This window comes from Pantherophis guttatus, chromosome 4, assembly GCF_059756535.1.
Source record: "Pantherophis guttatus breed Tessera chromosome 4, ASM5975653v1, whole genome shotgun sequence".
NCBI lineage: Eukaryota > Metazoa > Chordata > Lepidosauria > Squamata > Colubridae > Pantherophis > Pantherophis guttatus.
The window spans coordinates 65,794,230-65,866,318 of NC_142066.1; the positions used below are offsets into that span (position 1 = coordinate 65,794,230).

The 72,089-nt window shown below is 37.9% G+C and overlaps 1 protein-coding gene and 1 long non-coding RNA gene across 3 annotated transcripts; one reads left to right on the top strand and one right to left on the bottom strand.

The window, feature by feature from the left end:
* Positions 1–5,783: 5,783 nt before the first annotated feature.
* NR4A3 (nuclear receptor subfamily 4 group A member 3) lies at positions 5,784–29,784 on the top strand. 2 transcript variants are annotated; one of them, XM_060691784.2, is made up of 8 exons: positions 5,784–6,247; positions 9,061–9,234; positions 10,938–11,845; positions 14,689–14,818; positions 15,874–16,046; positions 18,217–18,416; positions 20,031–20,209; positions 27,156–29,784. In XM_060691784.2, exons 3-8 carry the CDS (start codon positions 10,940–10,942, stop codon positions 27,416–27,418), a joined length of 1,851 nt encoding a protein of 616 aa, XP_060547767.1. In that variant the 5' UTR covers positions 5,784–6,247; positions 9,061–9,234; positions 10,938–10,939; the 3' UTR covers positions 27,419–29,784. The 2 variants fall into 2 exon arrangements, with proteins under 2 accessions (XP_060547767.1, XP_034272272.1); XM_034416381.3 differs by lacking the exon at positions 5,784–6,247 and having other exon boundaries at positions 8,239–9,234.
* LOC117664928 (uncharacterized) lies at positions 17,579–43,878 on the bottom strand. The gene is made up of 3 exons (XR_004591199.2): positions 43,684–43,878; positions 23,632–23,786; positions 17,579–17,796 (listed from the first exon to the last, which is right to left on the bottom strand). It is a non-coding gene; the product is annotated as an uncharacterized LOC117664928 (long non-coding RNA).
* Positions 43,879–72,089: the final 28,211 nt, after the last annotated feature.

Genomic DNA, 72,089 nt, shown 5'->3' on the forward strand with positions numbered 1-72,089 from the left:
AGAAAGCAGCAGGCAGCTGGGAAAAAGAAAGAGCACTGACTTTCTCTCAAAAGGTCTGAGCTCTAAACCAGCATTAACGACTCCACTCATGTGCTAATAACTGGGTTTATTAAGCTGGACTCTGGCACACAATGAGTTCCAAATAGCAAGAAGCAAAAAGCAAATGCAGTCAGGATGAAAAGTCAGCGCTGGGAGCATCTGCCTCTCAGCACAGTCATGTAGGCAGGCCACAACCATCCACCACCACCCAGGAGGCAGCTGAGCATCGGAACGGCTGATTGAACTCTGTCCGGCTGCTCCACTGATTGTTTGTCCGATGCCTCCGCTGCGTCAACCAGCTGATTGTCGGGCTGTTGCTGCCTCTCTGCATCCCGATAGATGGCTTGCATTGCACTGCACTGCCTCCCTGCTGCACAGCTGATCAGCAGTGTGTCCCCGCCTCCAGCTCCACACACCCCAACACCAGTGCAGGAGCTTCCATCCCCCGGGGGACTGGGGTTTGACACTGCCTGTCTATAAAGTAATCATGGCAAACATGGGTTTACAACATTTTCTCTTTTTTTTTTATTTGTGGAAGTCCCCCAACTGTAACACTACATTTCAATAGTGCTATAGTTTTGATTCACAAAATACATAAGTTCTAAAATACAGGTAGTCTTCAACTTATGATTGGTAAGAAGCAGGGGTGGGTTCTATTTACCTTTACTACTGGTTTGCATTGTGCTTGTGCGCATGCGCAAGTGAAGCAAGCACACACACACACTCTTCTGCGCATGCACAGAAGTGTCTAATGATGTCTAGGTCAGCGGGTGGAGGCTCCCGCCGGTTTTACTACTGGTTCTATAGAACCGGTCTGAACCGGAGGCAACCCACCACTGGTAAGAAGTTATAACAGATCTGCTGAAAGCTACATACAACTCTGTTTTAAGTTATAGTCACTAAGCATCCCTATGGTCATTTGCCCTTATGACCAACTGCAGGACACTACCCCATCTATCTTTCTGCCACCCCATTCCATAGGGCCCCTGCAGGCCTCTCCAGAGCTCTGGAACTCCAATTACAGAATACAAGGAGGCCTGCGAAAATGGTGGCTGCCACCTCTCAGCATCTCTCGGACATGCAATTGGCTCTCGGTGGCAGCCACAATTTTCTATGTGAATTTTGGGCCATGAAGCTGTGCAATAGAAGCAGCCACCATTTTCAGAACAGCCCAATTCCTTGCAGCCGGTCTGAATTGGCAGCCCCTTCTAGGTTGCAGCCATACAGCCCAGGTATGAGGTGGTCTGCTGTGCTTCTGGGGCACAGCCTCATGGCCCAGGGAAAAAGTGGTCCACTTAATGACCACATCAGGGAGACCTGGAGGTCAGGGTTTTTAAGTGAGATAATCTTCCTTAATGATCAATATGATATGCGACCATAAAGAGATTAGGTTGAGAACTATCTGTAGTGCAGATATATTATTTCCTTGCCACTAAAATGTTTGCTAGTTTGCATCCTTGTCTGCACCTCACAGTTCTTTTCTTTTAATTTGAACAGTCCATATTCATCAAACTGTCAACCTCTATGAATTAAAATAAGAACTAAAAAAATTGAATAAGCTTTAAAGAATTGAACCATGATCTACCATAGTTTATGGCATTTTATCAGTCATATCTCAATGATTCAGAAAAGTTACTTGCTGTTATTAGCTTTGAATAATGTGAGAAAGGTACATGATTCTGTTTCTTGAATGTCTTACAGTATATAAAAACAGCCCCAGCTTTTTAGTCCAGAGGTTCCCTAAATTTCTCAATTCACAGTGCCTTTAATGTCATGAAGATATGATGTTGTAAATCAAGGATGCAAAACCCAGCTTTACAAACGAACATTGCAAAAATTTAAACTATTCTGTGACATCTCTGTGAGTTACCTAAGCAGCATTTGGGAACCATGAATCTAGCCTAATTTTTTCTTCCATTAGTAACTCAACATAGAGTTACTAATGGAAGTAGTAGCTCACCACTTAGATGTGAATTTGCAATTTCATCAAAATGATATAAATGCCCTGTTCAATGCCTCTGAATAAATGAACACAACATAGTTTTTGATATGTATGTGGAAATATTTGTCATTACTCTGGCAGTCTCCCATCAAACAACTAACCAGGTCCATCCCAATTTTAATTGTCCTTACTAGTGAATGGTTTCCTGCCATGAGCACAATTTCCAAAAATGTTGCTGTTTGTATTGACAGAAAGAGAGCTCATTACACAGGCATGAATACCTTTTTTTCAGCTTTGTTTATATTTTCTCTGACCAAACATTAACCATCATGTAATATTCCCAAATCACTCACTGGAAAGCAGTTAAGTTTTGACAGCAGTTAGTCTATTGTCAAAATTCCCTCTAATTTATATAAGTATTTTGTACAGCTGGACAAAAAGAGGCTAACATTCAACTGACACTGAGCTTGTCGATCAGAAAGGTCGGCAGTTCGAATCCCTAGTACAGGTCTCCTGCGTGAGCAGGGGGGTTGGACTAGATGACCTCCAAGGTACCTTCCATTTCTGTTACTGTTATTAACTTATGTTTGGACTTCTTTCATGGATTCAGAGCTATTCTGAAAGATTATTAAATCTGTGTTCAAAGTAGCTGAACAACAATATGGTAGTATGGTTTCTTTCAATCGCAGGTTTTAGCAAGATTTGAGTGCTTATGCCACTGAATAATGCCTCACTGAGCCAACTCAGTCTCTACCACTTCATCATACAGGCCCGCTCCCCTGCTACCTTCATTGGTGTCTGAGATGGTGTGGACATGTTTGAGATGGTTCTCAGTCCCTGGACAGTAACTTCTGAGTTTATAGGGTGTGAGATTTAAAACCCCCAATTTGATACTCACAATTCGAAAACAAATCTGGTTAACAAAATCAAAGGTTTATTGGAGAAAATATGAAAATAAAAAGAAAAGCAGTTGCAAGCGCAGCCTCTTAGACCCTTCCCAAATGGATTGAGTACAAAGAGCATAAAAAGCAGTTTTCAAGCTATACATTTTATACCCCTACACAATGCCTAAGAAGCCCTCCCAGCTCCCTTTATTCTCCTAAATTATTCGCCAAGTTATTTTACACTTTAAAAGGATCATCTTGACAATTTCTGTCTAACAATGATTATCTTATCTTGTTTACTTGTAATGTTCACCTTGGGCCCATGTTCCTCTTACCAATAGTGATTTTGCCCAAGGAGTAGTTCTTGTCTCCTCAGGAGCTTTTAGCAAGTCATAATACATTGTCTCTACTGACTACAATTTGTGGTCACTTTGCATCGCAGGAAACAAGAGACAGTGAGTCTCACATCTTAGTATTACATTTAATACAATTTATAAAAGAATAACCGTTATTTACAAGGACAATTTCAAAACACAGTTTTCAGTGTACAATCAATTCCAGGATCTACTTGAATATATTCCAAGGATTACTATGGCATTACTTTATTGTATGCTGCCCAGAGTAGCTTCTGGTGAGATGGGAAGAATTTATCTATAAAAATTAGATAAACTAAAAAAATAAAATTACTGTAGAACTTTAGAGAAAAGTTTGCCTAAGTCTCATTAACCAAAGCCTCATTGTGACTTCTTTTTATAATTATGCTTTGGTAAGCATTGACATACATTTCACGTACAATAATTCTGGCACGGAAATAAGTAGAAGTCAATTTCCTACGGTTTGTAGTTGCTTTCCGACGCGGGACTAGCCTGCTGCAAACATAGAGATTAGTTGCCCCCTTCGGGCAAGGAACACTAACAATACAAGACTGCGGTCTGAAGTCCCCGCCCCGCTGGGGATACCCCCAGTCTACCCGCCCTCGGCTTTTCTCCACTACGTCAGGCTCAGGCGGGGCAGTCCCTGCTGTCTCCACTTTACCCCCTTCCATCTGTCACACGGGGGAATCCCGCCCAGATGTCTCTTTACACAATGAGTACTAGTTGTAAAGATCAAGATTTGGCTTTTCCTTTCACTCAGGCAGCTAGAAAAGTTTGGCACCAATGGGCATATACCACTATAAATATCTTCCGCTCATGCTATATTTGGCTTGTCCGGGCGTGTTGCTTTTCCGAAATAGCTTCCATCCGGCGCGAAATACCAAGCATTAGAGTACCACGCTCCCGCCAGCTCCCGCCCAGCTTAATCCAAACCAACCATACAATTCGTTTCACAGGCCGCGCCTTTGCGCGCGTCCATCACCTGTTTTAAAAAAAGTCTACAGGGACTAAATTTAGTAACATCGTGTGCGTCAATCACGCGCTTTCCCTGCGTCAAGCCTTTTTTTATCTCCGCCCTGCTTGTAATAATACCCAGGACGTCCCGTGTTTGGATTGGTTAGAATGTCACGAGGGCCGACGTTCCACAGTGACGTCCTTGCTCCGATTGGTTCTGAAAGGGAGCTCCTCAATGTAGAAGAAAATAAAAGCGATGGGGGGGGGGGAAATCCTCCGAACTGGCGGCTTGTTGTCTGTTGTAAGGCACGGAAAGGCTTCTGCATGTTCCATGCTTATTTTTAAAAGACTCCATCAATCAGTTGTACAGTAGCACAGTATAAATATCTGAGTGAATACGCATCTCGGCCTTACTTAAGATAACTTTGGTAATAAGTCTCACTCATAAATTCAATGAGACTTACCCCGATGTAATTGTAGGCGATTGAAGTCTTTAAGTTTTCCCACATATAAATACATATCTCGTGCATTTCACAGTTCAGATATTATCTTACAATGTTGAAGAATAGTTTGCTGACGAGGGCAAACTACATTACCCTTCTGCCCTATGAAAAGCCACGCGTAAATTCGATATGGTTCTCTTCATGGGACAACCCTGTATAGTCCATTTCTGAAATAACAGAAGCTTCTCTGCGCCTTGGCAATGATTTGGCAATTTGAAATCCATATATCTATGCAAATTGGAAAATGCTCTTTTGCCTAGATTGGAAGAATATGCAAGAAAAACAACTTCATGTCATCCACTGCCTTTCAATCACATCATTAGAATCCCAGTTGTAAAGTCGGCTATCCTCCAGCCAAATGCGCTCTCTATAAATTTACTTCTATCTGAATGAAGGACGATAATTCCATGCTTCCGTTGTAGAAACCTAAGAAAGGCGAGATCAAATGAAATATACTGCTGGGAAGACATGATACTTCTGTGATTCTGAACCTAATAAATGTGCAAGAAAGGTCACAATGGATGAGGGTGTTGTCCAAACAGTAAGTTAGGTCCGTAGAATTCCTGCTGGCGGATTCCTTCCCGGATGCCCGTTTATTAATCCTTGTTTGCAATAATATCTTTGGGCAGCTAGAAGCTGCGTTACACTATGAAATCGAAGTGAGGATTGCAAACTCCAAACTGCACTTCAGAACAAACAGGGTTCCTCTAAAGTTGAAAGGTCATCTCTTTCTTTTGGCTTTCCAGCATACAACGGCACGGAGTGATTGTTTTCCAAACATGAGCTTTGTTATGGTATTCCTAGATTCTGTTCGCAGTCCAAAATGCAAGGGTTGCGCGCGTCTGCTTGCGCTCTCTCTTTCGCTCTCTCTCTATCACACACACACACACACACACACACACACACACACACACACACACACACGTGAAATAGGACACACACACACACAAGTGAGACAGGCAGAAGACACACACACACACTCACACACACACAAGTGAGACAGGCAGAAGGCGGAGGTCAGCAGTGTCAGGCTCCCATGGCGTCATTACTGACGCTCGCATTCCAGCCGCTGTATGAGAGGCCGCTAGGGTTCCTCTGGCATAAATGACGTGCGGCGAGGAAAGAAAGGGGGAGCGGGCGCGCGCGCTCGGAAGCTTCCTTCCTCCCTCGCTCCTTTCCTCGCTCCCTCCCTCCAGCTCTCTCTTACAATCTACGGGGACGGCTCTGAGCCCTCCGGAGTTTGCTGCTGTATATAAACAAAGACACATTGCGGCTGCTTGGGCTCTCCTTAAAGTCCCAAGCTCTTACCGCAGCAACTAGCAAGAGACGCGGCTATTCTCTACTACTTCTAACCTCCTTCCCTCTTTTTTTCATTTCTCTTCCCTTCCCTTCAATGCCTCAGGAAAACTCATTCTCCAGGATTGGAGCTTCCACGAAGCCTTGCGCTTTTTTTCTCAGCAACGCCTCGAGACAGCGCTCGCTTGCTGTCATTTTGAAGGAATAGAGCGTTTGGCAAACTACATGTAAAGACGGAACCACCACAGAAACCAAGTAGGTATACTATGAATGGGATGCTGGAGGGGAGGGGCGATACTTGAATAAAGTTTGGATACTTTCGATCAAGGCAAATCTGGGCGTGGAACCAGAGCCTCTGCCTTTGCACAGCACTGTTGGTTAAAAAAGTAGAGGAGTCAGAACCGAGCCCAGAAGTTTGGAGCGAGTCTTGAGGTGTGAGATTTCGGTAAGCTTCGGCGGAGTGGGGGGGGGGGGAGGAATGCTCTTTCGCTTGCTCTCGGCCGCGTCGCTTTTCTTCTCCGCGGCTTGCAGTTGTCATGGGAATGATGCTAGAGGGCTTGCCCACGCCGCCGTGATGAATGGCAGCAATTTGTCCTCGTCCGGAGCTACCGGAGATCAGCGTCCTTTCAGAGAAATATGTGCTTTTGGCCTTTTGCTGAGAGTTTTTGTGGCTAGAGCGTGGTTTCGGCCAAAGGGTGAGACAGGTTTAGGGTGAGAGAGACTGACAAAAGACAATAGGGCAGTCTGGAGAAGAAAGCAATGATTGTTGAAGGAGTTGGCCGTGGAAGTTGCTGGGGTTTTTTTGCTCGTGGAAGGGGAAGAACGAAGTCAACGGATTTGCTCCTGCTCCTGGCTCCATCCTTGGCCCTTTTCAGCGGCTAGCGCATCAGGAGCTCGCACGTGTAAAAAAAAAAAAAAAAAAAGGTTGAGATGAGCTATGAAGGCGCCGCCGAGATTATTCCAAACTTTTCTGATCAGATCAGGCGGTGAAAGTCGCTGCGTTCCTACCCCTTTTTTGATAACTGTGCTGGAAGATGACGTTTTACTAAATGAAGCATGTGGGGAGGTTTCCTTATGTTGATCCTCAGTGCCTCTTTCTAGCGGGCTGAGTCCTAGAAGCTGAGCGAAATATCTGGAGATGCAGAGAATATCTGCTCCATTCTTAGATACAGTTGAAAAAAGGAAGTAACCCTTACTATTTGAACCCTAGTACTGCTTCTTCTACAGATGTATAGCTAGAGAGATGTGCTGTTCTAAGGGAAAATCATTTGAGAGGAAAGGGGAAACAATAATCTCAGAACACCTGTTTTGATACCACTTCTGAACCTTAAAAGTTACTTTGAAATAAGTATTCATGACCATTACTAAAAGTGAATGTCTGCCCAGTCATGATTTAAAGTTTTGCATCTCTCCTTAAAATTAAACTATGAAATTGCAGGAGAATTTTAACTATTGTTATTAGCTATATATTGACATGATATAGTAAATTGTAGGGCTTCTAATTACATTATCCATGGTCTTAATATCAGTTTTAAAAAAGGAGAGAATGGTAATTTGGTGATTTTCCTTTTGTATTGATGTCTCCTATACTCCATACTTTTAACCAGATCCTCTCTTTTTCTGTTAGTATGATAAACTGACAGAAAGCACATTGGATTAATTAGTTCCTAAGGATTATATATTTTTCTAAGGGAATTACAAAAATGGGGGGGGGGAAGCTAGTTTGGGAGTGCAAAGAAATCACATAGATTGTAATTAGTATTTTGCTGTCTGTGCCAAATACAAACATTCTGGAATTGTAAGCTAATGTAACAGATGGCACAATGGAACTATTTTAGGGAAAGCACCTATTGAGATGCAAACTCATGGATGAGGAGTCAAAGAACTTTCTTCTTTGATGATGAGCAAAATTAAAATTATTAAGAGATGTAGTCCCCATCTGATTCATAATTAAGGGAAGGGTGTGAGGATGTGGTTCAGAGCATTTCTCAAGGCACCTTCAATAGGATGAAACTTGAGAAGAGGGTCATTCAGCATTTCAGGTGGTGTTCCTATACAACAGAGGTTGCAGGACTGAAATGCCAACAGCATTTGTGATTTATATATGGAAGGAGACTATCAAATATAGTCACCTGTCTTTGCTCTTCACTATCAGAGCATGAGATCATCAATGATTAATGCAGGGAAGTAAGGAGAGATTCTCAGAATTATCCATTTTTCTCTTTGTTTCCTTTGGTGTAGTGAAAATTGTGCATGAAAATGTGAAGATCCAGTTTTCAGAAGCAAAAAGCTGCTGCCCACTATGAAACCACTGAAGCAATTCTTTTCTTGTCTTACTATTGTCAGGAAAACTATGGGCAAGTTAACCAGTCTGTCCTGTCTACTGTTGACTTTGAGCTGATCCTATTAGTTGCTCAACTCAATAGGATTTAGGGCCAAGCTATATGTCAAGACAGATAGAGGTACATGCATCAGCATTAGTCTGTACAGCTCACATTGGAACTGAGTGCCTTTCTTAGATTTTTGGTCCTGGAAGTCAGCTTAATTGTATAGGTAAACACTTTTATTTATGGGGGAGGAAAATGGAAAGAGATGTGTGAATTCTTCAAGCAGTGACTAGAGGATATTTGCCTTATGGTCTAATGATACTTGTTTTGGCTGCTTCAGATTAATCCCAGGATTTCATGTAGGGACAGTTGTCAAATTTCTAGGGACACACATTTGAAGACTCTGCTTCTAAATGTACATTTGAATTTGGTCTTTCCTTCGATTCAGAGATTAAGGGAAAGTTAAATTTCTTCAGCTGTTGTTTCCGATGCCTATTTGTTTATTTCTTGGGAATCCAAACTGTTCTTTGGGGGATTATGTGTAAATGACTTCTAAAGAGTAGGAACCAACACTCTGTCTGTCTGTCTGTCTGTGTGTGCGTGTATCTCTCTCTCTCTCTCTCTCTCCCTCTCCCTCTCTCTCTCTCTCTCTCTCTCTCTCTCTCTCTCTCTCTCTCTCTCTCTCTCTCTGTTTCTCTCTCTGTTTCTCTCTCTCTCTGTGTGTGTGTGTCTCTCTCTCAGAACCCAGGTCGGAAAAACCCTCTCTCGTGAGCCCTGGCTCCAGACACAACACTGTTGAGGAGGGATCACCACCACCACAGCCACCACCACCTACGCTTGCTCCACGAGCAGGAGCAGCCTCAGCCACCATCCTGTCAGTTACACCCATCATTCAGCAAGCAAGCCACTCTCCAGGTAAAAAGCATTGTTTGCATTTACCCCTAATCGGGCAGTTGGTTGCTTCCTTCCTTCCTTCCCACCAATGATGTCTTGCAAAGCTGAATTAATAAATGAACTAATTGCTTTGGAAAGGCAATTTTTAAAAGCATTATTTTCTCTGAAACATTTTCTATGATATTCAGAAATATATGTTACAATTTTGCAGAAGAGATTATCTTTCTTTAGGTCAAAAAGAATTTTTTTTCTTGAGAACAATTTCTCAACTAATGTCCGGTTATAATATTTATTTTTTTGTTAAACCATACCGTTACCTAATTAACATGAGAAATGCTATAAACTTCCTATAAAAATACAATTTTAAATATCAAACATTATTTTTCATACAGTTTTTGGATAGACAAATTTGAAATAATTTAATACTTTTTTGCAATTGCCATTAGTTAAAATGTGATAATATTAAGCATTCTATATGAGTATTTTTGTTTCTTGTTTTAATTATTTTATTAAAAATAGAAATTAATATGTAAGCATATTTGTTTTTCAAAATAAATGGACCAGTCTAAAATACTTTGCCTAAAATGTTCTGTCATATTTCATAAATATGCAATATATATATTTTGACCTTTTCTTTGCAAGTTTTGAGAGATCTAATTCCTACTGGTATGTTGCTCTGATTAAAGCTTATTTATTGTAATAGCAAAATCTCTGCCAATAAAATATTGTTAAAATAGCACATAGATCCAAGTATCAACTTTGGAAAATGCGAAAGTTTCTGATCTTTATTTGAGATATATTTTTTACCCCTTACATTTCCTTTCCTTTTAATGTAACTCTCTATAATATATAAAGTAAATGAAAACATTCAAAGAGCTACAATTTCTTTCAGTTTTAGTGAGTTTTCTTTTAATATTGGGGGGGAAAACCAAATCCAAATTGTTCCATTGTTGGACTTGAAATTTGTTGGGTATATCCTTCTGAAATCAATTTGCTATCCTTTTGTATGTAATTCAGTGTTACCACAAAGGTTGCTATTAATTTGACAATCTTCCTACATAGAACACCTTTAATTTACAGAAAGCATGCATGCCTTTTAACTATGGGTCTCTTTCACTACACGCATTTCATTGTAGATTATAATGTAGCATTATTGTGTTATTGGTGCTGCAACTTTATTTTCTTAATATCCCTGCCTTACCTTCTCATCAAGTAACAATACATAGAGTGTACATAGGAATCTCCCTTAATTTTTATCTCCAAAATAACTGTTAAATAAACTGAATTGAGATTAACTGAACCAATGTTTTCATGGGCTGAGGATGGAGTGGAATCTCTCAGTCCTAATTCAGCATCTTAATTATTGCACATGTATGTCGAATTTGCATTGCTAGTTGTTGGTAACTGCCCTGCTAAATTAAAGTGATATTGTGTGACCAATATTTCTGACCAAGAAATATTTTCCAAGGTACAAAACTTGTCATAATACCAGCGGTGGGTTGCTACCGGTTCGCCCCTCATCGGGCGAACCGGTAGCGGCGGCAGCGGGAGCTCCACCCACCCATCCACCCAGATGCTTTTGCACATGCGCAGAAGCATCGTGCGCAACCCCAACCATGCACAGGCCCACGAGCAAACCAGTAGCGACGGATTTTGAAACCCACCCATGCATAATAGCCATGAGTGCAAATATTGTTAATGGAACACTATTTTTACTTTTGCAGATATGCCCTGTATGCAAGCCCAATACAGCCCTTCAGCCCCCTGCTCAAGTTATGCCGCTCAAACTTCCTATGCTTCAGAGTACAGTCCTGAGATCATGAACCCTGACTACGCAAAGATGACCATGGAATTAAGTAGTGCTGAGATCAGTGCCACTGCTACCACCTCTCTGCCCAGTTTCAGTACCTTTATGGAAGGTTATTCTGGGGGCTATGAACTGAAACCTTCCTGCCTATACCAAATGCAACCTGTCTCCTCTTCTTCATCACCTTCCTCTGCAAGCCAGAGACCTCTCATCAAGATGGAAGACAATCGGATGCACAGTTATCACCCTTCACTTTCTCTAACGGTGGATGAAAGCATGGCCAGCACTTCCATGTACTTCAAGCAGTCCCCACCCTCTACACCTTCTACTCCTGGGTTCACACCCCAACAGACCTGGGATGAATCACCCTCACATTCTCTTTCACCAGCACAGACTTGCATGGCCCCATGCCACCTGGTAGACACTGCCCCTATGAAAACAGTGCCTGGCCGCTTTCCACTTTTCCATTTCAAGCATTCACCACCCCATACACCTATTGCAGGTGGCCACATGTGCTATGATGCCACTGCCTTGAGCCTACCTATTGGATCAGACAGACCTAGTGCTAGTCAAGCAGCTATGGAAAATCATCCATATGGGCACCCTATGTCCACGAGAGCAGCCACTTTCACTTTTGCACCACTGGGCCTCAATACAGCCACTTCCAACCTTCTAGGTGAGAGCAGCAGTAGCAGCAGTGGCCTTCCTTCTCCATCTAGCAGAAGTTCTTCAGCAGGAGAAGGAACTTGTGCTGTGTGTGGGGACAATGCGGCTTGCCAGCATTATGGTGTTCGGACTTGTGAGGGATGCAAAGGCTTCTTCAAGGTAAGAATTGCTGGAAGATTTCAAGAAGAGACTGGACAGCCATCTGTCAGAAATGGTATAGGGTCTCCTGCTTGAGCAGGGGGGTTAGACTAGATGACCTACAAGGTCCCTTCCAACTCTTCTCTTCTCTTCTCTTCTCTTCTCTTCTCTTCTCTTCTCTTCTATTCTATTCTATTCTATTCTATTCTATTCTATTCTATTCTTCATATGCCAATATCTGATCTTATAGTAGAGAGAGGGGGGCAGCATACAAATTTAATCAATAAATACATAAACTTGTATGCAGAAGTAAATGAGATTAATTTTTGAATAAATATATGGTTTCTCTGCACATCTTAATCAACCAATCAAACACATCACCAGTCCATATTGTGTCTACAGCTCTGCAGACCCCATGGACACTATTGGACATATATGTCCTTGTAATTCAGCCATATTCTTTCATTGCTTGTAGCTATTCATATTCATGCATTTAGTGCTATCAGTATCTGTTATATTTTAAACAAGAATAAGCCCTCCCCTATGAACCTAACTATCTAATTATTGGTAGTAAAGGGAGACAAGAAAGAAGAAAGAAAATTTTTAGGGAGGGAGGAAGGTTGTAATTTAAAATTCTTTAATTTGGTTTCCCTTTTTTAAACCTACATTAGTCAACATGTATACTACTATTATTGTCATCTATATTCATTTATTCTTTTTACAATCTATATTTCCTGACTTTCTTCAAGAAATGTGTAGCAACATAGATTGCGTTGGTATTAAAATGTAATACTTTAACTATCTTTACAAGATTATGGTTAAAAGAATTACTTAGCAAGTTGCTTAGGATCCCAGAGCAGCCATGTCATATGATAACTCAAATCTGATTATATCATCTAGAAATAAGTAAAATTGAATGAATGAAGTTTATTCACAAGAAAGCATATGAAGAATTGTATCCAAAGAAGCTTACAAATGTAAACCACTGTTATTTCTTAATAAATAACTTAATGCTGCTTTTTTCTGACCTTCAAAATAGGAGACTAAAGCTAAAAACATTCTACAATAAGTCTTTAATTTAAAAAACCAAGTCATTTTGTGATTAATCTATAACCATAAAAGGCAGTTTATTGTTGCTGTCTTACTAAAAGGGATATGAAAATTGAGACAACTCCTCAGATAATATTTGATACTAAATAAAATATGTATGAATTCTCCAAGGAAAGTAATTTAGAATTTATTGATTCCTAATCTTTTATAATAAATGTCAAATAATATAGATATTTATTATCTCCTTAATAATCATGCTGTTAGACTTACCTTATGGCAAAATATTTGGCAATTTTTGAGGATTCAAATCAAGATTCTATATTAGTTTATCCTAATTGATACACTATTTTATAATGAGAGTTATTTCTGAAAAAATGTACATTGAGCTCCAGCTTTGAAGTGCCATGAATGTATGTTTCAGAATTGTAGAACAATACTGTTGTGAATTGTGGTATTTCTGAATGTGTTTTAAGGATAGTTTTGATAATGTTATTAGTTTTGTGATAGAAATGCATAAAAAGAATATAGCATGCATGCACAGAATTTCTCAATTTCACTTTTAAAAACAAAATATCCTTAAGTCACTCACATACATTCAAGCTCAATATGAGGGTAACTATAGGTCTATTTAACAGGGTTAAAGGGTAACCCGGTTAACTAATAACTACTGTTATTATGGGTTCTTAAGATCTGCTTTCAGTGTGTATCTATGTATGTGTGTGTGTGTGTGTTTGAGTGTGTGTGTATGCATGTGTGTGTGTATATATATGTTTGTGTGTATACACATACATATATATTCATACACATGCACACACACACACACACACACTGAAAAATTCACTAAATAGTTTTTCAAATATCTAATTTTAATAAATGTCAATAAGGTTTGTTTTGCAAATTATATGCTTAGTGTCTGAGAAACATAAGTTTTCAGATTTGAAAAATGCATTTTCTGCAGTTTTTAATCACAAACAATTGTAGAAATAATACAGCTTCAATTTAAGGATGATGACACAGTAGTTGCTTTTCTAACATATGAAAAAAATTCAGTAGATTTAGTAATAAATGCTTATCAAATATTACATTTATCTTAAAATATAGAGTTGTCTAGACATTATCTATTATAGTTCATTTATAATTTAGATTCATAGATTAATAGGCACCTGAGAAAGATTGATTTGAGTAGGCTTATAAATTTAAAGAGTAAATGAATAAACAAATACATTTTAAAACCCCATTAATAACATTAAAAGAAATTGAATTTAGCTACATCATTAAAATAACTGTCCATATTTCTTCTTTTTGGGTAAGTCTATGATAATAAGACATACTATAAAGATATCTTTATATAATTTAGAATTTAATTTCTATATTTAGCTTTGTTTGATATCTTGTTTCTTATTGAATTAACTTATTTTGTATACCAACATAGATATAAAGAAATCAGTATTCAAATGTTTTATTACTTTAGTAAGATCAGTATTCACTAATATGAACCAATTAGAAAATTATTCTCAATAGAATATTTAAAATTAATTTAATCCCCAAAGATATAACATGACAACCTGATAACTGTATACATGATTTTATCATTTACAGGTTGTCTATCTAGTTTTTGAACCATGCTCCTAAATTTTACTGCCAGTAACTAACACTAATGTATTGGGGATTTTTTTCTCAAGGAAGCTGTTTTAGGGAATTACTTTTATCTACTTATAAGAAGTGTACAATTGCATTTTAATTCTGGTATATAAAAAACAGTTGTTAAGGTCTCAGTTCATTCAGATGATCTTCCTTCCATTGCATTTTTTTAGAGAACAGTTCAGAAAAATGCAAAATATGTTTGCCTGGCCAATAAAAACTGCCTAGTAGATAAGCGTCGTCGGAACAGATGTCAGTACTGCCGATTTCAGAAGTGTCTCAGTGTTGGTATGGTAAAAGAAGGTAAAGCATTCACCAATATTAGCTCACATATTGTTAATACCAAATAGGTTGCTTTTAAAAAGCATGGCTTTCGTATTTTAATGGTGAATTTTAGAAATAATGGTGAATGCCCTATTTCTATGTGATTTACACATGTGTTGAAAAGCATATTATGTTGTAACATCTTCGTTCCAAATGATAAATAGATTCTTCAAAGAATCTCAGCAGTCAGGCTTAACTTTTAAAGGAAGCATTTCCACGATTTCACACGATGCTTGTTTTAAATCTTTAGACACAGGAAGGAAATTATTATATTTTATTTGTAAAATAAAAATTTGCAGTGTTCTGAACTGCATTTAATTAAAATTTTAATAGATTTTAGTAGATATAATAGTGGTGACTGATCTGAATGCATAAAATCAGATGCTAATTATTATTATTAATTATTAAAACACGCTTTTTGAATCTTTCTGCAATTTCAATGTATTATTAGGAAAGTATTTATTAAAGTGTCTTTTATTGATATATATTTTTAAATTATATTTTATCAGACATATCCTGCAATAACTCAGAATTCGTATCTGTTGATGTTTTAATGCATCAACTGAATTTTTGATTACTTGGCATTATAGTTAATTAAAATCATTAATGAAAACTACCCCTGAAAAAAACCCTATAACTATCTTGCTCCTACAATTATGCAGTCATAAGATGCATGTATTAAATTTCCCTGTACATAAGCTCAAATATTATATTTTAATTGCAAATGTCATAGGGTCTTTCTAATTTATGGGGGTATATGGAAACCTTCTATTATGAAAAACTCATGCTTACACTTAAGATGAATGACATTGTTAAATTGTTGTTATGGATTCTTTCCCCAATAACATCCATTTATATAAATGAAGTGAAACCTGTTAATAATAATATGAATGTATAAAAAAAGAAATACTTTTGTTGTTTGATTTTATTATTTGAAAGTGATCGTGCAGTGTTAACTCTATTGGGTTCCTTGTAGAAATTTGCCATGGTCCCTTTCAAACTTGACTGTGTTTTTGTTTTTGCTCCTTGACTAGTTGTCCGTACTGACAGTTTGAAAGGAAGAAGAGGCCGTCTACCTTCAAAACCAAAGAGTCCTTTGCAGCAAGAACCTGTGCAGCCCTCCCCTCCGTCTCCTCCACTCAGTATGGTGAATGTTCTTGCGCAAGCTCTATCTGATTCTGAACCCCAGGAACTTGATTACTCCAGAGTAGGTTTCATGTTTTTCTGAATAAAATTATTTGACTAGTACTCTGGATTTTAAGTTATACGTTTATGTTTATGTGCTGAATTATAATAATAGTAATCTCTTTGCAATAACAATAGTGATTTAAATAGTTAAATTAACATTGAAGCCTGCTGAGAGTAATGAGGTAATTGTCCCAGGTTCCAGATATAAAAAGTATTCCAACTTTGATCAAATGTTTGAAAGTCAGGTGGATCAATATTTTTATTCAGGATAGTAAAGCAGTCAGTAAAACATAATTCCAAGAAGTATCTCAATACTTTCCAAATATTCCTATTTACAGAAATTCATTAACTTCAGTAGACAAAAGGAGAGAAAAAAAATCAATGACTTTCTATCTTTGAGCTTCCAGTAATTAATTAATATAATATCTAAAGAGATATTATACTTACTTATTTGATACAGAGGCTTAAATCAAAATTAAACAAAATCAAGCTACTAGATTTGGAGAGAAGATTTGATCTTCTCCAAGAGCTGTAACTGATTCCATCCACTTTGCATACAAGTGGATGCCGCTGGCATGTAGATGACACCTCCCCTTAAACTAGAGAATGAGTTTTGCTACAGGTTTCCTCTGAATGTTATGTTTCGGGGCTTTAGGACTGTCCCTCATGATCATTGACTGGAAATACCTGCTGATATAGAGATGTAACCACCATAAAACAGTGTCCTGAACTCTCAACTCTTGAAAGTGATCTAGGAGAATTCTATTGGGCAATGTTCCTGAACTGAGACAACTTATAGGATCATGTACCCACTAGTGCATTCTGATGCAACCAAGTGACTAGAACAGTAGAAAAGTTCTATGTATATCATCACACCACTGCCTAAAAATATCCTCTCTGAGCAGCGATCGTGGAAACGCCATGATGAATGCAATGGTTTGCTAAATTGGTAAGGTGAGGACTGGTCCTAGTTGTTAATAATTTTATTAATTCTTTCTTGAATAAGGGTTATGTCTCTTTCTGCTTAAAGGAGACTATGCATTCACAAGATTATTTTTTTTAAAAAAACTTCCTTTTTATCTGGAAGTCCTGGAAAAATGTGTTGGTCAACCATACGAAGTGCTTAAAAAGGGAGTGGCCTGATATCTCCAAACAATTGGAATTTGCTAATAATCTATATTAATTTCTGTTGGGGTCTCACAAAGACTGGGATCATCTTAGTGAGTGATATATACTAGAAAATGGATTGGGGAAATTTAGTCTTTCTAGTTCATTAAACTCTCAACAACTTTTAAAGACATAGTATCCATTCATTGACTTTGCTGGGCTGGGGCCTGTTTTATATTGGTTCCCCTTTTTTCTCATCAAGATTATGACTACTAATAAGATGGTGCTTGTAATCCTATGCATACAATGTCTAATTTGGCTATATGATGTTAATTTTTAAACGGGACTAATTGCAAGTGCACAATAGTACAGTGGAAAGCTATATATGACAAAATTGCATAGACTTGTAAAAAATGGAGGTGGCTGGTGGTAATATTACCCAAGTAAGCAGTAAAAGTTTCTTTTATCTGAAAAACTGAAACGGCATATTTTATGCAATACAAGATTGCTGTTGAAAAAAGCATTTTGGTGTATCCATATTTTCTTTGTGTTTCAATGTCTTGTATCACTTTGTGATTATAATAGCATAGCATTGTACTTTCCCATTTCAGCTTCTTGTTATTAGTTGCTGCATTTGAGATTCATTAAGACATATAGGCCATCTGAAATAAAGAATCATAAGAAAGAAAAGAAAGAAAAAAATTGGATACAAGGATATTGACACAGCCATATAAAAATAAGTACGCAGGTGCATTAAAAAATTATTCTGCAAGACAGTTTGATATCTACAAATGAACTTTAAATAGAAATTTAAACTGGAGAGCTCTTCATCAGCCTTTTATCTAGAAAAACATCCTACCCACAAAAATAGATTTATTCCAGGAAGAAATAGTGGTTGCCTGGTTGAGTCACCAAAAGAAGAGTTAGCCAATTTTTAAAGATGATACAAGAATTGCTTAGATCTTCCTCTGTATCTTTGTGTTAAGTAATTATTCATAAACTCCAGGTATAGACTAAAATATACTTCACTACTTATAATACTTTCTTATCATTCAGTGCTGATCTAATTGCTTTTCTTCTAGTACTGTTCTACGGAACAAACTTCTGCAGGTACAGATGCAGATCATGTACAACAATTCTACGATCTTCTCACTGCCTCCATTGAAATATCTAGAGACTGGGCAGAAAAAATCCCAGGATTTACTGATCTCCCTAAAGAAGATCAAACTTTACTCATAGAATCAGCTTTTTTGGAACTTTTTATATTACGACTATCCATAAGGTACATCTGAGATTCAATAGTGGAAAACTGATTATTTTATAATCTGCTTGAATAAAACATTAAAACAAAATATTTGTTTTATGGATTGATAACTTGCAACCCAGCTTATTTATATAAATAAGCTGCTGTTTTTCCTCTTGTTAGGATATTTAAGCAAGTAGGAGTGGATAAAGCAGAATTCTGGAACAACAATCAAACACCCTAGTGGGCTAGTTTACGCATGGAGTGGATTATATAGTAAAACTAATAATCATATCTTTCATTCATCTTTCATTGAAATGAGAATATTTGCTGAAACCATTGCCTTGTATAATTTATGTTGAGACCTTGTTATCGGTAGTATGGTTCTGTTAGTTCTCTTAAACTTTTTGGAAGCTTTAAAAAACAACTTTAAATAGTAAAAAACTTTAAATAGTAGTACTAGTGATATTAGAACTCTGGATAAGATTCTGTATAAGCTTGCAATTCTCCAGAAAGAACAAAATGGAGTGCTCCTCTACCCTCTATCTAGTGTTTCTGGATTTCCAAATGGTATGGTGTAGCCTTCGAATGATTATGTTTGGTACGCCAGTTGCAACAGTTCCTAAAGTGGTTGGATGTGTAATACTTCCTGATACCATAGTTATATCCCAATTTGATCAATGAAATGATGCTATGCTAAAGGAATATTTCAGTGGTTAAATGAATATCAAATGCAGCACTAAAGCTGCTAAATGGTACAGAATACTAAAAAGAACTATGTTGAAAGACCTGCACTGGCTCTTTATCATTTTCTGGGTACAATTCAAGATACTGGTTTTAATATTTAAAATAGCTTGGCGATCTAAGAAGCTATAATATTTATCTCAATATGAACCCATTTGGATATTTAGGAGACCTATTTGTGGATTTTAGAGGTCCATTAACTGGTCATATGAGAAAGTTTTCTTTCTCTTTAGGCTTTCACAATAGTCAAAGCCTTCCTCTTCACCATGTCTTTGGAATTTTAATTTTAATTGCTTTTATTAGATTGTCTGTTTTCCAATTTTACTATTAGTCACTTTGAGTACCCTTGGGCAGAAAAACAGGAATAATATTATTTAACTCACTCACTGACTGGCTGACTTGATTGACTGATTGTAAAAATGCCTAACCATCTGGGAGATTATTGTTGTTATTAATATTATTATATTATTATAACATACTAAATATTTTGCTGTAAGGATTTGATTTCATGGAAGAACATTAAAACATGTGGCTTATCTATCTGAAATGATACTATCCAGGAATACATTTGTAACTATCTACATAAGTGACTGGCTGGAGTTTCAGGTCCATTTAAATTCATCTTCCAATTGACTCCATTTTATTTTATCTCCCTCTGTTCATCCACCAGCATAGGTTGAAGAACACTCAAAATGTCACCCTAAATAGCTACAATTATATTCAGTGACTATCCTAATAAATAGGGTATGAGATCAGCTTGCTCAAATGCCTCAAATGTAGCATATTTCAAAATGAGAAACATGTATAGATCTATTGGTAGTAATTAGATAATGTGCATTATGCAGCAGGATATATACTGAAAAGTTAGTTGTATTCATAGAATATGTTTTCTTTTTTTTTTCAATAAAGATCCAACATTAGTGAAGACAAGCTTGTTTTCTGCAAAGGGCTTGTACTTCATCGACTTCAGTGCCTTCGTGGATTTGGGGAGTGGCTTGACTCAATTAAAGATTTTTCTTTAAATTTACAAAGCCTCAACCTTGACATCCCAGCCTTAGCATGTTTGTCAGCTCTAAGTATGATTACAGGTTAGTATTTTTTTATTCAAAATAAATTTGTTTTATGGATATTTATATTGCACTATATGTGAGTAAATTTCCATCTTAATAAATTCCAAAAAGACTGTATGCCTGCAATGTAATTCAATTAATTTTAATATAAAATTACATTAAAATGCATTACATCTTTTCAATAATCAGACTAAAAAACAATCAAAATTACAATATGAAGTGTACAAATTATATTACTCAACTTAATTCATGTTGCTAATTTTTCCAGGATGTCACAATATTATATTAACATAATATTGTAACTGGTGAAATATTCTATTGCGTATCCTCAGCCTGAGCTACTGCTGGTACAAAGCTTTAGTTATCTTTAGGATCATGTGGTTGACCCTACCTCTGACAGTCCTTAAGAAGGTCCTGGAGACCTAGTTCTTCACTCAGGAATTTGGCCAGGAAGTCAGATATCTTTGACTAATATGATTATACATTATGACTTGTGTGGTGCAGTATGTTTTTACCGTATTCTGTGTTCTTATTTTTATCATTTTCCATGTATTTTCCACACACACATACACTCACACACATACACGCACACATGCAGACATATATAAAAGCAAATCATTCAGAAAGAACTGAATGGGAATGAATTGGAAGGAAAGCAATTGAGAGAAACTTTCCTGGAACAGAAAGGTAGGAAGGCACAGCAGCAGAACTGTCCAATGGGTAGATAGAGCAGTCTCTAATCCAATCAGAATGTTTTTCATGATATTGCCAAACTGGACATTTGGCAGGATTTTTTTTAGATGCTTAGAATCAAGCCAGTATGATCTTATGATAGGAAAAGCTTAAGTCTGGATATCCTCAAAGGAAGATATTTCTAGAAATCTGTATTTAAATAAACTTGTAAACATTTTGCCCCAGGATATATCTATACTGTAATATAAACTTATTATTTTATGCCCATCAAGGATATTGCACATTGGAATGCATATAAAAAAGGGCTGGAGCAATACTCCTGATATCAGTCTGATCACTTTTCCTTGCCCTCTCAAAGGACACCACTGATACTAGTTTAACTTCACCACAAAAGAATCTGAGGTTGCATTTCATGTGTGAAGGTGTGAAGCAGTGGTGGGTTCCTCCCGGTTCGGTCCGGTTCGGCTAAGCTGGTAGCGGTGACGATATGACGTCACCGAACCGGTTCTCCCCCCCGCCCTCCCACCCACCCACCCACCCACGTTATTCTTACCTTTTATTTGGTCCCACCCCCAATCTATTGCTGCCTCCTGAGTCCCAGCTGATGACTAGAGGGGAAAAAACTGTTTAAACTCTTGCCGCGGGGCTTCAAAGGGCCGTCCTACAGCTGATCAGTGTTAAAAGCAAACAAATTAGTCAGGTCGTAAGTGCGAGGAATGGTCGTAAGTGCGAGGACCTTCCAGAAATGACTCTGACCAGCTAGCCACGCCCACCTAGCCACATGACCTCCAAGCCACACCCACAAAATAAGCCACGCCCACAGAACCGGTAGTAAAAAAATTTAGAACCCACCCCTGGTTTGAAGTTAATTTGCCTCCTTGGGTAGTGCAACAGTGTGAACTAAATGAACTAGCAACTGCTGGCAGCCAGACTTGTCTTTAGATTATCCTGACTCTCCAAATACATGGCAACAAAAACAAAATAATGAACCTTTTCAGGCTCAAATGATAAGAGAGATTGGTAATATTATTTGAATTTGCCAAATCAATGTTGAGGGGCTCAGCAGATCTAAGAGCCAATATGTTTCCAAACTTTTATTGGACAGTAACATAGACATGGCCATCTTCCAAGAAACACACATAGAAAACGAAGAATAGCAACTCAAAAGAGGCAAGATTTATGGCTACAACCTGTTGGGAGCCATTTGCCACTATGGCTATGGTGTTGTTACATATGTCAGAAGGAATGTAGTTAATGCCTCCTTAATGTCTGCCTCTACAAACAACAATATCCACGAAGTAGTTTTCAAACTAGGCAATCTAACAGTAGTGAACATCTATAAACCACCTCTGACAGCATGGCCACTGCATATCTTGAACATCAAACTGCACCCAATAATCCACCAAGGTGACTTCAATAGCCATCACATTAATACTTTTCCACTGATGACAAGGGTGAATAATTGTCCAAGTGGACTGCAGCAAAGTTCCAACTTATTTTTGTCACTAAAGAGAAGAGCATGTTTAAATTAATGGCATGGAACTGTAAAACCAATCCAAATGTATGCATCATCACAGAAGGCCCAAACTCGCAGCCAGTCTCCATAAACAGGAAAGTAATGGATAGATATATAGATACATATAGATATATAGACTCAACCCTTCCAAGACTGAGTGGCTGTGGATGCCGGCATCCTGGGATCTGGAGGTTCCATCCTTAATGATCGGAGGTGAAACCCTTGCTCCCTCCGATAGGGTCCGCAACTTGGGTGTCCTCCTGGATTCTTGGCTGTCTTTAGATGACCATCTGACGGCCGTAACCAGGGGGGCCTTCGCACAGGTCCATCTTGTGCGCCAGTTGCGCCCGTTCCTAGACCAGGATGCCCTCGCCATGGTCACTCATGCCCTTGTTACCTCTAGGTTGGACTACTGTAACATCCTCTACATGGGGCTGCCCTTGGGATGTGTCCGGAGGCTTCAGCTAGTCCAAAATGCAGCCGCGCGGGTAGTTACCGGGGCGTCTAGATACTCCCGTGTAACACCTCTCCTGCGTGAGCTGCACTGGCTACCGGTGGCACTCCGGATACGTTTCAAGGTGCTGGTGCTCATCTATAAAGCCCTCCATGGCTTAGGCCCGGGGTACTTGCAGGACCATCTCCAGCCGTTCTCCCATCGTCCTGTGCGCTCTCACAGAGTTGGCCTCCTCAGGGTGCCGTCGGCCAAACAATGTCGGCTGACGACCCCCAGGGGGAGGGCATTCTCTGTGGGAGCCCCGACCCTCTGGAATGGATTGCCCACTGAGCTCAGGACAGCCCCCGACCTTCTTTCCTTCTGTCGCGACCTGAAGACGTGGCTCTTCCGCCAATTAAACTGATCCGTTTGGGGGTACACTGGTATAATTTTAAATTGTTTTTTTTAATTGGGTTACTGATTTTAATTTGGTATTGTATTGTGATTTGTATTGAAGTTGTCATTTTGTAAGCCGCCTTGAGTCCCTAGGGAGAAAGGCGGCATATAAATCGCAATAAATAAATAAATATTCCTGCACAGGCAACACCATCCTATTTTGGTAGAAGTTGGAATCCACATTCCCCTAATTTGCTATATCCCTAGACCCTGATAGAACTTTCAAAAACTCAACTGGCACAAATTTGCTGAAAATCTTGTTAAAACTATATTCCACCAAGTAGTCAGCACTGTCATAAATTCATGAAGACAATAATTGCCTCAGCGAAAAAAAACATATACCTCGAAGATTTAGAAGATAATACATCTCAGAATGGAATGAGGAGATTGAAGGACTCTATCAAACCTTTGGTGATGGTGATCCAGAGATCCAGAGATCCAGAGTGGTGATCCAGAGATCGCTGACAATCTCTTACACAACTTGCAAGGATGGAGCTCTGTGTAAGAAGTGGGAACAATACATAGAATCACTAAATTTCAGCAAATTCAGCAGGATATTATTAAGGAAACTGGGTGGAGTTAGACAACCTACATGACAAACACCCAATATAACTCTTGACCAAATAGTCTCTCGAGTTGTATCTCTCTCCAAAGCTCCAAGGGACACTCTACTCTCATCAAGAAAGCGCTTTCAACTTTTTGGGAAAAAGGCCAAAAATTTTCTGAGTACTCCAGTCCCTTCTCTATAAAGAAAATTGATGCTGCCATTGATAGTCTGAAATGTGGTAAAGTACCAAGCTTCGATGGCATTCATCCAGCATTCTTGATAAACTTCAGGAGACACACATGGAATTGAATCAGTAAATTCCTCTCAGACCTAGTTTCCAATGGCTGCCTCCCACCAGAATTCAAAAAACTTAAAATAATATCACTTCTAAAAGTTAGCAAACCAGAAGACAGAGTTGAAAGCTACCACCCAATCACCCTTTTGCTGCTGCTGGAAACTCCTGGAAATATTAATTATAAACAGGATAGGTCCCATAATAGATGAACATCTGCCTGTGGAACAAGCTGGCTTCTGATAAGACAGAGTAATGTAGACTAGGTGCTAAGCCTAGCAGGCTATATTGAAGCAGGATTCCAGCAATATGCTTCCACCTTAACAACAAACTAGCTTATGAAGCCCTAAAGCTCTATTTAAACAACAACTTACTCCCCTGTGATCCCTATCCAAAGTACATTGGACCGGACTCTCTCCTACAGAAACACCTAGGGAATACGACGGCAAAAATCAATACTTGGAGCAACATACTCCAGAAATTATGTAGAACTAAATGGGGAACTTCAGCTGCCACCCTCAGGTCATCAGCACTCTAGGGTTGGTCGTCCCAAAGGTGCTTTTTCAGGAGGCAACTGGACTTTCTTGTTTTTTCTTTTGAAAAACCATGACCTGGATCACTGAGAATCTCTATAGACTTCTAGGATTGGTCTACTGCACAGCAGAATATTGTGCCCCTGTATGGCTTAGCATATTAGTAAGTTATACTCCAGACTCAACAACCCGATGAGGATTATAAGCAGATGTATTAAAATCATTCAAACTTGCTGGCTTCCTGTCTTGAGCCGAATAGCACCACCAGCTTTAAAGCAAGATGCACTAGTAGTGAGAGAATACAGAAGAATTATGAACAACTCCTAATGGTGGATGCCAACCATCCTCATTTAACTGTGGAAGATTCAAATCCAGGAAATCTACCCCCCCTCGGCACTTGCAAAACATCTGTGCAATAACTTCTAACATTGATTCCCAATGGAAAGCCAAATGGGTCGCTGAATGCTTAGACACATAAATGACCCCACAAAAAAGATTTCAGGCTTTAAACTACCATGTCAGCAATGGAAAATCCTGAATAGGATTCACACTTCACATGGCATCTTGCAGGCCTCTCCGTATAAATGAGGCATAGTATCCTTCCCTGAGTGTGACTGCGGAGTCCCACATCAAACTGTAGATCACATTGTGTAACCTGAGGGCATATACCAATCCACTATCTAATTTTTTTTAATATAAACGATGCTGTGCTTTAGTGATTAGATGGCCTAGACATTGGTATTTGAACATAGATCTTTTTAACATTTATATTTTATTGTGTTTTGTGTTTTGCTAATCTAGGTAAAATATTAATATATTGCTAGTCCATGTATGATATTCAATATGCTAAATAAATAAATCAAAGAAAATGACTGCAAATTCATTTTCTGATATCATAGAATCATAGGGCTGGAAAGGACCTTGGAGGTCTTCTAAGCCAGGCTCCTGCCCAATGCTGGAGACCTTATACCATATTGGATAAATAGTTGTCCATTCTTGAAAGCCTCCAGCGATGAAACTGGAATAGATTGCAAAAATTCCTATTGACAATGAAAATAAGGCTACAGCAAACAAAGCAACACCTCATTTAAAATGTATTTGGGAAGTGTAGTTCTGTGAGTTTAGGAATTAAACAGTAAAAAGGCTAAATGTTCAGATGCAATATACTTCTGAATGCCAGTTACTTGGAAAATTGAGAGTTGTAGTGTCAAGCCATGCCAGAGCTCGCCATTGCTAGGGGGGTCTGGGAAAGACGTCACCTGTATGGAATGGGGAGCCGAGCAGCAGATGGCAGTTTCGAAGCGCAAGACGGCACGGCACACACGGCGATCCCTGAACCCTGAACCCTGAACCCATCAACTCGGTTCCTGGTCGGCAACGTTCGATGACGTTGGAACTAATGCAACTGCTAAACAGCTGATCAGGGGGGAATGGTTGGGATACTAAGTGCCGGATGCTGGTTTCGGAGTCAAGTTTGGGATAAATAGCGCTGTGCGGCAGTTGCGCACAGCGCTGACTTTGAACCAACCATCCGACTTGTGCTTTGCTTTTGGCTGTGAATCTACAGTACCCTTAGTAAAACTTGCAATCACATCCCTGTTTGTGGTGATTGTTACGTTCGCGGCTCAAGACGAAAGACAAGCTGAGATGTAGACACAATTGTTTTTGCTTTCTAGCAGAGTGGTCTTTGTCATAGCAATAATGCTAGATTAGATAGAGATTTCGCCTGGCTGATAGCACTATAAACTAATCTGCCCTTACATTTTGTTAGCCAAAAAAATCAAACTTTCTCCTCTTGCTAAGACATCTAATAGAAGTGGAATATTGGGAAATAGTGTACATGCTTTAGGATTATCTTTACCTAGACAGCATCATATGTTTCAGTACTTTACAAATAACATAGTCATTTATTTTAAGCTATAAAATAGCTAACTTTGACAATATTTTAATTTCTAACCCATTTAAAAAGTAAATACGCTGAAAAACTACAAAGTAATCCAAATAGCAAAGATTGGCTGAGCTGTCTGTATTTTCTTAAAAGAGTATCTGCAAATTCCTGCTGGAATTCTAGGCTTTGCACTGATGGAGCCAGCAATGGATATTGATCTCCCCTTGAATTCACTGAATAAATAATGGTTGCCATAGATATTGAGCATCCACAACTACTGAATAGGGAAGCTAGGAAATTACCAAAACATCTTCTGTGGCAGCTCAGGCCTCAAATCCTGGGGAAAAATAATGTCTGTGAAATGTAATGGTATGCATGCACCAATTAGAGTACTTGTTCATATAACCATTTTAGTCTCTGACTAGAAAATAAAATGCTATGCTTGAGTGTAACTGTAAGATTGGGATCAACTGGCATTGTACTTTTCACGTTCACATACTGGGCTACAGAACAGTTACATTAGTACTTCTTTTTTATACTTAATCACTAACACACTCATTTCCCATAATGTGGATGTTGAATTCTTTGTTTGCTATTGCTTTGCAGACCGTCACGGATTAAAAGAACCAAAGAAAGTGCATGAGCTATGCAACAAAATCATGGGCTGCTTGAAAGATCACTTGGCCTTCAACTGTCAAAGCAAAAGACAACTCATTGAGTCTGCAGAATCTAAAGTTCTTGGTGTCCTCGCTGACTTGCGTGCCGTCTGCACGCTAGGACTGCAGCGGATCTTTTATCTGAAATTGGAAGATTTAGTGCCACCTCCTTCCATTATTGACAAGCTATTTTTGGACACCTTACCATTCTGAAAGTCAAGTTTCCCTCATGAAAGGCAACTACTTACCAGAGCAGGCAAAAGTATCAGAATTGACTTATAACAATGCTGCTTTTCTTAAATGAAGAAAGAAATAATTTCAGTATTCTAATCATATACCGGTATATGGACTTTTCCCAATATATGTCTTTGCAAACTGAGGTCTAACATATAATTTACAGTCTTGGAGATGGGAATTATAGAATAGAAAGATTAAATGCAGGTTTGTTTTTTTAATGGCACTTTTTAATGATGCTACTCCAGCCAGAAAAAAAAGTTAATATTAACTGTATAAAAGCTAATTCCATAGCATCTGTTCTTATGCGGTGGATAGAAAATTGTAACTGCAATGGGTTTGAAAACAAGACTAATAACAACTGATTTCAATAGCATATATTTTATTAATTTATATCTTTAGCGTACTCATACCAGACCTCATTCTCTTCACATAAATTATTTTCTCTCTCTCTCTCTCTCTTTCCCTTGATAACGTTCATCCATGATTTCATAAATAAAATATAGTAAAATGACAATGGCTGTTAGCTCTCATGTTCAAGTGCAATTTTAAGGTGCTATTTTTGCTGAGTCTTGTTTATGAGCTGTAATTTAGTTTAATCCAATAGAGAGGTGAAAGAAATAAAATGGAAGAAACTGGCTTTATTACATGCACTAATTTCTAAGACAAAATTCTTCAAACTTTAGATCAGTGTAGTATATGTTGACAGCAGGGCATTAAGCAAAGATCGTATGCTTATTCCTTGGTTGATTAAGTCAGTAGCAATGGAGAAAATCTGAAGTAGGCAGGATTAGCATGGACATAGTAAGGCTAGAACTGAGCTTAGTGAATTAGTTAGTAATAGATTCAAGACAATTTGGATGAATTTTTTTGTAGAAATAGACTGAATGTAAATGCTATGAAGGGTTTATTGAGCATTTTAAACATTCCGTGTATGTACTTTCCTTTTTTGTATGTTTACTGTTAATGCCATATTAATATGAAATAATTTGTTGCACAGTGTCTTTATTTGTATAAATATTTGTATGCATGACATATTGTAAAGATTTGCCTTTATTTATTGCAATGACTGCCAGCTCATGGGAGCCTGTTACAAGAAAGATGAAATAGTGTACTCACAACAACTCAGTTATATAATGGGTTTGGGTAGTCTCATACACATACACACGTATGTGACCTTTCTGTTAACCAATTAAATATGTAGTATGTCTTGCACAAGTAAACCTGATCTTACCATGTATTTGCAGTGACTTTTAAGGCAGTAAAATTTAGCACTTTGATATTTAAATATTTGTTCATGTTTCACTAACTTTAATATTTAAACATTTTTGTTCTTTCAACAAAAAAGGATTTATATGCACTGTATCAAGTCTAGTCATTTTGCTACAGAAAAAGATCACTTTTTGAATGTTGCTCTGATAACCCTGTATTTTTGTTAGCTTTAAAAAGTCTATAATAATTTTGTCTTTTTTAACTATGCTGTTTATATAGAAATTAAATTATACACTCAGATACCAAAATAACTGCCTAATAGCTGCAGCTAGGATAAACTAGATATCAAGCTATTGTCTGGTTCTCAAAAAGTTGCCTGATATTTTCTCATTAAATTTGTTTCAAAGTATTCCTTTGAGGAAATGTTATTCTTTTATCCAGATAATAATATCAGTAACAAAAACAGCTTCTAATCATTATACTGTAGCTAGTATTTTTAATTTATCTGCAGATAATATTTAAAAATATATTGCTTTTTTGTATTGACATACTGTATGATTTATATGAAAACACAGTAGTAGAATTAAATACCAGAGAACCCTGATTTTTCTTGCAGGTTGATCATACTTGCTAACCCTCAAGGCATGTTTTATTTATTATTTGAATTTTTGTACATATTATGTACATGACCTTACTAAATTTCAAAAGGCATGCACATTTTTTTGTCAATTGTGCAGAAGGTGTAATCATTCTCCTCCTAGAATTAATAGGCATTTTTGACATACAATACATTCATGTTTCATTCTTATTCTTGTAGAATGCCATCATCTACTGTAGCAGGATGAAAATTCATAGTTTATCACAAAGTTAGGTTTCTAAACAAAAGTATCTTGTTGTTCCAAAGTGTTTTCTCTAGATGCTCTTTATGCAAAAGAAGTTTTTTAAAATTCTGTTTTGTAGTTGTACAATTTTAGAATACCTTGTTAGATTTCATGTAACCAGTTTCAGTCTTTCGTAGATTTTTTAATGTCGTTATGGGAATCATCCTTGTTAATGATGGAATCTTCTATTTTTTTAATTAATAAAAATGTTTGTGCTTTTATTGTTATTGATAAAACATGGAAAGAAAGAAACTGATTAATTATTTTTTAAAGTCCACCATTTGAAAGTGCTTTGTCTCTTGGTCTAAAAATCAAGCATTTTACAGCTTTCCAATGAGTACTTTTTTAAAAATTTCAGATTAAGAGCATGGTTCAAAAATTTCTCGGCTGTTCAAACAGCGTTGTATGCATATATATAAGAGAGTATGAGCTTGTATTCATGCTCAGGATTGAAAGAAATGCACTTGTACATTAAATTAAAATGAGAAAAATCAGTGGCATTTTCCCCAGAGGCATCATATGTGTTGAATATATTTAATCATATTAACATTTCATATGAACTGCTAGTAGCATAAAACACTAAAAATAAACATATTCCCATATTAAAAGTAAGGACATATTTGTAATCCTGAAAAATTGGTAGCAAGATCTTTAAAAATAAATGTTGATAAGTGCATTTCTAACTTATGTTCGTTTAGAAAAGTGAAAAATAGAATCAATATCTTTTCTCTGGCTATGGTTATTACTAAACCTATAGAGAAAAAAACCATATTGTTGTCATGCAACTTTTTTTTTAACTTACTTTATAAATTGAAGCTTATTAGCCCCTAGCTTTTCACCTTTCATAGTAATTGAAAGTATCAAATATAGAAGCAATGTGTGCCTTTTCTTTGTGGAAGCATCACTGGTTTCTTCTATAAGGCTGAATGATAATGTGATTGGTTCTTTTATTTTAGGCCTTATCCAAATAGGCTCAATGAATAACTTGTGGCTTTTTTTTTTTTTTGGAGGGGGGCTATGTCCTGCTAAGCTACGTAAATCCAGAGTATGAGCAGTTTCAACACAGAAAAACAAAACAAATATTGCACCAAACCAATTATGCTATTTTTGTTGCCTGGAAGTGGGTATGATATATTTCTAACTTATTTTAAAGAGGAAGGTTCAAAATAAATCACAAGTATATTTGATTTAGGCATAGGACCTGGTTATTTGCGGGACCGCCTGCTACCACCTATAGCCTCCCACCGACCAGTATGCTCCCATAGAGAGGGGCTCCTCCGGGTGCCGTCAGCCAAACAATGTTGACTGGCGGCCCCCAGGGGGAGAGCCTTCTCTGTGGGGGCACCTACTATCTGGAACGAGCTCCCCCCAGAGATACGAAGGATCCCGGATCTGCATACCTTCCATCGCGCGCTCAAGACGTTTTTATTTCATCAAGCTGGCCTGACCTAAGTTTTTCCCCTTTTTAAATGGAAATTTTAAATTTGGTTTTAAATTATTGGGGTTTTAAATTTGTTCAGCCAAATTATTTAATTCGTTTTATTCTATTTTAAATTTTGTATTTATATGTTTTATTCTATGGCTGTTCACTGTCCTGAGTCCTTTGGGAGTATTTTATTCAATAAAATAAAAATAAAATAAATTTACGAATACAGGCAATCTGCTGACTGCTACGAGGTTTACAAGCCTGAAACACATTGTGATTGTGCAGTTTCATTCAATAAACAAATAATTTTTTGTGAATAAAAGTAACAGCGTGTAAGCAGCAAAACTGACCATTTAAAGATTAAACTGACCTTTTAGATAATCAAGAAACTTCATCTAGATTCTACATTTTTTTCTTTCATTAACTTATTTTACATTTATGTAAAATGTATACTTTGGGTCTTCTATGGACTGAATACATCCATGTCACGTATTTTGCATATCACAACAATATTGGTCTTTTTTTTTTTACATTATGTTTTTAATATTTTATTTTTCTTCTTGCAATTACTAAAATTTTTAAAATTCTTAAGTTCATTTAAAAATTCAAAAAATATTGTTTTCAGAAATGTAAAAAATTCTTTAAAAATTCAATTCTTAAATGTTAGTCTTTTGCTCTTTCTTATAGATATTATTATGGGCCAATCTTCAAGACTTTTAGAACCTAATACCAAGCAAAAACCATTATATAACCAATCACATAAGGAGGTGGCAATTAAAGAGAAAGAAGAAATTAAAAAAAGAAAAACATAATAAAGTAGAGACTGATTGGAGGGATGGAAATCCCAGTTACAAAGTAGGAGATATAAGAAACATACCCAAGACCCATAAAGGACTCAAATGCCTATACACCATCGCTCAAAGATTAGGGAACAAACAGGATGAACTTGAAGTATTAGTGCATGAAAGCAGATATGATATAGTTGCCATTACTGAAACTTGGTGGGATGAAACTCATGACTGGAATATACTGATGGAAGGATACAAACTGTTTCAAAAGAAACAGACCAGGGGTGGGTTCTACTTTCCTTTACTACCAGTTCGCAACGGGGCCGCGCGCAATACCACTGAAAAAGAAAAACAAAGAATCCAAGAAGAAACTAGCATTGTTGCACAAAAGATATCTCTGATAAACTGAAAGTCAAAAAAGATAAGTACAAAAAATGGAAAGAGGGGTACATAACTGAGATAGAATATCAGCAGTTAGCCCGAATCTGCAAAGATGAAGTCAGGAAAGCAAAGGCTCAGAATGAACAAAGACTTGCAACAAAAATCAAAGATAATAATAATAATAATAATAATAATAATAATAATAATAATAATAACAACAACAACAACAACAACAACAACAACAAACAACAATAATAATAATTTCTTTCAACATATAAATAACAAGAAAAAAGTCAAGGAAACAATTGGTACACTAAAGAAAGAAGACGACAAGGAACTAATAGACAGTAGAGAGAAAGCAGAGCTGCTTAACTCATTCTTTGCAACAGTCTTCACACAAAAAGAAACTATAGCCCATTCTATCAAAAGCATAACTGTAAAAGACAGACTAGAAATAAAAAATTAAAATAAGCAAGAAAATGGTAAGAGAATCCCTGTCAGATCTTGATGAATATAAATCACCAGGACCTGATGGATTACATCCCAGAGATTTGACAGAGCTGGCAGATGTTATCTCAGAACCATTGTAGCATATCTTTCAAAAATCCTGCAGCACTGGGTAACTACCAGAGGATTGCAGAAGAGCTAATGTGGTTCCCATCTTCAAAAAGAGACACACAGAGAGAAAACAGACTCAGGAAACTGCAGACCAAAAAGTCTAACATCCATATTTATTTATTTATTTATTTATTTATTTATTTATTTATTTATTTATTTTATCATATTTGTATACCGCCCTACTCCCGCAGGACTCAGGGTGGTGAACAGCCAAAATAAAATACAAAGACATACAAAAGTTAAAAAACTATTAAAAACAGATTAAATAATTTAGGCTCAAAAAACAAATTAAGACATCTAATTTATCTAAAAAACATTTAAAACCCAATTTAAAAGCCAATTTAAAAGGGAGAGTTAGGCCAGACCAGCCTGTTGGAATAAAAAACGTTTTTAGGGCACGGCGGAAGATGCGTAAGTCTTGGATTCTCCGTATCTCCGGGGGGAGCTCGTTCCAGATGGCAGGTGCCCCCACAGAGAAGGCTCTCCCCCTGGGGGCCGCCAGTCGACATTGTTTGGCCAACGGCACCCTGAGGAGCCCCTCTCTATGGGAGCGAACTGGTCGGTGAGAGGCTACTGGTGGCAGAAGGCGGTCTCGTAAGTACCCTGGGAAGATACTAGAAAAAAATAATCAAAAAACAGATCTGTGAGCATTTAGAAACAAATAAAGTTATAACTATAGCCCGAACAAGTTTGTTAAAAACAGAGCATGCCAGACCAATCTTATTTCATTTTTGACAAAGTGACTAAATTAATAGACAAGCAAATTGCTGTGGACATAGTATACTTAGACTTCAGCAAGGCATTTGGCAAAGTAGATAGTAATCTACTTTTTGGTAAACTAGAAAAATGTGGGATAGATACAGTAATATCACTACCAAACAGATTTGTAACTGGCTGACAAACCATACTCAACGAGTAATCCTTAATGATACTACATCTATATGGAGGGAAGTAAACAGTGGGGTACCACAAGGTTCTGCCTTAGGCCCAATACTCTTCAATATCTTCATAAATGACTTAGATGAGGGAATAGAGGGGAACTCATCAAATTTGCAGATGACACTAATCTGGTAGGAATAGCCAACTCCCTACAAGACAAGTTCAGGATCCAAAAAGATCTTAACAAACTTGAACAAACTTAGGCCCTATCCAACAACATGAAATTTAATGTGGAGAACACTTAGGCAGGAAAAACCAATGATATAAGTACAGATTAGGCAAAACCTGGCTCAAAAACAGTGAGAGGGATTTTGGAGTGGGATGTGGATGATCTAGGACTTAAACTTAAATATGAGCCACTAGTGTATGGCATCAGCCAAAAAAGCTAATACAATACTTGGTTGAATAAACAGAGGCATAATCAATAATAGAATTAAAATCAAAAATCAATAGAATCAATAATAGAATCAAAAGCAGGTGAAGTAATAGTGTCGCTTTATGGTAAGACCACACCTAGAATACTGCATCCAGTTTTAGCCATCACAAATGAAAAAAAAATGTTGAGACTTTGGGAAAAATGCAAAGAAAAGCAACTAAGATGATTAAGGGACTAGAGACAAAAATATATGAAAACGGTTTCAGGAATTGGGTATGGCTAGTCTAGAGAAAAGGAGACTACGGGTGGCATGATAGCAGTATTCCAGTATTTGAGGGGCTGCCATAAAGAAGAGTGGGTCAACTTGTTTTCCAAAGCACCAGAAGGCAAAACAAGAAACAATGGATAGAAACTAATGAAGGAGAGAAGCAATGTGAAATTAAGGAGAAACTTCCTAACAGTGAGGACAATTAACCAGTGGAACAGCTTGCCTTCAGAAGTTGTAGGTGCTTCAATACTGGAGGTTTTTAATAAGAGACTGGACAGCCACCTGTCAGGAATGTTATAGGGCCGTGATGGTGAACCTATGGCAGGCGTTCCACAGGTGGCACGCGGAGCCATATCAGTGGGCATGCGAGTGTTACCCTAGCTCAGTCTTCTGGGCCTACCGGAAGTCAGGAAACAGGCTGTTTCCGGCCTCCGGAGGGCCTCTGGGGTAGGTGGGGAAGGCCTGTTTTTCACTTTCCCCAGGCTCCAGAGGCTTTCTAGGAGCCTGGGGAGGGTGAAAACGGCCTTCCCCCCCCCGGAGGCCCTCCGGAGGCCCGAAATGGCCTCATGGGCGGGTGGGGTTGCATGCGCATTGAATTATGGGTGTGGACACCTGCGCATGTGACACCCCCGCACTCCCCCTGCTTTTGGCATGCGACCGCAAAAAGTTTAGCCATCACTGTTATAGGGTCTCTTGCTTGAGCAGAGGGTTGAACCAGAAGATTCCAAGGTTCCTTCCAACTCTATTTTGATTGGATTGTGTTAAAGCTAAAGGCAGATGAGATCATTTCTATATACAGTTTGTAATCCACAGATGAATAAAAGAATGAGACAAAAACTAAAATCTCAATAGAACAAAAAATATGAAATTTAAGTTACAATTAAGGTAAAAGATTATTAAAAAGTAGTTGTGGTAATACTTAAGAGATCCCTTCTTTCCTTCTTTCCTTTAAAATTTTGTAGTCTTTTGGCCCCTTCTTTTATTAAAAAATTTTTAAAAATTAACTAAAAATTTAAAAATATTAAAACATTGGTTTTGTGTGGGGTCTTTTTTTAAAAAATTTTTTAACAATTTTTCCAATGCCCTATCTTTCGGATTCCTTCTTCTTTTAAAAATTGATCTTTTGCTCTCTCTTGTGGTTAATATTGAAATAAAAGGTAGTCCTACGCTCCCTCTAGTGGCTTGCGTTGAAATAAAACTTAAAAGCAAAACCAGTAGTAGTCAAGATACATTTTGTAATCCACAAAAGGAAGTAGAAAAATAGAAGTCTTTTACCCCAGAATCATGCAACTTTCTGTTAAAGATTAGTCTTTTGCTGAAATTAGTCTTTTGCTCCCTCTTGTGGCTCACATTGAAATATTGCCTGTATACAATGGAGCAAGGGCAATTTAGGTTTACTTTTTAAAGTATCTCAGTTCCCCAGTTCACAATTTACATCCTCAAATATTTGTAGCCTTGTTTTATAGTTCAAAAATTTGTGGCCTTACTTTGGGGTTAGTGTTTAAAAAGAATGTAAAACTGAAATAAATCTGAAAGCTAGAGGATCATTCAGTTCATAAAAGAAATAATTGGTAAACATACATTTGCAGATAGTATAAAAGAAGAGGAGAAAAAGTAAATCCTCTTCTGCTGTGGTATCATATCATCAGTTCACAGTTTAATCCATATAAAGATCATTTCACAGTTTAACCATTATAACTGAGTTTGGGAGCAAAACACTTCTTTCTCCATTTCAGATGCCCTGCTGGTCCCTCTGAAAACAGAAACAAAATACTTCCAATGCTTCATCACGGTCAAGGCAGGCTTCTCAATCCTACCCATTTATATCTATTTTTCCCCAGGTGACTCTAAGAAATGAAAAATGAAAGAGCACAGGTCCAAAATAACCAGTGGTTGTTTTTTAACATTTACATTTCCTAGTGAAATCATTATATGTAACATGCAAGATTTCTGAAATATTATTCTTTATGGTTTATTGAATCTGAAATGCGGTTTCATAATATTGCTTCCCCCACCCCCAAAACATACCAGATTTTAGAGTGTTTCTCAATATATTCAACTGCATGTGTAATATAACTGTAAGGTAATGTTTAAACTATCATACAGAAGAAGCTATTGTTTAAAGGAGTATCAGCTGCTTGAATTACAAAAGCATACTTCTGAAGTACACCTAAAACAAATTATAAAAATTATGTTCAAAATTGAAAATTATTTCTTTCAATATCCATTGGGTAGAGGGTATGTTGAATAGAGATTAATCATCTGCCATCAAAAGCTATAAAATAGAATAATACTAATGTGCTACAGCTTAGAAAATAGTCCCCTCCTCACCTGGCACAAAACACTATACTTCCAGAATAATAATCAATACAGGCAATTATCATTTGCAAATGTGGTTTAATATTGTTAAGATTCTATTTATTTTATTATTCATTTTCCATTTCTATTTTCTCAAAAAAACTCAAATAAATGTTTAAATCTTTTGAACAATCCCATAACATAGAATGGTACAAAAGCCATGCTGTGGTACAATGATTAGAATGATAGTCTTAGCTATTCAAAAGGAATGCCATGCAAGGTGTGCATCAGAGATGGTGACCCTCAACATGTAAATGTCTCACATCTACTGGTGTAAAAAAATCACTACACCAAACACTTTGAAAGCCAGAAAAAATTACAGCGACTTTGATCTTCAGGAGCCGTGAGGAATTTTAAGGAGGATTTGTTTCTCTTTTCAGCTGTTTGAGTTTGATAACCAAAGGAGGTGGAAAATAATAAAACTTTAAATTGGAATCAAAAACAAACTAGAATGGTAAAATGTGGCAGGAATTAATTAAGATGGTTAAAATGGTGCATTTATCATTTGATTTGGATAGGAAAAAACCAAGAATTTTGTCAGAACATACTCAACTGGATAAACAGGCTATGGATGAGAAGCAAGAAAACAGCACCAAAGATAAAGACATTGATGAAAAATTAAATGATTACATTGGAAGTGACAATGAAAAAAAGAGAAGGGTGAGCAGGAAACAACTAATAAAAAAGAAGCAAAGGAAAGGAAGGAAAGGAAAGGGGAAAAGGTTAGAGAAAAATATTTTTAAAGATTACACTGGGATTAACAGCAGTAAAAATAGAAAGGTAGGAAGAACCAGGAGAGACCGAAAAAGGAAAGAGGGTAGAAAGAAAAAAATTAAATGAGTACATTGAGATTAACTGTGGGGAAATAAGAAAGGTGAGAGGAGAAAAGGGAAATAGATCAGATGGGAATTTAGGGCAAACTAAGCAAGTAATGGTTCTAAAATTTAAAGGAAGGATACAAGAAAAAAGACACAATAATTATAAAAAGAAAAAAAAGGAAAAAAAGAAAATGAGAGAATGGGAAAGGAGGATTTTAAGAGGGAGTTTGTTGGATGGACCAAGAGAAAATGGTTAAAAGGAGTAATTAATGGCAAAGAGGAAGGGTAACATGATATATATCCATAGTAAGTACTATTAATATTGGTGATTGTATTAACATTAGTATTCTAAAAACGGAATTCAAGGTAATGCAAAATGATAATTGAAATTATTTATTCAGAGGGAAGATAAATGGAAATGAGGATACAAATTGTGAAATATAAAATGATCTATTTAGAAGGAGTTAAGAAATAGAAATTGAAATGAAATTGAAATGGAATAAGATATTTTTATCTTAAAAAGGTGTGTGGAAAATAAATTTGAAGAAATATATATGTTTTTGGTAAAATGGTAAAATGATTAACAAGGAAATAAGATATGATAAATTGCTCCAACCAAAAAAATAATTGATATTAAGAAATAATTGTGAAATATTAAGTTAAAAATTAGAAATTAAGGATGGAAATGATTGTGTTTAAATTAAAGGGTTTTAATAGAAAAAAAGACACATTGAGGAATATATGCAGCAAAGGGAGAAATAAGAGAATGAAATAAGATTAAGAGTAGGAGATTAGGGCGGATGGCAATATTGATTATATATTAAATATTAAATAGAGATGAAAAATAAAAAAGTAGAAAAGGAATAATATGGCAGAAATCGAAATATATATATATATATTAAATTTTGGGAAAAGAAGCTGTATAAATTTTGACTCGGTCAATACTCTATTCAGAAAAAATGTATTGTTTGTGTGTATGTTTGTTTTAAAAAAATAAAAAAATAATTTAAAAAAACATGTAAATGTCTCTGAGAAAGACCAGAACCTAATAATTGTATGGTATGATCAGTGGAGGATCTTATATTTTCAGAGTCCAAAGTCATTGCTCTGCGCTTTTAATGCTGATTCCCAAATCATGATGAATTGTAAATTGACAGTCATCCCAAATCTTTTCAGCATCCCAGCCTTATGGGCAGTAGACGGAGGAGGGGGAATCAAAAGAGTATCATTGAACAAATGGAACTAATATACCCAAACTTATTGCTAGCAATACATACATACATACATACATACATACATACATACAGTACATACATACATACATACATACATAAATCTTTTTTTGTCCAAGCGAGGAACAACAAGATTATTCTATTTTGTACAGTCACTGTACATGCACTGACATACAGTGGCTGATTCAAAAGACATTGTTCTTCATTTCACATTACTTTTTAATTTGCAAAATGCCCAAATGGTATGTGCCAGGAAAGGCTCTCAAATCAACCAAAAGGGATCCAGAGCCTTGGTGTTGCACCATAAAGTCATCCCATTTATGTGCCACTGTGTCTCCCTGGCTTGAACTGTCACCAAGTTAAAGGGGGATAGCAATAAAACCAGAAAGGAAAGCAGATTACCGTATTTTTCGGAGTATAAAATGCATCGGACTATAAGATGCATCAGAGTATAAGATGCACTTTAGTTTTTGGAAAGGAAAATAAGAAAAAAGCTGATTGGCAGGTGGATCAGCCTCCTGGAAGACCCCCTATCAGATGTTCCCAGAGGTGAATTTTAGCAACAGGTTCGTTGGTTGTGAGTTCTGTGCCTTGCTTTTTTTTCAGCCTCTAAAACTTCTGAAACTCCGTTTTAGAAAAAACTTTTTTTTCTGCCTCTGAAAGCCTCTGAAACAGAGCTTCAGAAAAAAAGCCTCTGAAACTTTGTTTTTTCCGAAGCTCTGTTTTGGAGGATTTTTTCCTGAAGCTTCCTTTCAGACGCTTTTTTTTCTGAAGCTCTGTTTGGAGGATTTTTTTCTGCAGCTTTGTTTCTGAGGCTTTTTTTTTTTTTTTTTTTTTTTTTGAAGCTCTGTTTGGAGGCTATTTTTCTGAGGCTTCATTTCTGAGGCTTTTTTCAGCCTCTGAAACTTCCGTTTGAGAGGCTGGGCAGGGATACTTTTGGAGTATAAGACGCACCCAGATTTTCACCCTCTTTTTTGGGAGGGAAAGGTGTGTCTTATACTCTGAAAAATACGGTAAGTCCTTGGTGCTCTCTGAGCTTGCTTGTTTTCTTGCAAATATTTCATTACCCAAACTAGGTAACATCATTAGTGCTAGTAAGGAGTGAAATTTGCTGACAATTTATATTGTAGCACCTTGCCCTATCTAGAAGCCTGGCACTCTGACAAATTAGCCATCAATAGACACATAGACATTGGCAACATAATGTAGCAGTGATGGCTAACCTTTTTCTTGTTGTGTGCCGAAATCACGCAAGTGTGCCGGCACCCATAATGCAATGCATCCCCATGCATGTGTACATGATCCCCCTCCACACTCGCCCTCCCCCCATGCATGCACGCATGACCTCTGCCCTCCCCCACCCTCCCACGCATGCGTGTGTGACTCCCCCATCCCTCCTTTTTGGTCTAGTGGGCCTCCCTGCAGCTTCCTGGGCCCAAAAATGGGCCGTAATAGGGGCGCACTGCACCCCGTGCTCCCCAATCCCCACATATGCATGCGCAACCCCCGCACATGCACACACATCTCCCACATGCACCCCTCGCTCGTCCCAAAAATCAGCTGCCGGCAGGAGGCGTGCACGCGCACATGCGGTGGAGCTGAACTTTGTGATGGCTCATGTGCCGGCAGAGAGGTCTTTGCATGCCAGCTGTGGCACGCGTGCCATAGGTTCACCATCACGGTTCTATAGAGTATGCTGGCTAAGAAATTCTGGGAGTTGAAGTTCTACAAGTCATGAAGGGCCATACAACTGATGAACCCTTAAATCTGTTAGGAAGAGTGATCATATAAACTGAATAAATAAATTAGGAAACTTCAGGAGAGGAAGGGTAGAGATTGAAGAAAGCATGCAGACACCTAGCAAAGAGGCATCAACTGTCTCTAGAAAAGAGGCACTATCAAGTGCTCCTGTGAAAGGAAGAAAAGTAGCTCCAATTACCCTAGGGGAAAAAAGGGTGAGTGTTGATGATAAGAGATTCAATTCTCAGGATAATAGAATCAGCCATCTGTATACCAAATATTCAGTCTAGGGAGGTATGTTGTCTCCCTAGAGCAAAAATCAAACATGTGGCTGAAAACCTTACTAAAATAATCAATCCCAGATTACTATAGATAGTTCTTGACTTACAACCACAATTAAGTCCAAATTTCTATTGCTCAGTGAGACTGTTTTGTCCCATTTTATGACCTTTCTTGCCACAGTTATTAAGTGAATCACTGCAGTTGATAAGTTAGTAGCCCTGTTGTTAAGTGTATCTGGCTTCCCCATTGACTCTGTTTGTCAAAAGATGGCAAAAAGTGATCACATGAACCTGGGACACAGCAATGTTCATAAGTAAGAACCAGTTACCAAGCATCTGAATTTTGATCACATGATCATGGGGATCATGAAAAATGGTCACTTTTTCAGTGCTGTTGTAAAGTCAAGGACTATCTATACTCATTTCTTCTTATTCACATAGGGACAAACAACACAACAACAATATTGAGAAGTTAGAAGCAGCTTGGGAAGAAAGTTAGAGAGTTAGGAGCATAACTGGTGTTTTCATCTGTACTTCCAAGGAAAGATCAATAACCAATGAGGTAACGAAGAATTTTAGAAATGAACCACTGGCTTAAGGATTAGTGCTGCCAAGAGAAATTTGGATGGCTAGACCATGCATTACCTACTTAAAGGACTTCTGGCAATAAACAAGGCAAATTTGAAGTACTAGCACATGAGGACAAGTATGTTATAGTTGGTGGAATGAAACTCATGACTGGAATGTACTACTGGAAGGATACAAACTGTTCAAAAGAAACAGATTTAACAAAAAAGGATGTGGAGTTGCATTATATGAAAGAGATCACTATATTTCTACAGAAAGGCACAGACCCAAGGATTTAATCCATATGGGTTAATATAAAAGGAAAAAGAAATTACATTGCATAAATGTATACTACAGGCCAACCAACCAAGCAGACAAAATATATGAACTTTTTGCTAATTAACGAATTAATAATGTATGTAGAAAACATATCACAACAGTAATAGTAATAAATTTATTTTCTAAATACATTTTTAAAAAGACAAAACCCTCACCAAATTAAAATGCCCTGAAGATGCTCCAATTGGGAAATTCATGAGTTCCATAAATACATATTCAAAACATTCCAAGGCATAAAATAGCACAAAGTAAAATATTAGAACAGAGATTCATTTTAAGGAATGAGGAACCATGTCTTATGCTTTAGTCAGAGAAAGAAGGGCTAAATTTATCTGTTAATTCATTCACAAATTAATAATTTAGTCAGTTTGGCTAACACTCATGCTGAGTTTGCTTACTGTTCCCTCTTAGTTTCTAGCACAACCTGTCAGTTATAATGGAGAGGTGAACCACTAGGACGTCTACTGTCCCTGTTGCACCCTGAAATATGTGATATTGTTTTCAATATCAGGCAACTGTAGAATGTTAAAGAATGAATTTTGGTAGTTAGAATTATTGTTTATGGTAGGAATAAGATTGTCTTAACTGCTAAATATAATTTTGTAATTTTAATTCCAAGTTCTCCATTCTGTACAAGAAAACTTTACATAGTAGAAGATCATGGCTTTTCCTCAAATGTAATAATGTTATTTTAAATTTAAATTTTCTATTTAGAGTAGAATAACTGGCAGCAATATCAGTGTGTTGTAATTTTGCCATATTCTCATCTTTATATTCACATTTGTTTTTGTATTTCCTACCCACCACATCTCACTACAGAGCATATGGACAATAAAAACATAAAATACATCAACATAAAACATGAGCAGTGATCAAAAACAAATTAAACAACACACTAGCAGACCTTTTCAATTAAAATAAGAAAAACGTGAATGAAGTTTTCAGTAATAACATAGGTGTAGAACATAGATATACACTGTTATTTTTCATTTAAATAAATAAATTTTACAGGATTATATTTCTATGTTAGTGAAAGTAAGAGAACTTTATCTCAATTCCCATTCCTTATTATATGGATTAGTATATTGTAGGAACTGTGTATTATATGGATGCCAAGTCTTGGCTACTAAAATCTGGACAACCATTGGATGTCAGGAAGCAGTTAGGATTCTGATATGTTTTTACCAGCTATTTGTGGTAATGGTAAACCACCCAAAGTCATTTGCTGAGATGGGCAGCTATAGAAACCAATGAATCAATAAAAATAAATAATTACATACATATATATATACATACATACATACATACATACATACATACATACATACATACAGTGCTGAAATCCTCCCCAGTTTGCCAGCAGTTCGCTGCATGCACATGTGCAGTGTGTGACAAACGCATGTTGTGTGTGCATGCACAGTGCATGCCACATGCACACTGTGTGTGCACATGCGCAATATGCACCATTCATGCGCTACATGCAGAAAAAGGAGGCTTGGGAAAGTAAGTAGAACAGTGATGGGGTGTAACAGCTGTGCTGCTTGATTTAGATTCACTAGAAAGCAGGATTTCCTGCTTTCTAGCTATTTTAAATCGTGTGGCACAGCTGATCATCAGAAATACCAGTTTGGACCAACCGGTAGCTTTCTTTTTACTACCAGTTCTCCGAACCAGTAGCTTTTATCACTACTGGTTCGCCCGAACTGGTGCGAACCGGTAGGATTTCACCACTGATACAAACATACATAAATGTTGTACCTATGCATTTGATTTTCCTGTCTAAGTGCAGAAAAAGTGAAAAATAATCAGAAGTGGAACTTATTACATTTATTTTTTTAAAAAAAATATAGCATTTATTGAAATTCCAACATTTAAAACACAGTACAAAAGTACAACTCTAATAGCAGCTTTTCTATATCGGTATCTCTATCATAACAAACATATTTACAAAAGTTATATAGATTATATAGAGATATATAATCTCTAACTTAAATTATATCCTTATTTATATTATAATTACCTCTATTCATAGTTCAATTCCATATCCTATATTTCTTCAATAATTTTGGAACTTATTAAATTTATAGATGACACCATGCAGGGGGGAATTGGGAACTCTTTGGAAGATAGATCCAAGATCAGAAGGATCTTGACAGATGTGAGCATTATGCCCTATTCAACAAGATACAGTTCAGTGGTGAGAAAAGTAAGGTCCTGAACTTAGGCAGGAAAAACCAGAATAGAATAGATGGTACCTGGCTCAACAGTAGTAATTGTGACAGAGATCTAGGTGTCATAGTGGACCACCACTAAAGTATGGGACAGCAATGTGCTGCAGCAGCCAAAAATGCCAATGAAGTCCTGGGCTGTATCAACATAGGGATAATATAAGATCATGAGAAGTGATAATACCACCTTCTACTGCACTAGTAAGGTCACATTTGGAATACTAAATATTGATCTTAGCAACATGATACAAAAAAGATGATGAGCCCTAGAATGTGTGCAGAGAAGAGCAACGAAGATGATAAAGGGTCTGGAAGTTAAATGGTATGATGAACAGTTGAGGGAGCTAGACATGCCTAGCCTATTGAACAGAAGGACTGGGGGGAGGGATAATAACTCTCTTCCAGTACTATAAGGGCTGTCACAAAGAAGAGAGCATTTACTTATTCTCAAAGCACCAGAAGGCAGGAGAAGTAGTAATGGGTGGAAGCTTGTTAAAGAGAGATCCAATCTAGAAGTAAGGAGAAATTTTCTGACAATGAGAACAATTATTGAATGGAATAGCTTGCCTCCTGGAGTTTTGGGCGATCTACTACTCCATCAAAAATAGACTAAACAACTCTTTGACTGAGATGGTGTAAGGCTCCTGCCTTGAGTAAAGTGTTGGACTAGAAGACCTCCAAGGTCTTTTTCTACCCTATAATTCTATGTTTTATATTCATACCCATCTACTAGCCATCTGGATCTTCTTAACTAGAGTCCCATAGCTCTTAATACCATATTCTATTCAAAGTGGTGCACAGCACTATAAGGGAAAGATGGGAGTTGTATTGGCATGGGAATATTCTTGCTCTGTTTCCTTCAGTAAAAATGGAGAATCATGCATTCTGAAGACATGATAGCAAGAAGTTGGAATCCGAATCTGTGGATAGGTATCTTTTTCTCCAAGATTGGTATTGTATCCACAAAAGAGATAACAGAATAACTGTCAACAGTCTCTCTGTGTAGAGAAGTAGAAAAGCCAATTCTAACTTCAGACATGCAAACAGCATAGGAAAACTTTCCCTTTTCCCCTGGTCTTCCCACTGTCCATTAGTCTAGCCAATTGGTACACTCCTTTGATCTCTAGCCCGCTGAACTTTTCCTTCAGTTGCTCCACCAATGGGCTGCAGGTGGCCGCTGGAAGTTTCCACTTAATCAGCTCATCCCACTCAACTGGTCCTTCACCTTCCATTTGCTCCCTTGGATCACATTGACTCCTAAGTTTTTAGGGGTCCTCAGCTTTGGCGGTCTTCAGTCTCTGGTAGGGGGCATCTCTCAGCTACTCCCTTAAGAGTAGATGTGTAGATGTGCTTGGTAAGTAACTACATAAATAACGTAACTTTTTAACATTTTGTTTCTTTCATTTGACTGGGGCTTCTCAAGCCAAGGTTTCTTTCAACTTCTTCTTCTCCTCTACCTCCTTGTCTATTTCCAACATCTTGGGGTTTCTGGCCGCCTGGTGGCATCCATGTAGACACTATTGTGAAAGTATAAGTATAAGTATAATTTTATTTCTATACCGCCCTTCTCCCGAAGGACTCAGGGCGGTGTACAGCCTATTTAAAGACAAATATCAATTAAAAATTTAAAATTATTAAATAAATTCGGCTCAAACTGTCCTATTTGGCACATACAAAAAAAGAAACTCCTGGCATGTAGCAACTACCAAGAATAAAACTTTATTGAAAAATCCATTTAGGCACAGAAGAAGCAAAGTCAGCTCTGAGGTTTTCCTGTGAAAACCCACATAAGTAAAACCCCATTTTCACCCCTGGGCCTCCCAAACAGCATAGGAAAACTTTCCCTTTTCCCCTGGTCTTCCCATTGTCCATTAGTCTAGCCAATTGGTACACTTGCTTTGTTTTGGGAACTGTTTGTCTGCAGTCTAAGATCAGCAGAATTTTTGTCTAGGGGACAATATGCCATTAGAAGAAAAGGTGTATCACTGAAATGAGGAAGACAAGGTTAAAATGACTAAATAGATTATAGCCATTACAGTCAGTTGTAGCATTATACTCACACACAAACACACACACACACACACAAAATAATATATGCTTTGGGGTATCATTTTACATAGTTCTTGAAAGAAGTCTCCAGCGGATCTCAAAGTTGATTTGACATGAAAAATAAATATTTATGCATACTACAAAAAAATCTCTAAATTGAATTAAAACTCTCTCTCGCATATACACACCCATCCTGAAAAGATGAGTTGTTCTATTTTTGAACACTCGGGATCATGTAAATAAATGGTCCTAGCTCTTCTTTTGGTCTATATCGCTGTTTCCAACTTGAATGTTGAATTGATGGGGTGACATCATAAATCCATGTTTCCTGGAGAAAAATAAGATCTGGTTGTGTGATGAACTTTACAGATCTGGACCTTTTGGCAAACATTCTGCTATATTCCAGGAATTTATGTATGAGCTCCATTTAAGGTAGGAAGGTGAGGTGCCTGCCCTCACAAACACATGGAGCAATCGGCTGCAGACAGGCAGTGGTGATGAGAGGTAGCAGATCCCCTCTCCCACTTGATCTGAAGACATAGAAAGTAGATTAGAGGGAAGCTCAAAGGACATCTGCAGGGTAGCTAGTGAGAAAGCCACCCCACATCTCATCACAAGGAGCACCTGGCTTGAGTTTATTTAATCAGAGACCGGGGGAGGATATTTTCATTGGGAACAATTGTTTTGCTTTGGAGTACACTTCCCTGGTCTTGGAAAAACTCGGCTTTGGATTGTGTTTCTCTCCTGTGCACTCTGAATCTTGCTTATGGACTCTGGATCTTGTCTTATGGACCTTGAACCTTGTTTATGATTTGCAGACCTTGCCTTGTGGATTTGCCCCTTGTGAATTGGTTCTGATGACTTGGCCTTGGCTTTAGTTTGTGGGACTGTGTTACACTGACTGTGAGTGGCTGCCTTTGGGAAAGTTACTGGCCATTGTAGAGCCATATGTCATGGAATAACTGAGCAATAAAGGACTTTATTGAAGCCTACATCTCCCTAGGTGACCTGGGTCATAACATTGATTCTGGAGAGGATGTGTAATATCCCTGGTCAAGCAACGCTAATATGCCATATCCTGGATAGAAAGAAGTGAACTTCCAAAAATCTTTTCCACTGATCTCACCACTCTCCACACAGTCTTCCTATCCAAAGCAGTAATACTTTCAAATCAAACAATAATGCAATACAACAGGATGCTTTCAATTATTCTTGTATAAAAAGTGGTAAGGACGAGGAAGGAATATGTGCTCTTCTCAAGCAATGCAGAAAATGTAGTCGCTGGTGTTCCTGCTTCACCAGTGTTTTACTGTTGAGCAACCAAACTAACCTACTCATTTGCTGCACTCCCAGCAGAATGGGACAATTAGTCATGGCCACAGGTCCTTGACCACTTCATCCTGGCCTCTCTGACCCAACTGTCCTCTGTGGGCATTTGTCCCTGTCTGGCCCTTCACGGACACTTAACCATACCTTCCTACCCCAGGTGACCCACCACAGGCCTTCATCCATGGCTGACCCTCCACCAATGCTATACCACCATGACTACTACTCTACAGGTTCTTCCACGCTGTCTATTTGCACCATGGCATAAATCTGCACAACCAATTTCCCCATGAGATTATTAGCCCCACTTTGGTGCACCTGCTGGTGGAAGGTGGGGCTGGTGTGGCAGAGGGAACCGCAGCCCAGGAATGCTTTCAGGGGAAAATGGTGGCAAGCAAAGTAGGGGAGGGGCTTGAGGAGAAGTGCCCGTGTTACTGTGGCATCGGGCAATAGCAGCAGGCAATACAGAGGACAACAGTAAAACCCTCAGCCCAGGGTGCTTGTATGGGGTGGTGACTTCAGGTGATTTGGGTGAGCACTTGCAGAGAAGCACCCACAAAATAATGGCCTTTGTGGAGGTGCAGGGGGCATTTTTGGCAGGTGGAGTGGATGTGGGTGCTTGTGGAGGACTGCCTGTCGGATTGTGGAGGACTGCCTGTGAGATTGTGGCCTCTGTGGAAGCACAGAGGGCACCGGTGGCACGAGGGATGGGTCAGCAGTGGGATCCTCAGCCTAGGGACATTTGCATGGGGTGCTGGCAGGTAGGATCATGGCCTCTGTGCAGTGCACGGGTGCTTGCAAGAAGCATCAATGGCAGGAGGGTTGGGGTGGGAGCAGAACTCTCTGCCCAGGGGAGCCAGTGGAATCATGGTCTCTATGGAGTGTGTGGGGGGGGCATCATAGCAGGTGCAGTGGGGGTGGCAGATGGTAGAAGTTGTTCATCAAGATAGAGGATTAGATTGTGGTGTGAATTGTAGCAGTCTACAAAGGTAACATGAGATGCTATGAATAAATAAATTGGATAAATTAGTGAATTTCCATTCATGGTTTCTTGTCCTAACCTCAGGAGTTTTAGAGTTGACCCAATCAGCTAATGATAGTTTTCAAGTACTGGAAGACAGCTATTATATCATTCCTAATTCTTCACTAGAAGCCAACATTTGTTAAAAACAAATCATGTCAGACAAATCTTAGCACCTTCTTTAACAAAATGATTAAACTAGTGGATCAGGCAATTACTGTGGATTTCATTTATTTGGACTTCAGTAAGGCATTTGACAAAGTACACCACAGCCTACTTCTTGATAAGATAGACAGTACCATCACCAGATGAATTCACAGTTGGTGATTAACTACAGTGTGTAGTCCTCAATGGAATTGTATCTACAGTACATGTACAGTACAGTACAGTACATGGAGATACCTCCATGTACAGTAGGATACCTCAAGATTCTGACTTGGGCCCAGTGTTCTTCAACATCTTCATCAATGATCTAGATGAGGGGATAGACAGGAGCTCATCAAATGTGCAGACAACACCAAGTTCAAGACTGCCATCCAGCTACACCAGCCATGCTTTGCGCAATGCCAGTCTGCCATAGGCAATTGGGGGAGGGAGATGTGGGGAGGTAGAGGGGAGGCTAGGATGAGGGGAAATGAAACTACTCTTAGTGTTTTCCTGTGGGAACCACTAGCCGTTCCAGGGTCATTGAATGGAATGTGAGACCCTCCAGCCTGCCAAACCAGGGACAATTTGTTAGAATGTTATTGCACAATTTAAAATAATCAGGGGCAGGGTGGGGAGAAGGGAAAAGTTAACCAAATGCTTTGGGTGCAAAACTTCAGATCCAGCTTTGCTACTCTATAACCATTGGACTTTAGTAGAGTGTGCTTTTGTTAACAATGAGTTTGAGAGTCTTTCTTTTCTAACTGATCAAATTGGGATGGATGACATTAAGTCGGATCTGCATTAACAATCTACCAGGAGACCCCAGTTACAGTGGAGATTGTTCAAATATGTCTGTCAGATCTGCCATCATACTGTTTCAGTCTCACTTCGTTTTGATGGCATCCTGCCATAAAAGGGGGGGAGGGGAAATGAGCAGAATAAGCACAAATGAAGCATCAATTTTTGTAAAGATAGTTCATATAGGATATTCAGAAGATGACAACTTTGTATGTGATATAGTTAAACAGATTGGCCCTATAATTTTACTCTCCATTTAAAAGCAATGAAACTTAGAAGTTAGCCTGAATTAAAGTTCAGGCTAAAAAGTTAGCCTTAGTTACATATTGTGTATTCTTTTTTCTAAAAAAAAAATTAAAACTGTTCAAGACAATGATTTAAAAAGTAATTCATGCAGCATTTCAAAAAGAGGCTGTGCAATTTCATTTTTCCCACAGTAACTTTTATACATTAAAAGTGACTTACATTTTAATGTCTACTTCTTTCTGGCTATTTTCATAAAGGCATGTTTAAAAATTTCCAAATGATTGTTTTAGATGTATTTTTATTTTTCTTCCGTTTTTCATTTGTTGTTACCAAGTAATAACTAGGGTATGGAATAAAATGAAATACAGCTAGGTACCCTCTGCATCCTGTGAAGCAGGCTTCAGTGAAATTGATCTTTTTTATAGAACTCACATGCTCCTTGGTTTCCAGCCTAATGCCTTAACTACCAGATCAAACTGATTCTCTGGGGGAATCTCAGGGATTAAGGGATTAAAAATATATTGGCTGAAAAATATTTTGTAATACAGGAAAACATAAGCCCCCCAATCAGGCTAGAAACCTGGGTTGGACTCTTCTTCCACCTACTTGATAAGATACCGTAACCACCATAATTGCTCTGTGGAGATGATTGTTGAAAGAAGGTAGGTAACAACATTATAGAAGTCCATTGAGTGGCACTGTCCCACCCACATCCTCAGAATCATTACTTCCACCTAGCTATAACAGAGATCTATGAAGAAAGACAAAACAAGATAGGTAATGTCTCAAGTACTACAACTTGACCGTTACTATAAACTACCATATGACAAGGATTCTAAAAGTATCTTTCTTTGTTTTAAAATAATATTTATTATAGTTTAATTTATTTGTATACTACCATGTTTCCCCGAAAATAAGACCCTGTCTTATATTTTTTTGAACCCTGAAATAAGTGCTTGGCCTTATTGTCATGCGCTCAATAGCCCGATTGGGCTTATTATCAGGGGATGTCTTATTTTGGGGAAAACAGGGTATTAAGCTTTTTTGAGGAAATTATTATCCTGAAAAACAAGATATGAAAATTTTAGCTTCTTTTTAATTCTTTCTAATTTAGACGACATCAAGAAAAGCTTAAGAAAAATTGGTATGAGAATTATCTTCAGCAGTTCAGATTATTGGCATCTTAGAAAACATGCCAATTTTTTGTTGCTGAACATTTTGATACTTCAATAGATTTCAAGCAGTCTCAGAAGGTCTCAACAAATACAAAGGCTTTTTAACATATTGCAACTTATTAATTGTTGAGATGCTTATCATTTATCTCACATATTACCTCCATTTGCATAACCAACTTAAATCCTGTACCAGTTTAACCACTCTGTGTATCTAATGAAGTAAGTTGGAGTATCCAATGGGAAGTCAAATCCTAAAAACATGCCTATAACATGCTGTCTTCAAATTCTATACAGTAGTGGGAAAACCTCAAAAAAGGACATGACATAATCTATGATATGAAGCAAGATCATAATCAAAGCTTTATTATAGCTGTTGGGCTGGAGAGAATCAAGGATTTGTTTTAACAGGAATCATTTCATTCAGGAATTAAAGATTGGCTGCTGAAGAACTGTCATCAGAATAGAGCTGGAAGGGACCTTGTCCAATGCTTTGCTCAGCAGGAGACCCTATACCATTTCAGATAGTTGGTTGTCCAGTCTTTTCTTAAAAACCTGCAGTGATGAAGCACCCACAACTTCTGAAGGCAAAAGCTGTTCCACTGGTTAATTGTCCTCACTGTTAAGAAGTTTCTCCTTAATTCCAGGTTGCTTCTCTCCATGACTAGTTTCCATCCATTGTTTCTTGTTTTGCCTTCTGGTGCTTTGGAAAACAAGTTGACCTCCTCTTCTTTATGGCAGCCTCTCAAATACTAGAATACTGCTATCATGTCACCCCTAATCCTTCTTTTCTCTAGACTGGCCATACCCAATTCCTGCAACCATTCTTCATATGCTTTTGTCTCCAGGCCCTTAATCATCTTAGCTACTCTTCTTTGTCTTTTTTTACACTTCGCACTGTGGTTTCTTGAAACATATCACAAGATTGTGGCACGTCATAGAAGCAAGTGTAGTTCACTGTTGAACTGTGGAGTCTTTGGTGCTCTCTGATGGTTGCTTGCTTATAAATATTCCTCACCAACTAGGTACATCATCATTGCTGCATTATTTCCTACCCTGCCCAATTCCACACTTTATCAAAGCCACCAACATTTATTTCCACAGCATGTGTGCTTATTAATCAAGTATTTGCTGGATTTAATCAAGTCCAATCGTGTTTATTAACTGCTATCGAATCCCATGGCTTCATATTAAACCAATGCATAAACTAGATGAGATTTATTGAAATATCTTTGGGGAATGGGTAGCCAGGAACTAATTATGATTTCTCCTTATTGGCATTTTATATTATCTAGAGTGCTAATTTAAAACATACATGATAGATACATCTTCAGATAAAAGCATTTTGTTATCATTCATGATTCAAATAGAAACCCCCAATAGTTGTGTTGCACCCTACTTTTCTAAACAATACTCTATAGCAGTCAAAAATTAAATTTAAAAATACAAAACAAAATTATTTCTAACAGTGGAAAAAAACCTTAACTTGTTCGGGTTGTTTGACTTTCTCAGTACCATGAAAACTAAAATTAAACTATGATAACTGTTGTCATTACATGGGAAGATGAAACTCATGACTGGAGTGTAGTGCTGGAAAGATGTAAACTGTTCAAAACATCAGAGCTAACAAAGGAGTGGATGGAGTTGCATTATATGTAAGAAGTCATTACATCATCGTCATCCATTCAGCCATGTCTGATCTTCACCCACTGTATGGATCAGCACTCTCCATGTCCCTCTGTCTCATGCTGCCTCCCTCAGATCTGCCAAAGTCATCCCAGTGTCATCCTTTATAGTGTCCAGCTGGCAGGTACTAGAGCGACCCTTCTCCTTTTTCCATTGATTACTCCCAGCATGATTGACTTTTTGAGTGAGTCAGCTCTCATGACATGATCAAAGTATGACAACCTCTGTTTGGAGATCTTAGCTTTAAGTAATACTTTTGGTGAAGTTCAGGCTAGAACTTCTTTGTTTATTGTTTTTGCAGTCTATGGGATGTGTAATAGTTGCCTCCAACACCAGTTCAAAGGTGTCTACCCTTCTCCTGTCTGCCTTTTTCAGAGTCCAAGTTTCACAGCCATAAGTAGCAATTGGAAAAATTATTGCATTAACTAATCTGCATTTGGTTGTGAGGCTGATGTTTTTACTCTTTCAGATGTTATTCATGTGGATGTTATAACTGCTAAACATTGCAGTTCTTCCAAGTGCTATACGCCTTCTGATCTCAGGCTGCAGTCACTACTTTGGTCGATTTTATAGCCCAGGAAGATGAATTCCTTTATTGTTTTCATGGTCTCATTGTCAATCTGCACTCTGACCTGTGTGTTCTCTGCAGTTGTCATTATCTTTGATTTCCCAATGTTAAGGTGTAGTCTAAACTTTTTTCATTCATCTTTAATTCTCAGGATTAGCCACTCCAGATCTTCCTTGCTTTCTTTGAACAATGTTGATCATCTGCATATTGGAGGTCGTTGATATTCCTAACACCAATTTTAACTCCAAAGCAGTGGTGAAATCTAAATTTTTTTACTACTGGTTCTGTGGGCGTGGCTCAGTGGGCGTGGTGTTGCTTGGTGGGGTTGGCTTGGTGGGCATGGCAGAGGAAGGACACTGCAAAATTTCCATTCCCACCCCACTCCAGGGGAAGGATACTGCAAAATCCCCATTCCCACCCCATTCTGGGGCCAGCCAGAGGTGGCATTTGCCAGTTCTCTGAACTACTCAAAATTTCTGCTACCAGTTCTCCAAACTACTCAAAATTTCTGTTAACAGTTCTCCAGAACCTGTCAGAACCTGCTGGATTTCATCCCTGCCCCAAAGGTAGGTTTTCCCAAATGTGCATTTCTTATAACTATTTCTGTGTACACATTAAAAAGTATAGGTGACAGGATGTTACCTCATCAAGTGCCTTTTTCAATTTTGAACTATTTTGTATCTCCATATTCAATTCTTATCTGAATTGTCTGCCTGATCAAAGTATAATGACTGAATGAGCTGGATGTAGTGTGTGTCAGTGCTGGGATGCTGACAGTGTGTTGATATTCCCAGTTCTTTGAGGAAATTCCAGAGCTTCCAAAGAATCATGGTCAACAGAGTTGAAGGCTTTTATATAGTCAATGAAGCACATGTAGAAGAATTTTTGGTATTTCTTTGTTCTTTCCAATGTAGATCATCCAATGTAGATTGGCAATATGATAATACATTCCTCTTCATTTTTGAAATCCTGCTTGTATAGGCAGCTCTCTGTTGGCAGTTGGATTCAACTGTTGGTGGATTATCTTCAAGAGAAATTTACTCATGTGAAGTAACAAGGCTATGGTTCAGTGACTGGAACAGTCTTTCATATCACCTTTCTTTGGTATTAGGATATTGACCCTTTTCATTTGTTTTGGCCACTGACCAGAATTCCATACACTTTGGCAAAGCACTGTCAGTGCTTTTGTTGGCAGTGGTCTCAGCAATTCTGCAGGAATTCCATCAACTCCTGGGGTTTTGCAGTTAGGCAAGTAGTTGAGTGCCCACACTACCTCCTCCTCCAGGATATCTCATTCAATTTCTCCTGCAAGGATGGAACTTTTCCATTTCTTTTGGAATAATATGTAATCAATTTGGTTTCAATATTCTCCATTGGTAAAGTCCAGATATATAGTCACTGTTTGGGTGTTCAAACCACATGTTTATTATGCTTAGCTGTTGCTCATGGCCTAGCTGAATCAGAAGTTCTCCTGCTTTGTTTCGTTTATCAAACTTGCCTGTGATCCCTGTTTCTTCAATTTCTCCCACTTTTACATTGAAATCTCCAATAATACAGATAGTGCCTTTCTTTAGTGTTTGTTTCAGAGTTTCCTGAATTTCAGTGTAGAATTTTTTTATGTTCTCTACTGAGTCCACAGTGGGAGTATAAACTTGCAGAAGTGTCATGTTGCAAGGTTTTCCATTGATACTTATTGGCATTATCCTGTCATTGATTGTTCAAAAACTTTCTATGGTTCTGTCCACTTTTTTATGCAATATGAAACCCACTCCTCTTCTTCTGATGGTATTGCTAGAGCGATATATGATATGATATCAGAATTGAAGAAGCCATAGCCAGTCTAATGAAATTCACTGCTGCCTAGTATATAAATGTTGAGCCTATTCATTTCATTCTTAACAATGTTCAGCTTTACTAGGTTTAAGTCACTGACATGCTATCTTCCTAATTTGAAGATTTTTGAATGTGGAGATATTTCTTTTCCTAAAGAGCTGTATCAATGGCTGGGGGGGGGGTGCATTAGGATTTACCCTATCCATATCATGGATACTCCTGCTACTATAATAGCCTCTTTGCTCTTCCCTGTAGCTTTATTGGTACCTCCCAGCCAGGGGGACTCACTGCCTGGTACCATATCTTCCATAACTTTGAATTGATTCTTAAGGTTTTATGGCAAGGAAAACTGGAGTAGATCATCAGCTTTCTCCAGGCCACAGCCATATTGGCCAGTATAATAGGCTTATATTGTTCACCCCCATACACACACCATGGTAAGGTACCATTGAGCTTTGAGGGGGCAGAATCACTACACCTGTATAGAAATGCATAATACCAAGGATGAAAGCCTCCTTGCATGCATATGGTTAATACAAAAGGAAAAAAGAATGACATTGCCATAGGTATATACTATAGGCCACCAACCAAGCAGAACAAGTGGATGAACTTTTTGCTAATCAGTTAAATAGTGTGTGCAGAAAATACATCACAGTAGTAATGGGGGTCTTTAAGTATCCTGACATCAACTGGGAGACAAATTCTACATCAAGTGGGAGATTAAACAGATTCCTGATGAGCCTAGCTGACAATTTTGTCAGGGAACTAGAGAGTCAGTTATTCTGAAGTTAATTTTTATTGAAAAATGATGAAAGAATTGAGGGGGTTGAAGTTGCAGAACTTTGGGGAATAATGACCATGTCATACTGGAATTCTATATAATGAAGACACAAGCAATAGGACAAAATAAAACTAGTTAACAGCTGTCTTAAACATTAAGACAGCTGATTTCAACAAATGTAGAGAGAGCCTGGGAATGATTCCATGGATGAAACTCTTTTTTAAAAAAATATAATAATTCCATCTTCAATTAAACAGTGTGTCTTCTGGATACAAATATCTTTGTAAAATAATAATCAAAATTTACAACTATATTCATTACATTAACATTGATTCTATAATATTAAAATGATAATATTAAACATAATAATCATGAGATTTGCTTCTCTCTCTTAACATATCTTCTTTATCTCACTAATCTTTTTCTTTTGTTTCCGTTTCTAACTTCCATTTTTGTTATCTAACCATTGATAAAATAAGTTCCATGTCATATATTATTTAGTTTGTTTGTTTTTCCTTAATTGCTAGTGTTAGTCTATTCATTTCTGTAAATTCTAATATTTTCCTGATCACTGATCCTGATTCTCATCTGTGGGGATCTCTTCACTTTACTGTAAAGCTATTGCCTGATAAAAATTAAATTAATGTAGCCAATAAAAATGATAGCTCAAGTTGGTTTTCATGAATACTATCTTAGGATTCATAATGTAATTAATGAATGAGGGGGAAAAACCCTGAAAACTAAATAGTATGAAGATTTAACCACACAATTAGTAGAACATGATTTATATAAAGATCCATAATTCTCACTAGAAATTAAAATTGTGAGTTTAAGGATAAAGATATACAAAATGTTCTGTATTAGGTCCATCTAACTCTGGAATATTCTATTTTTCTTCAAAACAGACTAGCCTGGGGAAGGACCATGTATTTGTGGAAGTCGATTATCTAGTCATAGAATGACATTATAGCATTCTAACATCACATCTTTCCCTTTTCCCTTGGTTTGTAAACTCACTTATTCATATACCATTAGATTGAATAATATGGTTTAACAGTCATTTTCTTTAACTTTCAATCATCTCCCACATAATACTGCCCTATTTTATTGCCTAATAGTTAAATTTATCTCTCTGTGTAATTTTCTGCTTTCAGTACAGCTAATCAGAAGCTATTAATGAACTGCCATTAAGGCTGCCTGGCTGCAGAGAGTAGCAGATGAAAGCTTCTGTGGGAGCCTGATTTACAGACATTAAAATGGTATGTATTGGCTTACTGCTGCTTCCCAGTGGGAAACCTCACTTGTAATTCCTTTGCATTCAGACTCAGCAGGAGAAGATTGACAGGACTGAAGATCATGTCAACAGAGCTGCTGTGAATGTTGAAGAGGAAACCAAAAACTTGGGGAAGGTAGGACTCTTCTCCTGCTGATCAATCAATGGTATTCGGCCTCCTAGCAATCTTCTATATTAACCCCATTGATCTGCCTGTCTTTACTGCAAAGAAACTAGCAATTAAGGAAATAAGAAAGAAATGACACATAGGTGGTAAGGGGAGGACAGCAAAGGAAATCAATTTTTCTCATAGTGTTCTGTCACAGCCAAACTGCCAAAAAAGAACTTCCTTTGCTTAAAGCTTCCTCATAAGAATGCTCTATTTCTGCTTCTAATGGAATATCACAAAACTAGCAAAGGGTTAAACTATTGGCTCACCAGGAAATATGAAAGCCTGACAGTGTGAAACATTAGATGAAAACCCCAATAACTAACAAAGAGGAAGGGGCTATCGACAATCCTAATTTACCTTCTTGGAAGGTATTAGGAACGTTGGGCTTTAATTCCCAGCAAATAAATGACAGGAGAGTCATTTCCTTCTCATAGTGCATATACCAATAATATTGTATTACAAATAGCTCTAGAAAGTGGTTCCTGTTCACACTTCTTTTCCTTTCTGATAAAAGTTTAGAATAAATTTTGTTTACCAAAAAGCCCAATTCTTTGATACAAAGCACATTAAAAGGATGGAGTTTTGGATTTGATTAGAACAAAACACTTACCGTAGTATAAGTGATAGTATATCACGAGGAATTAAAATAAGGAAATCATTCAAGGCTATAGTTAGTCCATCTTTTGAGGCAGCTGCTTTATGTCTAAGCATGCTACAGTCACTTAGAGAGATAGCAGAGTTATCTCTCCATACGATACTGAACACAACTCTGATTGTAGTGGCTATTCCATAAAGTACAATAGCATTGAGAGGACAAGCACTCACCATTCTTTTCCGCAACAATTTTTTTTGCAAACCATTGAAAACAGCTATATTTAGACTAGTGTAAAATTGTGCCTCCAATTTTAAATCAGAGAAATAATAGGTATATCTTACTTTTCAAAAGTTTGGCAATACTGAGTTGGATTCAGAAGTGTCCTAGCATGAATTATCTGACCTTCAGTTGAGAGATATTCTTACAAATGAAAACTGGAGGCATGATTTTTTTAAAAAATATTCCCTATACTCCCATCCCATATCACATTTTATAAAACACTTTATTGAACATATTGCCTTACTTTTGATTCATATGAGTAGATAAAAACATTCTGAATCAATTTAAAATCCTAATAAAAATTTATTAACAAGAACAAAAGGTTGAGAGTTTAGCTAATGCTTATCTGTCCTCTGTTAAAGGAATTCAAAAGAGCTAATATGCAGGAATGATTATAATCTTGAAGCACAAAAGCTAAGGGGACTTGGTGGATTCTGATTAGTTTGAAAATTGTGCATAATATACTATAACTTACTTTTCAAAGTTTGGCAACACTGGGTTGGATTTAAAAGTAACCTACAATGAACAATAGGTAGTTGAACAGATATTCAAACAAATGATAAGTGGAGACAAGATTAACTCCAACATATAGTTTTTAATGGAACTATGTTTATATGGAGAAAGGTATGCAGTGAGAGATTTTTGTCCTGGGCCCAGTAAACATTTTTTAAAAAATGAATTAGGCAAGAGGATAGAAAAAATGCTTAACAAATTTGCTAACTTAATCTCAAGGTTTGAAAAGATCAGGATAAATTTGAACACTGAGACTTTTCCGCAAAATGTAGTTCACTTGCAAGAAATGTAGGGTTCTGTACTGAATTACATGTTCATCATTTGTGCACAATTCTAGTTCAAATTTAGTCTTACAGTATTCAAAACCATAAATTATTTTAGTTACATTAAGCCTCTCTAACAATTATATACAGCAGAACCATTGATATACCACATTCTTTTCATTTAATTTCAACTCCCTTTAAAGCATCTTCCAAAACCAAGATCAAATCATTCACAAAAGCTCATAATTTACACATTCCTTTTTAAACTTTTACTCCCACAATCTTCTGATCCTGCCTTATATTTCTATTCAATACTTCAAAAACCAAAATCAAGAGAAGGAGCAATTTATAAGGCAGTACTAATACTTCAAATAATCTTGATTCTATCCCTTTGTTAATGCAATTTAGGATTGTGTTGGCTTTTTTGGCTGCTGCTAGCACACTGCTAGCAAATATTTAAATGATTGTCCATTAGGACTCCAAGATCCCTCCCACAGCAACTGCTATTGAGCCAGGCTAAATCTAATCTGTATATGTACATTTGGTTTTTCTTGACTTGTTCCTTTTAGTATTTTACAAAGTTTTGTTAGCTCTCTGTGAATATGTGCTTTCTGTATAATCTAAATCAATTTTGACCATTTTATAAAATTATCCCCTGAATTCATATTTTCCAAAGGTTTAAACAGAAAAGTCAAATTCAAATTGTCATCTCTTCATCTAAAAAGATCAATGTGTCTTATTTTTCATTACAGTGTTTATTTATTATTTATTTATTATTGCGATTTATATGCCGCCTTTCTCCCTGGTCATTTTGTAAGGCGGCTTACAAAATGACAAATTCCAATACAAATCACAATGAAATAAAATTAAAATCAGCAACCCTATTAAAACAGTTTAAAATTATGACAGTGTACCCCCTGTCAGGGCATTTATTAATCCCATGTTTGGCTCTGGGACTAATTACCCTGGTTTAGATTAGAGGAGATGAATCGAGGCTTATTCCTTGTTGCAATAATCTGAAAAGAAACGCGAGGAAAGGTTTCTAATAAAACTCATTTATTTGTTATAAAGAAAATAAAACACCTCACTAACTAAGAAAAGTTAATTGCTACATTTTTGAAAATAATTCTTGCCGGCTATGTGAGCCGGACCTCTGGCAAGAGAACAAAGGAAAGAGTGTGAAGGAAGGTGGGTGGATGGACATGCGTAGTAGCTTCTGATAACAATTCTTGGCAAGGTACGGAGAGTCTGACAGTCCAGAAATAATGAGCTCAGCTGGTAAATAAAATAACGCAGTGACATTCCCCTTCTTTGCCAGTTGAGCGAATATCAGTACATCATCAAATAAGGCACATCTTCTTGCGCAGATACTCATGTTGAGCTGCTGGAAGTGGTTTGTTGAGCATATCAGCAATTTGATCATGTGTTGATACATATTGCATTTTGACAAAACCTTTTTTCACTAAATGCTTTATGTTTTGGTAACGGATGTCAATGTGTCTGGACCTAGAACCTGTGAAATGAGATTCAGAAATATAAACCACCGATTCATTGTCTTCCATCATGGTGATCGGTCGGATCGGGTGTGTCCAGATATCTGTGACTAAAGCATCAAACCAAGTTAGGGAATTACATGCATCTGAAACACAAGCATATTCAGCTTCAGTAGATGAACAAGAAACAAAATTCTGTTTATGTACTTGCCAATAAACAGGACATCCATTTAAGAACATCATATAACCTGAAGTACTTTTACGTGATTTCTTATCACTTGCCCAATCAGAATCTGCATAACAACATAATTCTGCATAATCAGTATGTGTTGGTTCTAACAATAATTTCATGTGTTTAGTGTATTTTAGGTATCTCAATAATTTCTTAATACATGTCCAATGAAACTGTTTTGCCTTACCTACGTGTCGAGATAAGAGATAAACACTAAGTGCAATGTCGGGTCTGGTCCAACTACTAATGTACAATAGTGACCCAATGACTGAAAGATAAAGTGTTTGATCCTCGAACTCAGGATTTTCTTCTTGTGTCAAGTTATGAAAATCTGTTTGCATGGGTGTTTTTGTTGTGTTAGCATCCTTCATGTTGCAATGATGCAAAACTTGTTCAATTTTATCTTCTTGTGAAAGACTAAACCCCTTCTGTGTTTTTTCAATCTGAACACCTAAATAAGTGCTAATGTGACCCAATGATTTCAATGTGAAGTATCTCTGCAAAGCTTTGGCAAAAATTTCACTCATTTGCTTATTTGGACCAATATAAACAATATCATCAACATAAACAAGAACTATCTCATATGCATTGTTAGATCTTTTTGTGAACACGCACTCATCAGTTTCGGACTTAATAAAGCCCATTGAATTTAGTTTGTCAGTAAGACATAAATACCACATTAAACCAGATTGTTTCAGACCATAGAGACTTTTGTTTAGGAACCAGGTATCCCCTTCTTGCTGTCGAAATCCTGGAGGACTTCTCACATAGATCTCTTCGTCTAGGTCTGCATGTAGATAAGCCGTGTCAACATCAAACTGGAAAACTTCTAAACCAAGGATAGTTGCAGTTGCTAAAGCAATTTTTACACTCTCAGTTCGAACTGTTGGTGAGTAAGTATTTGTATAGTCCTCAGGATAACGTTGAGCGAAACCCTGAGCTACAAGTCTGGCCTTGTACAATGACTCACCATTTGGTTTCTTTTTGATTCTGTAAACCCATCGAGTGCCAATGACCTTTTTGTTTGCTGGAGGTTTTGCAGGTGTAAATACTTTAAGTTTCTTTAGACTGTCCATTTCAACCTGCATTGCTTCATGCCATTTGTCTTGCTCTGAATCAGGGAGCTGCTTGATTTGTGTGAAATTATCAGGTGGAAGTGTGACATTGCAAATCAAAGGCAAGGGTGCTTTTGTCAGTTGCCAAAAATATCGTTGTGGAGGGATCCCTTTTGTGGCCCTCTTGGAACGTCTCGGAACAACTGTCCAGTCTTCTTCTGCTTCGTCCTCGTCCTCACTTTCGTTGCTAGCATCAGCATCCGCGGCTTGCGAAGATGGAACATCGGGTTGAGAAGAATCAGTGAAATCTTGATCATCAATCTGCGTAGCATCAGCAGTATCATCTCTGGGAAAATAAACTCCAGGATCATTGGAATGAATCCTGGACCAATCAATATCTTCCTCAAAATTAGCAGATTGGGAAATCACAATTGCATGTTTAGAGTCAATAAATTTGCTCCATTTTGAGTTATCATCAATACCCATAAATCTCAGTCTCTTTGCTGCTGGACTTCCTTTTCTTCTTTGAGCTAAGGGAATGTTCACCATAGCATACGAACCAAAAATATGAATGTTTTTAAGATTGGGCTTATAGCCATACAACATGAAGAAAGGAGTCTGATTTGTTACACTGCTCCAAGTACGGTTGACAATGTAATTTGCATACTTGATAGCTTCACCCCAGTATATCTTACCAAGGTTGGCGTCTTCTAGGAGACAACGCATCATGGTTTGCAGTACCCCTTGTCTTCGTTCTGCGACTCCATTATGAGCCGGTGTGTAAGGAGCCGAAGTCTGATGAATAATTCCATTCTTACGCATCCAGTCCTGGAAACGCTGAGACATGAATTCGGCACCACGATCACTCTGGATTCTGGCGATGCGAACTTGATGTTGGGTAGAAACAAGGGTTGCAAAGTCTTTAAAGATCTGAAAGGTCTCTGATTTTTCTTTCATAGGATATACATATCCATATCTAGAGTAATTATCAACAATTGTTAGAAAATATTTTCTACCACCAAATGATGGCGGAAATGGACCAACTATGTCAATGTGAACCAAATCAAAAATGCGTGTTGACAGGCGTGTAGCGTGTTTGGGAATGGCTGCTGCTTTGGATTTGGCCTTTTTGCATACAGCACAATCCAAAAACACCTTACACCCCTTTAGATCCAAACCTTTTGCGAACTCCGGCATCTTCCTAAGAACACGGAAACTGGCATGCCCCAATCTTCTATGCCATTTGTGGATACACCTGGAATGCAAAGGTTTACCAGTTAGTGAATTCTCAACATTAACATTTTTATGCGGAACCTCAGGCTTGCTCTGAGCAACCTGTTTACCAACTCTCTTTTTGTTGGCTTTAGGAGCCTTTGGAATAGCAACAGGATCTCTCTCTGGAGCATCTCTCTCTGGGCCTAGGCCTTCCCTTTTTGGAGTTTGTATACTTGCCTGTGTTTGCGGTTTAGGCTTTGGCTTTAAGTAATAAACACCATCAATTAATATGGTTTCAGCAACAATATCTCCATCTTTAACTATGTAACTTGTTTTTTCAAGGTGGTGAACTTGGAACTTTAACATTCTAGACAAGTGACACTGACTAAGCAAATTACTGGTTGCTGTTGGTATGTAATAAACATCAGGAATGAATGCATCGAGCTCTTCAACATAAACAGTTCCTTTTCCTTTGACCTGACAAGGATGATTTGAAAAAGAATAAAGTTCACGTAGTTCTGGTTCAGGCTCGTGCATTTCTGTGAAAAGTTCCTTTCTGTAGGTAACCTGCAATGCTGCACCACTGTCCAAAGTCCACAGGAGTCGTCTGTCGTACTCTGGTTGAGGTTGTGGATCATTGGTTAAAGCCAGTGTAGCGAGTGGAGTTTGTGGATCACGCCGGGGACCATGACGACCTTGTCTTCCGCCTCTGTCTCTGCCTCTGGAGTCTGTTCCTCTGGGCTGGTACATGATGGGAGGTGGAACTCGTTGGGGACAATCCCGGGTGGCATGTCCCACACGATCGCAGGTATAGCATCTTGGCATCCTTGGAGTGTAGGTCCTTCCTCGGAAGGGGCATCTAGCTGGAGCTCTTGATGCGGGTGGTCCTCTCAAGTGTGGTGTGGCCAACATGAACGCCTCTTCTTCAATTAAAAGTCTACAGACATTGTCCACTGTGCGTTGAGCAATTGGGACTTGGTTAATTTTTGTAACAGCATCTTTCCATTCATAATTCAAAGAGTTAATAATGATGCTGATCATTTGAATATCTTCAATGTTATGGCCTCTTTCTCTCAATTCTGTTCTCAGTCCTTTCAGTTTGGTCAAATGTCCTCCAATTTGTTCACCAGGTTTCAATCTCGAACCGTGGAGTTCAGACATGAGTAAACATGAAGATTCAATTGAGATAGGCCTGTAGCAATTTTCCAATTCAGCCCAAATTTGTCGGGCTGTTGTGTTTGGTGGAAAAGTGACCTGCAGTTCAGTATCCATGGACATCAATAATGTTGTGCGAGCCCTTATCTCTAAATCTCTTATTGCATAAGTCCAAGGTGGAGCAGGTGGGTTAAATACCATACAGTGCGTGCCTTCTCTAAGAAGCAATAGTGTAATCTCACTGACCCAGGCTTTGTAATTGTGTCCTGACATTTTTAGTTTTGACTCACCAGTTAGTGGAGAGACAGAGAATGCCTGGTAAGGAGCCTGCACTTGGTATGCTGGCTGTGCTGGCAGAAATGCCTGTGGTATTTGCTGTGCCTGTTGTGGACCTAAAAATGGTCTTGGTTGTGCCATTGGAGGTGGGCCAGGAGGTGGCCCTATTTGCACTTGTGGCTGGGGCACATATGCAGGCATTTGTAGCTGCTGTGGCTGATGCACTGGAATCTGCTGTATTCCAGTTGCCATTTGTGCTTGATCTGCAATATTGGCATGACCTGCTGGAGATGCAGTCATTTGCCTTTGCTGTGTTCCATCTAAAAGGGCACCATCACCACCAGGGGGTGTTGGAGTTTGAGCCCGTGGAGACACTTGTGGTGTTTCAGCTTGAATCTCTGAGTGAGTTAGAGACAGGTTTGCCAGGGTCTGCTGTAGTAATTTAAAATGTTCATCTAAGCTCCTTTCTCTTTCAGCTTCCTGTAGTAAATTACTTTCGCCAGCAGATGGTGCTGCACCTTCGGGCAGCTCAGTTTCAAGAAATGATTGCGTGGCAGGTTTATATGTAACTTGATCAGGGAGACTTTCATGTGACATATGCAGTGCCGTCTGTCTTAATTGGTCTGACACAGAATCCACCAGGGGGGGTGTCTTTGGCTCCGAGGAAGAAGACAAAGATGGCGCTTTTTGAAAAATTTAAGTCACGGGATTCTTCCTTATCATGCTCAAGCATAAACAAATCTCTCTTAAATCGAGACAGTTCATTTTCATAATATTTTACATGCTCATGATAGGATTTGATGGCCATCTCACGCTGGGTGAGCTCAGGGCTTTGAGAAGAATAATGAATTACTTCTCTCTCTGCGTGGGGGTGAAAAAGCTTTGCCGTTTGTGGAAACTTTCTTGGCCTGGCACCAAGCACATCGTAATCTGTGGGCTCTGGTAGAATAGATTCATAGCATGCAAATTGAGAAGAAAAAGCTACCGACCTCAGTCGCAGTTCATTATCTTCAAAAGCAGCTGTTCTGATATCTGTCCTTTGATGTGTTTCCGAAAGCATTTTCAGATCTTCTTCACCCATGGCACCTTCTTGTTCCAATTGCGTAGCCGTAGCAAGAGGCTGGAATCTTGAGGGCGTTACTATCTCCTGTTCTTCTTCCAAAGAGGATAAAGCTCTGTGCTTCATTTTTCCTTTTTTCTTCTTCTCTTTCGGCATCTTAGCAAAATAATTAGCGTACCTCAGTAGCTAAAAACTAATTGCCTATGCGCTCTTATCAGAAGTAACAAAAACAAGGAAAAAGCCATAAATCAAACTGTCCTCGTGCTATCAAATGTCAGGGCATTTATTAATCCCATGTTTGGCTCTGGGACTAATTACCCTGGTTTAGATTAGAGGAGATGAATCGAGGCTTATTCCTTGTTGCAATAATCTGAAAAGAAACGCGAGGAAAGGTTTCTAATAAAACTCATTTATTTGTTATAAAGAAAATAAAACACCTCACTAACTAAGAAAAGTTAATTGCTACATTTTTGAAAATAATTCTTGCCGGCTATGTGAGCCGGACCTCTGGCAAGAGAACAAAGGAAAGAGTGTGAAGGAAGGTGGGTGGATGGACATGCGTAGTAGCTTCTGATAACAATTCTTGGCAAGGTACAGAGAGTCTGACAGTCCAGAAATAATGAGCTCAGCTGGTAAATAAAATAACGCAGTGACACCCCCAAATGGATCAGTTGAGTTGACGGAAGAGCCACGTCTTCAGCTCGCAACGGAAGGAAGGTCGGGGCTCCCACAGAGAACGCTCTCCTCCTGGGGGCTGTCAGCCAACATTGTTTGGCCGACGGCACCCTGAGGAGGCCAACTCTGTGAGAGCGCACAGAATGGTGAGAAAGTGGCTGGAGATGGTCCTGCAAGTACCCCGGGGTTAGCCATTAATGAGTATCCCAAATATTCTGTTGGGGCAGTGGTTAAATGTAGTGCCCACAATCTGGAGTTTCATCCTGACAGGATTCAAGATTGACTCAATCAGAATAGAGCTGGAAGGGACCTTGGTTTTCTCATCCAACCCCCTTGCTCAAGCAGGAGACCCTATACCACAAACTCGATGCCAAACTCTATTTTATTGACAATTTCATTGACGGCCACATCAAGGTTATGTTTGACTTCAGGGGGCCAGGGTGGATGTGGCCAGGGTGGGCATGGCCAGTTCAATGTCACTCATGTTGGGTGTGCCTGCGGTGGCCTGAGCACTCTGCCAGCAAAAACGGGCTCTCAAGCTCTGTTTTCACCTGCAACAGCTTGGGAGCTCCATTTTCGCTGTCAGAGGCACCACAGGCCGGTCCTTTGCTGTTTCCAGGATGGACCCATGTGCCAGATCTAAGCACCCTGTGGGCCAAATCCGGGCCCTGGCCCTTGAGTTTGACACCCCATCTATACCATTTCAGACAGGTGGCTGTGCAGTATTTTACAGCCTCCAGTGATGAAGCACCTATAACTTCTGAAGGCAAGCTGTTTCATTGGTTAATTGTCCTCACTGTTGGGATGTTTTTCCTAAATTCCAGGTTGCTTCTCTCCTTGAGTAGTTTCCATCCATTATTTCTTGCCTTGCCTTCTGGTGCTTTGAAAATAATTTGATCCCCTCTTCTTTGTGGCAGCCCCTCAGATACTAAAATACTGCTATCATGCGCTCCCTAGTCCTTCTTTTCTCTAGATTGGCTATACCCAATTCCTGCAAAGGTCTTCATATGTTTTTGTCTCCCTTAATCACCTTTGCTGCTCTTTTTTGCACTTTTTCCAAAGTTTTAACATGTTTTTTGTAATGTGGTGAGCAAAACTGGATGCAATATTCCAAGTGTGGTCTTAGTAAGGATTTATAAAGCAGTATACTTCATGTGAATTTGATTCTATGCCTCTGTTTATACAAGCAAGGATTGTTTTAGCTTTTTTGGCTGCTGCTGCATATTGCTGGCTCATGTTTAAGTGATTGTCCACTAGGACTTCAAGGTCCCTCTCACAGTTACTGTCTTTGAGCCAGGTTTTGCCTAATCTGTACTTGTAACTGGTTTTTCCTGCCTAGGTATAAAACCTTGCTTTTCTCCACAATAAAATTCATATTATTGGATAGGGCCAACAAATCTGCCAAGATCTTTTTGGATCCTGAGCTTGGCTTCTAGGTGTTGGCTATTCCTGCCAGTTTAGTGTCATCATCTGCAAATTTGATGAGTTTCCCCTTATATTTCCTTATCCAAGTCATTTATGAAGATATGGAAGAGTACTGGGTCTAAAATGGAACCTTGTGGTACCACACTGCTTACTTATTTCCATGTAGATGTAGGACCATTAGGGATTATTCACTGAGTACAGTTTGTCACCAGTTACAAATCCATCTGGTGTTCATGCTTCTATCCCACATTTTTCTAGTTTGCCAAGAAATAGATTGTGATTTACTTTGTCAAATGCCTTGCTGATGTCTAAGTATTCTATGTCCACAGCATTTCACTGATCTACTTATTTAGTCACTTTGTCAAAGAATGAAATAAGATTGGTTTGGCATGATCTGTTTTTAGCAAGCCTGTACTGGCTACTAGTTATAACTTTATTTGTTTCTAGATGTTAACAGATCTGTTTTTTTATCGTTTTTCCAGTATCTTCCCAGATATTGATGTTAGGCTGATTGGTCTGTAGTTTCCTGGGTCTGTTCTCCCCTCCCCCCACTTTATTTTTAAAGATGGGAACCACATCAGTTTTTTTTCAATCCTCTAATAGTCCTGGTGCTCCAGGATTTTTTAGACATGGTGTAATGGTTCTGAGATAACATATGCCAGCATCTTCAGGTCTGGTGATTTATATTCATCAAGGTCAGAAAGGTGTTCTATTACCATTTTCTTGCTTATTTTAATATTTATTTCTATCTTTTACAGTTATGTTGGTGGTAGGCTAGACTATATTTCTTTTTGCTTGAAGACTTGGGCTGGGTAGACTGGGCTATATTTCTTTTTGCTTGAGTTAACCATCTCTGTTTTCTCTCTATTGCTTCCTTGTCATCTTCTCTCTTTAGTGGACCATTTCCTTGACTTTTTTCTTGTTATTTATATGTTGAAAGAAACTTGTTTATTATCTTTGACTTTTGTTGCAAGCCTTTATTCATTCTGAGTGTTTGTCCGCCTTCCATCCTTCTGAGATTGGTAAAATGAGGAGCCAGATTGTTGGGGATAATATGCAAATAATGCTTACACTATAAACTGCCCAGAGAGTGCTGTAAAGCACTATGGGGTGGTATATGGGAGGAGGAGGCAAGTGTTGGTGATAGGAGATTCTCTACTTGGGAACAAAATCAGCCATCTGTAGACCGGACATTCAATCTAGTGAGTTAAATTGTTTCTCTGGAGCTAAATCAAAATGGGGGTGAGAGCCTTGTTACAATAATCAAGCCCAAAAATTATTATTCCTTTCTTCTCGTTCATGTGGAGATGAACAACATAACAATGGGAGGTATGCTATATAGCAGATATAATATAGTACAAATTAGGTGAAACCTGGCTCAATAGTAGTAACTATTGTGTGGTCTTACTAAGGCTTTATAAAGCAGTACTAATATTTCACATGATCTTGATTCTATCCCTTTGTTAATGCAACCTAGGGTTTTGTTGGCTTTTTTGGCAGTGGCTGCACACTGATAGCTCGTTTTTAAGTGGTTATCCATTAGGACTTCAAGATCTCTCTCACAGTTACTGCTGTTAAGTCAAGTTACACCTAATCTGTACCTGTACATTTCATTTTTCCTGCCTAAGTGTAAAACTTTTCTCTATATAGAATTTTATTTGGTCAGCTAGGGCCTAGTGTTCAAGTCTGTCGAGCTCCAAATGGATCTTGAGCCTATCTTCTGGGGTATTATCTAATCATGCCAGTTTAGTGTCATCTGCAAATTTGATATACTCCTTTCAATTCCCAAATCTAAATCACTTATGAAGATGTTGAATGTTACTGAGCCTAAAACAGAACCTTGTGGTACCCCACTGTATCCTTCCTTCCATGCAGATGTACTGTAATTCGATTAAAGACTACATGTTGACTGTAGTTTGTCAACCAATTACAGATCCATCTGATGCAGGGGTGGGTTCTACTTACCTTTATTACTAGTTTGCAGTGGGAGCGCGCACATGCTTTTGCGCATGCGCAGATCACCCATGATGATATCATGGTAGGTGGGTGGAGCCTCCTGCCAGTTTTACTACCGGTTGTATAGAACTGGACAGAACCAGGGACAACCCACCAGTGATCTAGTGGTGATGCTGTCTATCCCACATATTTTTAGCTTATCAGGAAGTAGGTTGTGTCTACATCATCAAATGCCTTATTGAAAACCAAGTATACTATATCCATAGCATTTCACTGGTCTATTAATTTAGTAACTTTGTCAAAGAATGAAATAAGATTTGTTTGGTATGATCTGTTTTTGAGAAACCCATGTTGGCTTCTGGTTATAGTAACCTAGGTGTTCTAAGTGTTTGAAGAACTGCTGTTTTTGCAAGATTTTTCCAGAAGTATGTCAGGCTGATTCGTCTGTAGTTCCCTGTGTCGGTCCCCCCCAACTTTTTTTAAAGATAGAACCACATCAGCTCTCCTCAAATTTCTCAGTGCTCTAGGATCTTTGAAAGATATGGTTCAATGGTTCTTCCCCTCCCCCCCAGTTTTATAGAAATTTTATTTTTAAATCTACATCAGTATCAATACATGAACACTGTGGCCTCTGGATATAATTCATTTTGTTACAAATAATAATAATAGCAATAATAATATTGTTACATTAATTGAATTTGTATAATCCCATTATTAATATACATATTTGTTTTATAATAATTATTCAGCATGTCAATGTTCCATTTTAATGCTAATAGTAATATTATTTAAGCATACATAATAATACCATACCATATGAGCCGCGGTGACGCAGTGGTTAGAGTGCAGTTCTGAAGGCTACTTCTGCTGTTCATTAGCTGCCAGCAGTTTGGCAGATCAAATCTCGCCAGGCTCAAGGTTGACTCAGCCTTCCATCTTTCCGAGGTTGGTAAAATGAGGACCCAGATTGTTGGTGGCCATATGCTGATTCTGTAAACTGCTTAGAGAGGGCTATAAAGCACTATGAAGTGGTATATAAGTCTAAGTGCTATTGTTAAGTGCTATTGCTATCCCTTGACCACTAATCTTTCCATCCGATTATTACTCATATTCTACCATATAAAAATTATATATGTTAATATTCCCTCTATTTCTTATTTCTCCCTCTATTCCAAATTCTAGTCAGGTCATCATTACTTATCCTAGTGTTAATACACATGTTTATATTAAGACATAGTCCTTCATTATTGGTTGTTCAATATTTCAATATGCCATTCTAATGCCAATCATCATATTATTTGGACATACATAATAATACTATCTTTCAACCTCCAATCTTTCCATCTATCTATTATTTATATAAAAGTGTGTGTATTCTTATTTCTATCTCTATTCTAGAGATAGCCTTTCATCAGGCCATCATTATATTAGAAGAGAAGAAGAAAAATAAAATATTTCCTTTCTATCCACCATCTCTTGCCTGTTTTAATATTTCAATTCTTATTTGTTTTTTAACTTGCCTCCCATACTCTTCTCTTGGATCTTTATCTGTATCAACACCTACATCTTCACTATTCAATCTGGGTATTTCTTCCATCTCTATCCTCCTAAGCTGCCAGGTCTCCAAAATATCCACCCAAGTCCCTATCTCCCTTTCAAAAGTATCTTCCATCTTATTGGATTCCATTTTTAAGTCTCTTGAAGTACTTTTTCCTTGGTTTATTTCATCAGTCATTATTATTTTTGTCATCTTCTCCTTCTCATCTTCTTGTTTTATTTGTGGATTTGTCTGTTCTGATTTTCTCTCTGTTCTTTCTGTTATCTCCTCTCTTTCCTGGATTCTTTGATCTTCATTCATTATCAGTTGTAAGATATTTTCCATTTTCCCATTCATGCTTTACAATAAGTTCTGTGTTTCTCTGTAATTCTTTGTCATAGCATCCCTAATGTCTTGGAACATCAAGCCATTTCTGCTGGAGTCCCACTCATCTCCCCTTGGTAAAGCCTCTTGTCTTAATAAAGAGGCTTTTAATAAATCACACTCTTATCAATGATCCAGAAATCAAGTCTGATGTTGCTCCTCAAAATATTCAATAATAATTCTTCACGTCTCAGGGTTATTAATCCATTCCATAGATAGTCCAGGCAACTTTCCAAAAGTCAAAAGTCACTTTACTTTCTTTAAGAGTCTTCCTTATTCTCACAATAGAATCTCCAGTAATCATGAAATAGATATTTATAGAACAGTAAATCACCACAATCCTCCAATAGGTATTGTTCGGTTCTCTTATCAAAAATTTCCGTCTTGTTGGGGTATGGTATATTTTCCATTCACCAATAGATGGAGCCCTCAGCTTAGGCTTCAGTGTTGTTTCAAATCTAACAAATTAATTAATCCTAGTTTTAATTCAGTTTATGAAAGCAAAATTGGCTATTCAGGTAGATAGTTCCAGCATTTTATAATGCCTTTCCAATACAATGCCTAGCTAGTTTAAACAATTCAATTTTCTGTATTTTTTTAAAGAGTCTTTAGCTTTTCTCCCCTTAATTTCTTTCTTTCGGGTCTAGGATTTTTTTCTCTATAGTTATTTGCCACTTTAATAGTTAGTTCTAAGAGTCTCTTTTCCTGGATTTTCTCTCTTCTTTCCCCCCTTTTAGAGTTAGGGTCTAAATAAAAAAGGAATTTTTTCACGCAGCCCCAGTCACTGTTCATCTACATTGCTCCTGCACATTTTCTTTGTTGCTTCGGCTGTCCCAGCTTCATGGCAGCCATGATGGCTGCCTCTTCTCCTCGTCATTGATGAGAGGGATAAAGCCCTGGGTCGGGTGGAAGAGTTGCGGCTCTCCGTGACCTGCATGATGTCCCTCTTTTCTTCACTGCCCCTACAGGGTGGGTTTAGCTTCTTTTGGAGTTCTCCAATGGGGAGATGTCTG

Coding starts and splice junctions, on each gene's coding strand:
- NR4A3 (XM_060691784.2), top strand. CDS start 10,940: ATGCCCTGTATGCAAGCCCAATACAGCCCTTCAGCCCCCTGCTCAAGT. Junction 16,047..18,216: donor AGGAACTTGATTACTCCAGA/GTAGGTTTCATG, acceptor CTTTTCTTCTAG/TACTGTTCTACGGAACAAAC. Junction 20,210..27,155: donor AGCTCTAAGTATGATTACAG/GTTAGTATTTTT, acceptor ATTGCTTTGCAG/ACCGTCACGGATTAAAAGAA.